The sequence below is a fragment of the Dryobates pubescens genome, chromosome 28 (assembly GCF_014839835.1).
Source record: "Dryobates pubescens isolate bDryPub1 chromosome 28, bDryPub1.pri, whole genome shotgun sequence".
Lineage (NCBI taxonomy): Eukaryota > Metazoa > Chordata > Aves > Piciformes > Picidae > Dryobates > Dryobates pubescens.
This window is the reverse complement of record NC_071639.1, coordinates 11,990,028-12,057,755: the sequence shown is the minus strand read 5'-3', so window position 1 is coordinate 12,057,755 and position 67,728 is coordinate 11,990,028. Positions and strand designations below refer to the sequence as shown.

The window sequence follows — 67,728 nt, the reverse complement described above, 5'->3', positions numbered from 1 at the left end:
TTTATGTCCCTATTTTTAACAGAACAAACATTGTTGCTTCTTTTAGCTCTGATTCACAACTTGAGATTTTAGGGTGTCAGGTAATGATAGGACTAAGGGAAAAGGACCAAAACTACAAGTGGGTAGATTCAGATTGGATGTTAGGAAGAAGTTCTTCCCCATGAGGGTGGTGAGACACTGGCACAGGTTGCCCAGGGAGGTGGTGGAAGCCTCATCCCTGGAGGTTTTTGCAACCAGGCTGGATGTGGCTCTGAGCAACCTGCTGTAGTGTGAGGTGTCCCTGCCCATGGCAGGGGAGTTGGAGCTAGATGATCCTTGAGGTCCCTTCCAACCCTAACAATTCTATGACTACATAGACTGGTCTCTGTCTTCTATGGCTGGTACCTGGCTCTCTATACCCAGGCATAGCCTCTGGATGCGTCCAAGCTGTCAGTCACCCAAGCTACACGGTGTGACCAGCCAAGGCTCAGCAGTTCAGGCTCAGTCCCATGCACAGAGGATGTGCTCAGGCTGAGTTACCTGGCCAAGTGAGTCACTGGTTTAGCAGGCGGAGCAGAACTTTAAATGGAAATGAGCTCACACTCTTTTGTCAAGAGTCTCAGCAGCAAATGCATTAGGCAAAGCTCTCACATTTGCTAGAAGTGAGATTTGAACCAATGAAAAATCTGCAGCTACTAAACTTGTCACAGTATTCCCATGAACTGCTCAGTAACTGAGAAGTGGACTGGCTGGAAGCAGAGAGGCTGGGCAGCCACCCTCCCATTGTTACAAATAATTGGGATTGTCTCAAGGCTCTCAATTAAGATAACAAACTAATTCTTGTGGTCTGGTCTTGTCCAAGTATTTTGGATATTCTGTTTCTGAGGGTCCAAGGAATGCTATTGTTTTGTTTACCAGTGAGGTAAACCAGTAGATCTGCATGATGAATCCTCACATAATCACCCTCTGAGTCAGATCAAATTGGAGCTCCGTCTCAGACTGCAATATTCATCCTCCTCTTATTATTTATTGGGGGGCTGCATTTGCCAGACACAATATTTTCCAGAAGGGAAAGTAAGCTCCAGAACCCAAACCACTGGGAATGCTGCCTGCCTCTAACCATGCACGCTGCCCCTCAGCCTTATCAAAGCAGTCGAGAGGCTGCTGCACTGGGTTGGTTCAGATGAAAAAAAGCAAAGCCAGGGAAAAGATGCTTTAAAAATGTTATTTATGAGATGTGAAAAAGTTGCTTTCTCCCCTCCAAACCAGAGTGCTAAATACCAAAGAGGCTGTGAAGGGGGTGGCCTCTATTACACAACAAATAGCTGTGTGCTTTGGGTAGATTAATTCCATTGAACGTTTTGGTTAAGCACACAAACAACCAGCACAGCTCTTTTTTGTTGTTTTGTTTTGGGGGCTTTTTTTTGGTGTGTGTGGCTTCATATGCAAGCCAGAGAGAGAACAAAAGGCATTCAACCCAACCAATTTGGGTTTATAAACAGATTAATTTTAAGAGCGCTATGTGGACGCTTAAAAATGAATTTGAAGCAGCCAACCTTTGCAGTGCGGAGCCCAAGTTCACTCCATCCAAAGCCAGCCACAGATCCAGATGCAAGCTGTCACAGACACTTCTCTGGAGAGCTTGTGAAGTTAAAAGTCAGTGTTTCCTATTAATTAATAATTATTTTCAGCTGCCCTGGCAAGTGATTAGAACAAAAGTGTCTGCCTTTAATGTTACAGTAGGAAAGATTCCCCCTTCGCAGGCCCCGAGTGCCAAGCGGGCATTGCCTCACTGGCAGCAAGGTGCAATTTGGGAGTGCTTGGAACAGCTGTAGGCAAACAAGATGAACAGATACTGTACCTGCCACTGCAATGATTTCCATACCATGGCCATTAAAAATCACCCACCCAGCAGTTTCAAAGGAGCATCAGCTGGGATAATTGAAGCAACACTTCCCATGTCCATGGAGTACCACGCTAGGAATCATAGAATCATTTTGGTTGGAAGAGACCTTTCAGATCATCAACCCCAACTGTTAACCCAGCACTGCCAGGTCACCACTAAACCATGTCCCTCAACACCACATCTACACAGCTTTGAAATGCCTCCAGGGATGGGGACTCCATCACTGCCCTGGGCAGCTTGGTCCGGGCCTGGACAGCCCCTTCAGGGGAGATGTTTTCCTTGAAGACCAACCTAAACCTCCCCTGGTGCAACTTGAGGCCACTTCCTCTCATCCTATCACTTGTTACTAGGGAGACCAACACCTACATGGCTCCAGCCTTCTTTCAGGGAGTTGTAAGCAATGAGGCCTCTCTTTAGCCTCCTTTTCTCCAGGCTAAACCATGCCAGTTCCTTCAGGCCCTCCTCAGGAGACCTGTTCTCCAGACCCTTCACCAGCTGCATTGCCTTTGAGCACCTCAATGTCCTTCCTGTAGTGAGTGGCCCAAAACTGAACCCAGGATTCAAGGTGCATCCTCTCCAGTGCTGAGTACAAGGGGACAATCACTTCTCTGGTCCTGCTGCCCAGCCTAATTAATTGTTCTGCCCAGCAGCTATAGTTCACCTCCTTCACTGTTTAAAGCATGGAACAAGAGGGGGAAAAAAAAAAGGAAGGGCTGCATTATGGAAAATTGTGGCACCTAATGTGGGGAAGGAGGGAGGGAAGAGTGCAAGCAGGCAGGCTTCAGAGAACTGCAATGTTTTTCCCCTCTGTCCCCAGACAACACCAAACCTGTGAAGGCCAGCTCCTGCTGCAGCACACACAAGACATTTCAAGGAAATTGTAAGGCAAGCCACTAGGATTTTGCCCTCTTACCACTGAGATAATTGAAGGCACAACCAGAAGGAAGCCATCACCAATTCCACTAAGACCTGGCACTGCAATTTCTTAGTGCAGGGCATTCAACCACTAAGTTAAGCTCCTTTTCCAAATGACATTCTTGCCATTATGGCTATGGTCCCTGTGATTTCCTCCACAGCTGCCAAGCATAAATTTGTATCCAATGAACCAAAGATGGATGGTTCCCAGAACGAGAGCAGATCCCCCAAACTGGCAAAGGAACTGCCTGGGTGGTTCAGCAAAGACCATGGCTCAGCAGAAAGGTGGAAGTCCTTCGTGTGCCCCCGTGTCGAAAGGCGTCAAGATGCAAAGTGTAGAAAGGCTGCTGATTAAAAATGAGACACCCTCTTTCTGCTGCCTTCACAGCCTCATCATGAATATTGACAGATTTTTCTACAGCTCAATATAATGGAATCTCATTCTGACAGGGAAATGAAACAGAAAAAAAGGCTGGTGACCAAGAAGTGGGTTTGGCATTGATTACGCACCGTGAAAGTGCGTTCTGCTGCTCTGCGTGAAGCAGGCAGAGCAGTGCAAAGCAAGACTTCAGGACCATGAGACAGTAGTTTTCATGACACAAAGGTCCTCAAGTGACTCCATCACCCACTCCCTGAATAAAACAGCAGTGCTGGTGATTAGGTTTTCCACAACACAACCTCCTCCACCCAGAATGAGAAGTACCTGCACGAGCTGTGCCACCATGTCCTGCAGGACCTCCCAGTCCATCCCAGCTGAGTGAGGCCCAGGCCTAGGATCTGCTGCAGAGGAAGAAGCTCTGAAGTGATTTTTGTAACCAAAGGTCTCCTTAAGCAATGTGCTGCAAGGATTAAATTCACCCCTGCAGGTGCACTGCTGACTCCAAGGAGCAGAGGGTGACACCAGAGGTGCCAGACGTCTTGCTTCACAGGTGAAAGCCACCACACCACCACGTTCATGGCCAGGGCAGAAAGGAAAGCACAGTGGGGGCTGCAGGATGGTGAGTGAATGAGAAACCTGGGTGAGATCAAGAATCCAGCTCTGTCATTTCACTCCCCACAAAGTATTTTTCTCCTGAGCCCCACCTTCTCTGGTTTTTTTCATTCTTCTCGTTTCCCTCTGCCCTCCTCTGCACCCTTCTCTCACTGTTTTCCCACTGGGCTGCCCAGCTGGTGGTAACAGCCAGCAGAAACAACAGAGGCTGAGGGAGAAGCTGTGCAAAGAGGGTGACAGAGTGCTCCAGGATGAGGGGTTCAGTCACACTCACCGTGCAGTTACTCACCGTGCAAGCTGCAAGAGAGAGACGGCCGTGGAGAGCAAGGGGCAGGGTCAACCTCAGCTCCAGTCAGCTCAGGTCAAGCATTAGCTAAAAGAAAAGATGCAAATTAAATAGTCTGCAGGTAAGGGACAGTGACAGTGGAAATAGTGAACAAGCCAAATAAACTTCCTGGGTCATGCTGGCACTTCAGAGCTCTAGGACCACTCTCACAGCCTGTTCTGTACCTCCCATCTGCCTTGCTGTGATTCATATAACCCTTACAATGAGTGAAGGGAGCTTATTTTGCACTGTGGAAAAACTCCAGTGAGGCTGTGAGTACACAGGGCTGACAGAAATCAGCCCTCTGAAGTGCAGATGATTTTAATTACAGCTCTAAGAGCACGTAAGGTGCAGCTTACTGCCAGACAGTTTCCACTCTGGTCTTTAATCCTGAGTGGTGAAGGTCCTCATGAATCTAGGTGAAAGAATTACACACTGTCTTTTCTGCGGCAGTTTGGACACTACTGACCCTCAGCAGCCAATCTCCAACGTGCACAAGGAGAATTGCACACCCCTGGGTGAGGGAAGACATCCCCAGCTTCTGCACATGCACCCTCTCTGTGTCTGTTCCTGCCAGGGAGAGGTTTAGTGAGCAGCACTGTTGATTTCCACACATCCCCCCTCCCAGCCTGGCTTTCTTTCAAAGAGGACCTAACTTCTAGTAGTTTTTAAGACATGCATGTGACAAAGTCCAAGCAATCCTCCAAATTCTGATAGGTGCAAATGTATCATAGAATGGCCCAGGTTGGAAAGGACCTCAGAGATCATCTACTCCAACTCCACCACCATGGGCAGAGAGATCTCTCAACTAGACTGGGCTGCTCAAGGCCTCATCCAGCCTGGCCTTCAATAATCCCAGGAAGGAGGCTTCCACAACCTCCCTGGGCTATCTATTCCAGAGTCTCACCACCCTTGCACTGAAGAACTTCTTCCTCAGCTCCAGTCTAACCCTGCTCTCCTTAGCTTCAAACCATTCCCCCCCTGTCCTGTCTCTACACACACTTATGAAAAGTCCCTCTGCATCCTTCCTGGAGGATCCCTTCAGGTATTGGAAGACAGCTCTAAGGTCCCTCTGGAGTCTCCTCTTCTCTAGGCTGAAGTCTTCTCTCTGGGCTGACTGCCTGTATCACACAGAGGCTTTTACCCTTTGCACTGGGAATACAATGGGTAGTAGCAACTTGTTCACACACTTGTTCCCACAACAACTTTGTTTTACTGTACCTGTTGGCCTGTATTAGTGAAATGCTGCCAGGATTAAGGCTTTAAACATCTCCTGTGGAAAGTGCTGGTTTAAAACCTGACACATTTTGGCAGTGTCAAGCGCAGTGAAGTCAAGCTCCTTCAATCTCCAACCCTAACACAGTGTTTGCCTGCCTCTCTCTCTCTTCTAAGTGCTTTTAATCCACAGAAATACGATGAAACCCACAAGGAAATCCATCCCTTTAATCTTCATATAATTGCTCCTTAATTCATACACATAAAAAACCTGAACTGCACAGAACTCCTCTCCAGGTACCTGTTTGCATAGCTGTCTCTGAAAGGAGTTTTGTACTCTTTTGTGTTCTTTAATCTATTGTTTAGAGGAACTGGTTTGTGTTCGAGTTCACACTTAAAACTTAATTACTTGAATCCTAGAGACATGAAAGGCCGGGGGGGAGGGAGGAATAAATAAATAATCATCTCATTTGAAAGTGCTCTTCCACAAGCTAATTTGATGGCATAACTTGAAAGTACAGAAATCTGCAACCTACTTCTGAGCATCTGAAACTTTTTTACCTCTCAGGTTTACTGTGACATTTTGAAATGTCAGCAGCACCGTCTCGAAACCAGAAGCTGCAATGCTTCCTATCTGCTGTAATTCAGCAATTCACTCTACGTGTGATGGGGTGCTCTAAGAACCTCTGTGCATGAGGACAGGCTGAGGGAGCTGGGGCTCCTTAGCTTGGAGAAGAGGAGCCTGAGGGGTGACCTCTTTCAGGTTGATAAAGATGTGCAGGGCAGGGTCAGGAGGCTGGAGCAAGGCTCTGCTCAGAGATGTCTCCATAATAGGACAAGGGGCAATGGGGGCAAGCTGGAGCAGAGGAACATAAGGAGAAACTTCTTCCCTGTGAGGGTGACAGAGCCCTGGAGAAGGTTGCCCAGAGAGGCTGTGGAGTCTCCTTCTCTGGAGACATTCAAACCTGCCTGGATGTGTTCCTGTGTGACCTGCCCTGGGTGATCCTGCTGAGAGGGAGGTTGGACTCAATCTCCACAGGTCCCTTCCAACCCCTAACACTCTGTGATACCTTTTCTCATCCTGAGGAAAGAAAAAAAACCCTAATAAATTCAAGAATCTCTTTCCTATCCAAACAAACAGAGACTGCCAAAATCAGTGGCTAAAGGCACTGTCCAAAAGCCCTTATCCTGATACAGCCACAAACTTTGAGTCCATTTGTTTGGTTTTGAGGGACAGAGGAATTCATTTGCCCTGAAATGCACTTTTGCTACATCAAGAAATTAACACTGCTTTCTCAGCAGAGTAATTCTGCTTTGCTGGGAGGCTGAAGCTGGAAAAAGTGGTAGCACTTACCAGAGATGCACTCAATCCCCACAGCATCCTTTTGCAGCAGCGGAGCAGCAGCACCCGGGGAGCCCTCACCAACACCAACACCGCTCTCTCTGGCATCATTTGATAATCAGCACTGCTCATATCAGACTCAGACACAAACAGGAAGCCAGTTCCAACATTTACACATGGTAGCATTTGAATAAACACATTCTGTAAGCCTCTCATAAAGCTGCAAGGCTCTTGGGAGAGCTTTACCTTCACCCAAACCAACTCTGAGAACTTCCTACTTAGAGTAGGAATTAAACGGTTTCGTCTCCCACAGCAAAAGTTGCCCTTGAGCTGGAAATAAAGACAGACTCAAACTTCAGTTTATTTTTTAATAAAGTTTAAATAGTTAAAATAAGAGGAAAGAGTATGCTTTTTAAAGCCAAGCTACTTCTTTGTTCCATGCTAGGCCTTAAAAGTTTGATTTCCTAGCAAACATGGGCCACGAGAAAACAGCTGAACACTTCAAATGCTGGTGTAGAATAAACTATCCAGTGACTTATTCCAGCTTACCTTAAACCAAAGGAAACAGACTTCACAGTTTTTGAAATGCACTGCTGCTTATCCTGATTAATGGAAAAAGTTATCCCTACAAAAAGACCTAATTTTTATCTTTTTAATATGAAGAGTCTACAAAACCTTTGCTCTGCCCATTGGCAGGGCTTGGAAATCCTCCAGGCTGTTAAGATGTGTCTGCCTGAGGAGGGTTTACAAATGCCACTCCAACAGTGTAAGAAAAGCTCCACAAACAGAACTGGAAATGAGAAGAACTCAGGCAAATGATCCCACCACAAGGATATTCTGTTTCAGTTCTGCAGGAGCAGAGAGCAGCACGGTTTGCTTTGTTTTAAGAACTCTTTCTGACCCACAGAATGCAGCACAGGTTTAGCTCTTACCCTCTCCCTTCCATTTCCTTAATGCTATTTACATTAAAACACTAATTTGTCTACTGACTTTTTCTGCCCTTAAGGCTTTACCCCCCTCCCCCAGCCTTAATTTCATCCTTCACTCAAGGAGATCCTTCCCCTCTTGTTTCTTAAAGAGGTTTTTGTTTGATTGATTTTCATTTGCTTTTCTTTTTTTTTCAGATACAGGTAAGGATCCAACCATAAAGGGAGCATGGGAACAGCACTGGGAGCTACTGGGGCATTTGCAGGCCAAGACTTTCAGTAGGAAATTGAACAGCTATTATTCTTTGTAAGAAAAATGTCATGCTGGCTTAATGCTTGCTAATATTTGACATATCTGATATAGGTCTACTATCAACATAGTCTTGTGCCACCAAGAGCCACAAAGTGCAGAGTAAAGCAACAGAGCACGAGGTTTGACACACACAAAAAACTGAATTCAAAAGGTAGAGTCCCAGCAGCAGCTGCAACGGTAACAAATAGTTAGAAACCAAAGCAGTCCAATAACTTAAAAATACAGCTCCTAAAGTGTGTGTGTGGGGGGAATAAATATATAAATCTGTGCAATGAGATTAGAAGCTTCCAAATTTCACACTGATTGCTCAGGGGACCACAGGAGAAAACTGAAATCAGGAGGTAAGGAAGTATTAGGTGGGAAATGGCTTTCCACAATTCCAAGTGATTAAAAAGCAATACATCTGTTCACCATTCCAGCATTGGAACTGGTTTCCAAGCCTATGGGAAAAACCAGCAGGATACAATAATTTGCAACATCCATTTCCTCCTCCCTTTTTGCCTTCGACTTTTCAAACTAAATTAAGAAAATATTCTTGGGGGGAGGGGGGGAAGAGGTAAAAAAGAAAAGAAAATTAGATGAGCACAAAGCAATGCCATGACAAATTACCCCACACCACTGCTAGCCTAGGAAAAGTGGTTTGAATGCCAGAGTGGAGCATTCAGTGACAGCACACAGAGCAAAAAGGGATGTGTAGATGCTGAGGTCAGGGCACGTTCTTTAAATGACAAAACATGCTGGCTGGGTTGACTTGAAAGAAACCAAGCAACAAAACCTCTCTCACTGCTTGTTATCAAAGTGAAGGGGAAAAAGAAAAGCAGCTCATTTGCATACCAATAGACGTACTGTAAACATGAAGTTCTCATTAAGGAAAGCTGGGTTTACAGTAATCTGATCCGGTACAGAAAGCCATTGGTAACCCAACCTCGGCGGTGCCCTAACTTGCTAGAAAATTAAACCAACGTTTCCACTCTCCCAAGTCGAAACACTGCTGCTTTAGGAAACAGCCCTGTTTATTTGTTAACCAGAAATACAATCAAGTGGCACATTTCCATCTGACAGTTGCAGCTTGGCTCTATTGTACAAGAAAACAGCAGGCTTGCAGCGGAGGTCCTGTGAATTCCTTCGTATCGCAACTGGTTTAATGACAGCGGTGAAGAAAAGCGGCGATGACGCAAAAGAAGATGAGCCCCGATGGCCCTTATCTGGGGATAGGATCTCTCTTCCTGTTTGGCTTGCAGCAGTGAGGACTTCTTGTTTTGTTTCGGGGTTGTTCTGTTGGGTTTGGGGTTTTTGTGTGTGTGTGTGTGTGTGTCTTTTTCTTCTGGTCAGGCTCTGCCTCAGTCAAGACTGGGAGAAGCAAGGAGTCGATGTGGCCTTGCGGTTCCGGCTGGAGAGCGATCCTCGTGCCAGCGCTGCCGAGTTTCAATCGGTAGGTCGGGGAATGATACTAATGTGGAGAAAATTATCTGGATAGCTCATATGTTCACTTAGCCACTGTAAGGGTGTTTCCAGCATTGGCTCAATTCCATGAATCATCACTTGAGTCTTCTGCTCTCCATCTAATTCAAAGGGGAAAATAAAAAGAGAGAAGCCGCTGGTATAGTGCTCAAAGATCACAGAAAGATGAAGCATAGACAGAATTTATGGTGTGTTTAATTGGTGTTACAGGGCTTCAACACTCAACAGAATGAGAAGCAGGAAATACCAGTATGGAGAAAGCTGAGATTTCTGTCACCTGAAAGAGAAACTTGGAGTTAATTCCAAGAAGGGAAAAAAAAAAGGGGTTAAAATGAAACTTAATGAAAGTGTCACTCCTCTGTATCAGTTGCAAGTTTTCCCTCTCTACAGTGATCACAGCTTGGCATTAGCACAGTTAAGGCACAGCCATCTCACCGAGCTCTAAACCAGATGAATTTTACAGGCTTGCGACGTTGAGCTTCAGACCTCACCTGGAGTACTGTGTCCAGATCTGAAGCCCCCAACACAAGAGAGACATGGACCTGCTGGAGCGGGTCCAGAGGAAGGCCACAGAGATGCTCAGAGGGCTGGAGCACCTCTCCTATGAAGACAGGCTGGAAGAGCTGGGGCTGTTCAGCCTGGAATAGAGAAGGCTCCAGGGAGACCTTAGAGCTGCATTTCAATATCTGAAGGGGACCTCCAGGAAGGCTGGGGAGGGACTGTTCAGAAGAGCCTGTGGGGATAGGGTGAGGGGCAACGGTTTGAAAACGGTGCAGGGGGGGATTTAGGTTGGACATCAGGAGGAAGTTGTTCACAATGGGAGTGCTGAAATACTGGAACAGGTTACCCAGGGATGTGGTTGAGGCCCTACCTCTGGAGACATTCACAAGATCAGACTTGATGTGTCCCTGAGCAGCCTGCTCTGGTTGGAGGTGACCCTGCTGACTGCAGGGGGAATCAGACTTTTGAGGGTCCCTTCCAACCCAATGCAATCTGTGACTTTGAACTTCCTAAAACATGCTAATAAAGCTGGAGTCTGAATGCTGTGAGCTCCTGGGGAAGCTGGACTGCACACCCTGTGTCACACACGTGACTCACAAGCACTCCTGAAGTAATCTCGTTCTGCTAAGCATGATTTACCCAGTGCCCAGCAATATTTCAGCTTTCCTCAGGAGGCTGAGCTGGCACCAGCTTTTTCTCACTTGGTTTCATCTCCTGGCAGGGCCAAGTGAGCAAATGATTCCCAGTATGACAAGAATCCTTTCTAAGAATATTTCAATTCTTTTTATTTATACTTGTCCCGGAGGATGCAGGCACTTTGATCCTCTGACTCCAACGATGGGAACCAGCTAAAGCAACTGACAGCAACTGTCATGAAATGAACTGAACCACCCCCCCCCAGTGAAAATTTATTTCAGAGCCCCAAGAGGAGAAGAACATCTGAAATATGCTCCAAATAATGGTTAGAGTTTAAAAAAGAAAGTGGGCAGTGACCTCTCGCTGGTTTTATGCTGTATACTCTCTGCCACTCTCACGTGGACCTACCTCAGTGAAATCCACATTCAGTGCTCACTGTCTTCTCTAACTGGCATGTCATGACCCCCTCAGCTGCCTAGACTACAGAACAAGCCTCCTTGCTCCCCAAGAGTTGGCTTTGGAAGTACAGGTCCCATTACTGGCTCTTTCATGCAGTCACCCCAACTGTAACATAAACTTCTGGTTAACAGATAAAAATCATCTTTGTTTGGCAACCAAAAGCATTTGACAGCTGCCTGAAGAAGTTTGTATTACAACTGGGTATCTATGCCAGCACAGGTTAAATTAGACCAGAAGGAATCATCCCAGCACAACTATAGGGTGGGTAAGGAGTGGCTCAAAACTAGTCTGGAGGAGGACCCGGGGATGTCAGTTGATGAGAAACTCAACGGGAGCCAGCAATGGTCACTGGTAGCCCAGCAGGTAGCTGTGTGCTGAGCTGCATCCAAGGCGGGGAGAGCAGCAGCACAGGGAGGGGATTCTGCCCTTCTCTGGCTGCTCTTGGATGCTAGTCCAAACTAAACCTGATGCGCCTCTTGCTTCAAAATGAAACACAGCTCATCTGGGTTTCCCCATTCCCAGCTCCCTCTCCAACTTTGTCCCTTTCTCATACAAATCTATTTCCCCCCCTGCCTCTGTTCCTCAAGCTGAGAAAGTTTCAGAGGTCAAGGAAGAATTTACAGTTTAATTAAAGTCTAAATCTCTGCATTAGCATTGTTTGTGCTTTAGTATTATCTCTGACAAAGCAACACTTCTCCTTAATTCCTTTTCCCCTGGAGGTTTGACTAAAGAGATCTTATCTACCAATTCTGTATTTACTGTAGCCCTTCTTTCACAGAATCCATTGGGTTTACTTTAATTCTTCCCTCCTTTTGTTACAAAGGACCACAAACTCTCACTTAAGTCACATTTACCCAACCCTCTTCCTCAGTAACTTCCCTATCTTGAAACACACTGAGAGATGGCTGCTCTGCTTTGGGGAGCAAACACATGAAAACCATCAATGGAAAACATTCTTTTCTCAACAGCTGGCTAGCTTGAACCCAGCATTACCACCGGGATCTGAGTTCTGGATGGTTTGCTGGCTATCATGCAAGCTTCATTCACCTGGTTTATAGACGACTTGAAGCTTGAGAAGGGCAGATTTAGACTGGATATCAAGAAGAAACTCTACAGTGAAGGTGGGGAGACACTGGAACAGGTTGCCCAGGGAGGTTGTGGATGCCCCCTCCCTGGAGATGTTCAAGGCCAGGTTGGATGAGGCCGTGAGCAAGCTGGGCTAGTGGGAGGTGTCCCTGGTTGGACCTGGATGAGCTTTAAGGTTCCTTCCAACCCAAATCATTCTATGAATCTATGAATTACTGTTCACAGTCTTCAAAGCTGTAGCTGATTTTGTATGTCTCTTGCAACAGCAAGTGCTGTCCTTTCCCACCCCTTGTGCTAACAGAATGTCCTTTCGGCTGACAGGAGCGTACAGCATGTCGAACACAACATATATTTAAATGAGTGGTGTAAGATTTAAATGACTTAATGACAAAGAAGATTAATGCTTTTTTTTCAATGCCATTGGACCAGGCAAATGAGGGCAAATAACTCTGCTCACCTGGAGAGCTCAGGGGCCAGACCTGACAGCAGCATTGCTGTCAACATCCATTTCACAGTATTCAGTAATGTGGTTAAAAACCTCACCAGAATTTCCTCAAAACCAAGAAGTTCATTCCCCCCCCTTTTTTCCCCCCTTATAAATCATGATAGAGTTCCATGTAAACCCTCATAAGAACTAAAGATGAGTTTCCCCCCCCCCTCAGTGTTGCAAGTTAACCTCAGGAAGGAGAAGAGGAGATATCAGCAGAACAAAAGCACAGCAATACATCTTTCATAGGAAGATTTTATGATGTGTGTACACAGTAACTATTTCCTTCAAATCAGGCTATTTTTAGGTTACTAAAGTGATGCAAAAATACTAACTACTGGTTTGGCATTCACAAAAGAAAAGAACAGCCCAAAGCTCAAAACTAATTAAGTCATCTCCTAGCAGAGTGGCTGTCCCAGGATTATTTTCCTTTGCCTTCCTTGTGGAAATTCATGAATATAGAAGGCATTACAGCTCCCAAAGGTCGCTAGTGGCAAGTGAGAAGCACAAAATATAAAGGTTTTGGGGAAAATTTAACACCATTCCATCTCCAGAAGCAAATAACTCTGCTTACATGTTGTCTACTAAGCCATTTTTGAGACATTTCAGATCACTTAGTTTAGACACCAGCTCAAAGGCTGTGACATGTTTCTTTGCTCAGTGAGCAAGCTTAGCTCCAGAATGAATCCAACCACCCATAAATCAAACATTGACACTTTGCTTTTACTTATCTTCTGTAAAGAAAACATAATTAGAAATTAAAATGGATAGTTTTAGGCTTTTCATTTCATAGAATCACAGAACTGTTAGGGGTGGAAGAGACCTCAAGGATCAGCCAGTTCCAACCCCCCTGCCATGGGCAGGGATGCCTCACACTACCTCAGGTTGCTCAGAGCCACATCCAGCCTGGCCTTATAAACCTCCAGGGATGAGGCTTCCACCACCTCCCTGGGCAACCTGTGCCAGTCTCTCAGCACCCTCATAAACTCAAATCTAGTGAGAACATTTCTGCAATCCTTTCTGGCATGTGCATGTGTAACAGCAACCCAAGCACTCCAACAGAAAAACAACCTTGTGTTTCGAACCAGTCTTGCTTGCTCAGCTGAGTACTAACAGGTGCTCAATTCCTACACAGTTTTATGGGAAATGCCTGCAACAGAAAAAGGTGAGCTTGGTCAAGTCTCTTGGCCAATGATTCACAGATTCATAGCATGGTTTGAAGAGGAAGGGACCTTAAAGAACATCCAGTTCCAACTCCCATGACACAGGCACAGACACCTTCCAACTAGACCACACTGCTCAAGACCTCATCCAACCTGGCCTTGAACACCTCCAGGGAGGAGGCATCCACAGCCTCCCTGGGCAGCCTGATTGCTTGCTCTTTGAATGAGCTCAGCACAAGCACTTCAGACAGGGAATACCTCAAGTTCTCTTTACTGATATAAAATATTTTATAGGTAAGAAGTGGTAACTTCAAGGTCTAAGGCTCCCACAGGTTCCATTGAACAGGGTTTTTTAAGTGTATTTTAAAGAAATGGGAATAAAATCTCAGCATGAGTTTTCAGAAGCTTCACTCTAGCCCATTTCAGCCAACATATGCCAGGCTTTCCTCACTCTTCTGTGAATTCCACCCTGCTCTCCCAGTAGTGAGCTCTAGAAGTGACTCCTATTCCACAGCAATCCTAACATACTTTTTACCTCACTTTAGTTGGGTATAAACTACCAAACTCCTTATCCTCTCCCTTGATTTGGAATATTCATCAGCTCACACAGAAACACAGGTGATAGATTAGATCACAGGCAGCCAGACAGGCTGTTCAGTACCTCCTAACCAAGAGCTAGAACACACAAAGAATTCTGCAAAGGCAATGCTAAAATAGCCCAGCCACAACAAAAGGTCCTCTGACCTCAAAAACATAGAGGCTGATACGTGACATGAAAGCACAGGACTGGCTTTTCCTTCCTGCCTACATAGCCCACCAGCCCTGGGGAAAGCCACTGGTGGTGATGTCAGCTGGAGAACTCACAGGCAGAAATCCATGGTCAATAGGGCATTCAGAACAAGTCCTCAGAGTGATTCTGTATCTGGAATAAACACTGAGATCAAATCAAACAGTTGGCACGACTGAGCCTGAGGTCTCTTCCAACCTTAGTGATACTGTGATACTTCCCCATCCAACATCTAGCTGCAGGCAGGAAAAAAAATGAATTTGAAGGTGAAACTCTCATCAAGAAATATTCTTACACCCCTTCTCCAGTGCCTCAGCCCTGAAACCAGCAATAAACCTGTGCTGGGTCAGAAAAGACTGGGGTTAGCCACGGAAGCTTATAAGGAGTTTTGAGCCATATGCTGAAGTTTGGCTCTGCACACGTGAACCCAGTGGCAAAGTTCAGCGCAGATCCCGCTGCTGTTGCACGGGAGAAGCCCAGCACACAATGCACTGGCAAGGTGTGCATTGAAAGATAAGCACTTGAACGCGTGACAAATGGAGCTCAACTCATCCATGAGATGTTTTCCATTGTTGAGGGAGAGCTAAATCACTTTTAGGAGTTGTGGAGCTAGTTTGAACAGCAGGCGTCTTGACTTACAATAAGTTAACCCTTTCACACCCCACAACCTTAATTAGATTTAAGGTTTCCCTTCCCTCTAAACTGACTGTCAGAAATTAAGCTTTCTCTGTGTACAGCTAGGGAGCTAAATGTGATCAATATGGATCTTGAGAAAGAAATATTTGAGAAAGATTTCTCTCTATAAAGACAGATAGAAGGCAAATTCATTTGCTGCAAAAGACCTCTTGCTGCGAACAGTTTGAGAGGGCTTTTATAACGTCACTGTGTTCAAAATACTGTTATGTCCAAATTAAGCAGCATATTCTCTATACAATATTCCCTCTGCATGTGCACATCATCTACTTTTAAAGGTTTTTAATGGCATTCTTGAACTTTCAACCTCTCTTTTATTTCAAGTTCCTATAACTCGCATCGTGCCTGCAAATATTCCTCCATTCTCATGGCTCTCCATCTTTCGCAATTAACTTCCTTCAGCTCATCAGGCGATGAACTATTCCCAGCAAGCATCACTGCTGCTGCAAACTCACTGCCAGCACAGAGATCAGCACCTTTCTATCAGTTTTCACCAAGCCATAATGCTAATTGTTAGTTTATCTGTTTATCTGAATGCATCCAGAAGGGGACACTGGGGACACAATTACAGTTTTAAGACGTTTGCCTGAAAAGTGCAAAGTGATATACACAGATCAAAGGCTTAATGGTTGCTATTTCATCTTCTGTACCATCCCCAGTTTAACTGGAGAAAAACACACTGCTTGTGCCTCTTAAAGAAGTGGCTACTTGCAGCGATATTATGTTGATAGTTAACAAAGCAAACAACTTCCCATGCAAGCTACACGTGAAAACGGAGACGAGCTCTTCAATTAACCCCCCAAGGACGGACAGTTTTGTTCCATGTCTGACAAATTCTCCAACCCCTGCTAAGCTGATCAGTAAAAACTCAGCTAATTGAATCCATCGATGTGAAAAACCACAGGCTCAAGTCTGTACTGCATACATCAAGCTGAAGGATTTCTGCTTCAGCCACGGCGGTAATAGTCAGCGGGGTCAGGTCAAAGAGGGTTAAAGTGAGTCAGGATATAGCCAAAGGAATACATCAAACACTGATTTTTAAAAGGGCAATTAATCTTAGACAGAAATGCTTCCTGGGGAATGAGATCTCAATCTTAAGAGCACACTACATGATGTAGCAGTAAAAATGTACATATACAAGCTTAGAGAGCTTTCATCCTGTGATCACAAACAGAAGGGGAGTGCTGTTTATCAGAGAAATACAAACCCTTGCTCAAGTCCTTACATTAGCTTCTTCCGGGCCCTGACTCCTGCAAAAACAAATTCTCTAATGAGCAGGCAGGAGAGTTTGTACATGCAATAGGTTGGGGTCTTTTTTTCTGTTCATGTACTGTAAGTTCTTTGAAACAGCTAAGAGACTATCCAAAGATTTCCAGCACAGCACAATTCAATAACTTCATCTCGAAAAAATTCCGGAAGGGGTGGAGAGAGGAGGAGTGAGTGATGGAATATCTGAAGGGCTCTTTACACTGAAAAGGAACACCAGCAAATAAAGAAATACCTCCTCAAAACAGCTGCCCCTGTTCAGACTCCAGGCTGGAAGTGAATTTCCATCAGAAGCTCATTTTCCTTTTTGCACCCCACAGTATCACAAGAGAGAGCTTCAAAGCTGACAGGTTGTCTGACAAGCTTTGGAAGTCTGACTGGTGGCTTCAATATTTTTTTCAGTTCAGAAAGTATTTGCCCACCCTTCAGTAGAAGAGTAGATCTGTAAAGCTCACAGCACATACAGCATCTGCAAAGAGAACTTGCTAAGTTGGTGTAGTTAATCGGTTAGCAATGTTACCAAGTATCATAAGCTACCTGGACAAAAGAGTACCTGAAGGGGGCTGCAAGAGAGATAGGAAGGGACTTTTTACAAGGGCTTGTAGGTGTAGGGTGAGAGGGAATAGCTTGAAGGTTGAGATGGGTAGATTTAGACTGGAGATTAGAAAGAAATTCTTTACAGTGAGGGTGGTGAGACACAGGTTGTCCAGGGAGCTTGTGGATGCCCCCTCCTTAGAGGTGTTCAAGGCCAGGCTGGATGAGGCCCTGAGCAACCTGGGCTGGTGGAAACTACAATTTATTCACTGCATGTGAAATTACCAAAAGCTCTGATTAAAATGAGGTATTCAAGAAGGGGCTGCTGAATCCTTTGAGAAGAGAAGAGGATTCAGCAAACTGTTCATTAGTGGATTACTCTGCTTCATGCTGTTGGTAAGGTTCCTACTTTTCTTATCTTTCCTTTCTAGATCCTCTAGTTTTGTAAGTTCTCTTCTGTTTGGCTGTGTAAAATATTTATCTCATGGGAAAAATCAGGTTACACCTGTACCTGTACATCTGCATCAAGGCAGAACAGAACAAGACTGCAAGAGAGAAGCAAAGCAGATGGGAATGATTTTACTCAGTCCTTCCCTAAAGGTACAGTGCATATTCCTATTTTAAAAGCATAGATGTAGCTCATAAAATATGCCAGGATCCACTCTTTGAACCCCAGGCCAAGTGCCAGAGAACAGCTCCTGCCTATTCAAGCTAAATTGTCTCCCCCTCCATATTGCCTGCTGAATGAGAACGGTCCCCAGACTCTTAATCCATGAACACTGCTCAGCTTTTCTGGGAGAGTCTTAATTGGCCTATACCAAAATTCTGCCAGAGAACTGCTAACAGTCATAGAGCACAAACACCACCTCATGCTCTTTTGTTCACTAGTGTAAATAAAAGCACTGACACCACGGTCTCAGAATCTGGCTGTGCACTGCAGTGCCCTGGTTGAGCGTTTCCCTTTGGAAGCCTTCACAGAGGTTTACTGCTCTCTCCCAAAAGCTTTGGTAGAGCCACTGAAGCCTCCAGTTACACTTGCACCAGTTACAGCACTAAAGGCAGCAGTGATGCTACAGCATACAAACATTAGCAGGAAGCTGATCCTTGCTGAAAAAACCCAACCTATTTTGGTGCATTCTCACATCTTCTATGACACTAAGCAGAAAAGAAAAGATCCTGTAAGCCTACAGACCTTGTGTACTTTAGCTGTTGCTGACATGCTTGTTTCTGTGAGCAGGGATATATGAGAAACTGGAAGAAAGGTTTGGGTTTGCTTTTCTTCTGTGAAGTTTTCAATGGCTCAGTCATCGAGAGAGTGAGTGACCTCTGTGATCTCCTTGGGGTGAGGCAGACTGATTTAGATCAGGATTCAAACCCATCCATTTCTTCCCTCTGCTACTGACCTCAGCGTGACCAGGTGCAAGCCACATCACCCCTCTGTGCCTCTAATTTCTCCTTCCTTTTTTTCTCTCTTCACTCCTTTTTTGTCTAAGTGATAAATTCTGTGGGAACACACTGCAAAGTCCATACAGAGCATAAACAACCTGAGGTCTCCTCCTAAAAACACAAACAAATGTCCCTTTTAAAACAACCAAACCATTTTGTCAAAATGCTTTGATTCCAACAGTTTTGCCTCAAACTCATGCATGGCATTGCCCAGGTTCTAGCAATTTCCCCCCCCAGCCTTTCCTTGACTGCCTAGACTTGCAGATCCATAGCATTCCATCAGGGATTCGGGGGCAGGATGCTAAAGCTCACAGGAGCAGCTCTACTGCAGTCCACGAAGCAGATTAGGGCAAAAATTGCCACCTCTCTTCTGCAGAGAACTGCAGAAATGCTGCCTTGGGATCTCCAAACAGCATAAGCTGAATTTGGAAAAAAAGCCCCAAACAAAACAGTTATTTTGCTCTGTAGAAGATTTTACTTTCTCCATTTCATACCACTGTTAGCATTAGGCTTAAACTGTGTGGTGCCTGACTAAAGCCATTTGCCTTCTGCCAAATTTTAAAGAGAATAGGCTGGGGTCTGATACTAATAAAACTTATTGGGTGGCCGACAGAACAAATGGAGCTGAAGCTGAACAAACTCCCAAAGGCTTGCCTGACAAACAGGATTCTTTCCCTGCTTGCTGTTACCTCTTCCTACATTCTACCCTTCTGAATGTGCGTGCATGGCCATGCCCAGGAACCGCTGCTAAGTCACAAAGCAGCAGCACGTTATTCTGTGATGGCAGGGAAGTTGCTGGGTGGAATCACAGAATGGGTTGGGTTGGAAAGGACATTAAAAATCATCTAGTTCCAACTCTAAAGGAGAGACTAAGCTAGACTAGGACATTTCAGTTGGAAGAGACCTACAACTAGCCCAGCTGCCTGAGCAATTCAGGACTGAACAAAGGTTAAAGCATGTTAAGGGCATTGTCCAAATGTCTCTTAAACACTGACAGGCTTGGACCACTCTTTTGGCACAGAAATGCTTCCTAATGCCCAGCCTACACCTCTACTGATGCACCTTTGAACCATTCCTACACTTCCTACCACAGGATACCAGGGAACAGAGATCAGCTCCTCCCTCTGCACTTCCCCTCCATAGAGCAATGAGATCACTCCTTAGCCTCCTCTTCTCCAAACTAGTCAACATCAAAGTCTTTAGCTATGCCTCACACGACATTCCTTCCAGCTCTTCTGCTCTTCCCTGGATGCATTTAAAGACTTCCACATCCTTCTTCAATTGTGGGTCCCAGAATTGCAGCCAGTGTTGAATAGAGGAGGACATCACCTCTTGACCAGCTGGTGTTTGATGCACCCCGGGATGCGGTTTGCCCTCCTGGCAGCCAGGGCACCCTGCTGGCTCCTGTTGAACCTGCTGCCAATGAGCACTCCCAGATCCCTCACTGTGAGGCTGCCCTCCAGCCACTCCTTCCCCAATTCATGCTTGTGCCCAGCTTTACTCCATCCTAAGTGCACAGCCCAGCATTTGGGCTTGTCAACTTTCAAGCCACACACCAACAGTGACCAGGGCTAGTTATATTCCTATATTTAGGTGGCCTGGAGAAGTAATTCAGCACTGTGCCTCCACCTCACTGAGAGCAGATTGCACAGACTATAAGGAGCCAAACTTACTAGGTAGATAGGGGAAGCAAAAGCTTCCTAAATTTGCTCACCACTAGAGCAGCAAGGACCAGGGTGATGCTGTGCAGCTCCCAAGGTAAAGCCAGGTCCAGCTAATTTGACCTCAGACAGGACAAGCCCAGTTATGTGTCATGTCAATCCAAAGACATTCACACCACATACATTTACCCTTTCCATTACACTGCATCAAAATTAGGAGCCCAAATGGCAAATCTAACCCAAATCCAGTTTTCTGTTTGACTAATTTACTGGAGAGACAAGGCTTAGAAAACTGAAGGAGAGCAAACCCAATTAATATGCAGCCTCTCATACAGCATACAGTAAAAAACCCAATCTGAGGGTTAATTGGAAACAGCTGATCCCTAATTTTACAGAATCATTCAGTACAGCAAAGTCTTAAGAGAAGGGGGAGGGGGGGGTAAAAAATAAAGCAGCAGCCCTGGAAGTCTTTTTGATCCTTGTTTTATTTCTGAAAGAACTAATGACACTGCTATAGAAAGAGGTCAGCTCACACAGCTTTTCTGAATGAACAACAATGCTGTGAAAACTGGGACTGATTGATAGCCTACTGTTTGCGTCACTGTGCCCAAATGTTTACCATTTGAGCCTTCAAGGAAGCATGAGACAAAAATCAAAACAAGTTTTATGAAGACTTCAACAACACTGGCAAGTTCAAATTGCATCCAGAATTGTTTAGACATGATAGCAGGGGAAGAAAACTCTTTCCTTCTGCATTACACCGAGTTTTTATCTTCGCGCTACGCACAGCGTCTTCCACTTCGGGTTCTGGAAGAGGAAAGAGGTCTCTCTCTCTCCCCACCCCAGCACAACTCTGGTTTCTCTCATTTTAACCCTTCCCCTCTTCACTGCATTATGCTGAACTCTTCCAGTTGTTGCTCTGCAGTCAGAGAAGACCACACTGTGTTCGTCTCCTCCTAAGAAGATGAGTCACCATTCCTAAATGAACTGTTTACAAGATTAGGATGTTCTTCCACAGGAACTTCATAAATGACTACTAAACATCTCTTTCTTATTTGCTTGTGCTTGCTCTGGGTTGGGGCTTTTTAGTTTGCTCTTGGTTGTTTGTTTGCTTTGGAGGTTTTTTGGGGTGTTGGTTTTGGTGGTGGTGTTTGGGGTTTTTTTGGGGGGGGGCTGTTCTGTTGTTATTCTTTGGTTCATTTGTTTGGGGGTTGGGTGGGGGGTTTTTGGTTTGAGTTTGTTTGTTGGGTTTTGGTTGTTGGAGGGGTTTTTTGTTTGGTTGGGGGGTTTGTTTCAGTTTGTTCCAATTGTTGTGAACTATTCACATGTTTTAGGTTGCTTCTGTTTTGTTTTGGTGGGGTTTTTTTTCCTTCAAATTTTACAGACTCTGAAGTTCAGAGCTGCCATCACTACCTCTGGAAACAAAGGCCCCTTAATTGGCAGCAGGAACACCTACCATCAGCTGCACAAACCCATGAGGAAATGCTGCAACAGACACAAACCAGCTTTATGTATCTGCCACAAATGACACTGGGCTACCTGTTGCTGGAAGCAGGTAGCCTAATCTACCTCAGCTCAGTGAGACAGAGGTTATCAGACAGCAGGGAAAGAACAGCCATGGGGCTATCTCCTTCAGGCACAGATAATTGATATTCAGCAGTTTTGGGAAGAATACCCAAGAGCACTGTGTTCTACCATATCAGTGGTGTGACCTTGTGCTACATTTGCAGGCAACAACTTATTCCTAACATCTCTTCTTTACCTGCATAGAAACTACAACTATGCAGTCTCAGAGACCACAGCCAGCATAGACAGTATTAAGCCTCATCTTAGCCTGATCCTGCACAGCACACTGAATCCTCTCACAAATTGCAACTCCCAAGTGATGTAAAAGACAGCTTCATTTTCTGGAACTGGAACTACTGCTGACAATTCCACTTTACCACACAAGAACTGTTCAATTAAAGGATCAGCTTTTGTCTGTGCAAGTGGCATCCACAAGCACAAGGAAAGAAAGATCAGACAAGAAGTTTACAAGCTGTAGCATGAATAATTTGAAGAATCTGATTCTAAGCCTGGAGCCCTCATGAATGGGTGTTTCATATTAAAATAAACAAGACATCTATCATGAACTGGATGACCTGTGGAGGTCCCTTCCAACCCAAACCATTCTATGAATCCATAATTAAACAAAGGTCCAGTTTGAGGACAGCTATGGTTTGGGGTAATCATTGCTCAAGTTATCTTTTTGAGCACTTCAACAAACAATAAAAGCCTTGAATAAATAGTTCTGTAAGCTAATTTAAATCAAACACAGTATCTAAACAGTTACCCACAGTCTGCAGCAAGCCAGAGTAGTATTGACACAGTGTTTTACCAAGACCATTTTCACTACCAGGGTTTTAATGTCACTGTTCAACCTGCTCTACTTTTGACACTGTTCTTTGCCTCCTGTTTCCAAGAGCTGCTGATCAATCTCTGTGCTCACTCCACACAGACAGGAGGGTTTTTTTTTTTCACTGAAATATTTTTTTTTCTCAGCATGGTTAAAAGAGAGCCTTAATTGTATCCATGCCTCTTAAAGCAAAGGCATATAGACACTGTGGGTGGCTCTTGAAAGCCTTCCCTCCCTCTTCTTGTGGTGGTCCCTAAGTATCTGGCAGCAGGAACAGCTCACATATATGGCTGAGTCTGAAAGTCATACATCCCCTGCGTTCCCACGGCACAAGGCGCACTTAAGGATGTCACCACAGACAAGCAATCACCACAGCGACTGTGAAGCTTCCAGTGCAATGAAAAGTCATTGGGAAAGAGAAAAGCAGAGGGGGAGAAGGAAAGAAGTTGAGCAGATGGAGAAAAACAGAGGGGAAGAGACGCTTGTGTTGACTATGTTGTACTGACAAAAAGATGCAGCCACTGTCACCGAGGCATTTCGCTCAAGGTGGGGCAGAGGGAGTGTGCTGGGCCCCTTGGTTTAGGAAGGATGTTGACCTGCTGGAAGGTGTCCAGAGAAGGGCAACAAAGTTGGTGAGGGGCTTGGAACACAGCCCTGTGAGGAGAGGCTGAGGGAGATGGGGTTGCTTAGCCTGGAGAAGAGGAGGCTCAGGGGAGATCTTATTGCTCTCTACAACTACCTGAAGGGAGGTTGTGGACAGGCAGAGGTTGGTCTCTTCTCCCAGGCAACCAGCACCAGAACAAGAGGACACAGTCTCAAGCTGTGCCAGGGGAGGTTTAGGCTGGAGGTTAGGAAGAAATTCTACACAGAGAGAGGGATGGCCCATGGGAATGGACTGCCTGGGGAGGTGGTGGAGTCACCATCATTGGAGGTGCTGAGGAGGAGGCTTCCTAGGGTGCTTGGTTGCATGGTTTAGTTGATTAGGTGGTGTGGGATAACAGGTTGGACACGAGCAATAAAGATGCAGAAAAATTAGCTTATTGGACAAAAGTTATCACTACAATACCTTCAGGGGTGATAGCACTAGGACAGACATCTTTTAGCAGATCTCCCAAAGTATGCAACTCTCCTCCTGAAGCAATTGGTCGAAATAGCTTCTGTATAAAAGGTCTCTCTGTTGTGGCCTGGTTTAATAACAAAAGTAACAAAAGCAACAATTTAAGGTCCATACAAATATGTAATGCTACTATTTGAGATAGGCAGAAAATAAGACAGAGCAGGAGAGGTGATTCTCCCACTCTGCTCAAGCAAAGTACCTCATGAGACCTACAGATACACTTTTGTAATGGTTATGTTAAGATAATCCCTTTCCTTGAGGATCAGAATAAACAAACAGGGTCAGAAAACATCTGATATTCATAGAATCATAGAATCAATAAGGTTGGAAAAGACCTCAAAGATCATCAAGCCCAACCTGTCACCCAAGATCTCATGACTACTAAACCATGGCACCAAGTGCCACGTCCAATCCCCTCTTGAACACCTCCAGGGATACTGAAAGGACAGAATAAGATTTTTCCTGACAATCTCCTCACAAAGTGGGCACCTGAGCCAGAAAACAGAAGTTAAAAAACTCTTATTGAACCACATCACAATTTTTAACCAAGCTCTGAACAGCTGCTGACAGATTTCTGCTAGCAGTTGACTCCAGAAAGCAGCTGACATGGGCTGCACTCTGGGTGACTGGGCTCCAGTCAGTTCCACTTGGACCACATACTGTCTGAACTGGAAGAAGCAACACAAGTCACTGTCTTTCCAGATATAGTTCCCTACCACTTAGAAAGTGGTTCCTAGAAACAAACTAGAAACAAAACAACACCACACCAAGAAGGATTTTATCTTCGGGTGCAGGCTTTTGGAGGGGGGAGGGAAACCAAACCAACCCAACCCAACCAAGGATAGTGGAAAAACCTGAAAAGTTAAAAATGAATTTAGAAAGGAAGTTCAGATGTGGTCTCTTGTCACCTACCTACCTACCTACATGAAAAGCCACAAGCAGTGGATTAACCATGACAACTTAATTGTCATTCACCCTCTCTGGAACAGCAAAGCAAGGAGTGGTAGAGCACCTCAAAGTAATTCCAGGGCAGTACAGGGCAGAACTGTTGACACACAGCTACTTGTTACTTCTTGCCAACAGACTCCAAAAATGGAAAAATTGTCTTCTCCCAGTTTTTCTTGTGACTGATCAGAAGGAGCTGAGTAGCTGCTGCAGTCAGTTCTCTGTGTCCCGAGGGCAGCAGAGTGCAGATACAAACAGCGCTAATGAAACGTCTGAAAAATGATGGGAGGCACACAGCCAGCAGGATCCACCTCAGACAGATCCACACTTGAGCAGTGAACTCTGGCACATTACAGAGCAGAAGTGTAGCTTCAAAACATTAAAAAAAGACAGGAAAAAAACCCCTAAAGCACTGTTACAACCAAACAGATTCCCACTGAGTTCATTTATAAAACTACTAATCCACAGAAGTCTAATCACAGCTGCCAAGAGTTTGCCATTTCATAGAATCATGGGAGGGTTTGGGTGGGACCTTTAAGATCATCTGATTTCAACCCCCTTTCCATGGGCAGGGACACTTTCCACTAAACCAGGTTGCTCAAGGCCCTCTCCAACTGGCCTTGAACACCTCCAGGGAGGGGGCATCCACAACTTCCCTAGGCAACCTGCCCCAGTGCCTCACCACCTTCATGGGGAGGAATTTCTTCCTAATGTCTCAACTAAATCCAGAGTCTTGCAGTTTGAAAGCATTACCCCATGTCCTATAACTCCATGCCTTTGTCAAAAAATCCCTCTCCAGCTCTTCTGTAGCCACATTCAAATCCTGGAAGGATGCTCTAAGGTCTCCCTGAAGCCTTCCCTCCTCTAGGCTGAACAGCCCCAACTCCAGCCCTCTGATCATCATTGTGACGCCCTCTGGACTCACTCAAGAGTCAAGGGACAAAACAAGTCTCCTCAGATATCCTGTGGAGTATTTCCAACAGGAAGATGCCCACTGCTCATGCCTGCAAAGAAAGAGAACATTCAATCTGCTCACAAATGTTCTAGCCCTGGACCAGTTACTCACTGAAGCAGCAGAAGTGGAAGTTAACACTGGGAAAAAAAGATGCAGGCAAAGGTGATCATCATCAACAAACTTTGAAGTGGAGAACTTCCCAAGTGAGTACTGCAGTTTCTAATTACTTATTAATAAATGATAACCAATGTATTTCTCATTGCAATAATTAATTGCCAAGAGGGAAAAGCCAAGGATGGACTCTCCAAAATCTCCCACATAGCTGCTGAGTGCTGCAAAGCAATAGCCTCAGCTGCTATCAGGAAGCATTACAGCAAATGAATTCAGTTTTGCATTTGAAGTGTTGAGCACCACAGATGTGGTAATGTAAATAAAAATCCCTGCTCTCCATCAATGTTAAAATGATAAAAGGAGCTGCACGTTGTTTATACAAAGCTTGTTGTCCACAAATAGAATCCTACAGGCAGGGTATTAGCCCAGCATGCTTACACTTCACCCCTCTCCTGCAGCAGATGCTTTGTGCCTTGAGAGAGTCAAAAGAAAAGTCCCATCCTACAGTTAGAATGTTTATAGGCTAATTTTTCAAAGCCTCTTAGTCAGAAATCATTTCAGAAAAAGCTTACCAGCACTCCTTTTGAAGTGTGGCAGTTAGTAGGAGAAGCTCAACTTGACTACAGCTTTCTACTCCAGCATTTACTACACCACCACATGAAGGAATGGCCAAGGTGAGTAACTGCTGTGTTTTGTACAGTATTTGCTTAATCAACAGTGCAAAGCTGTGCAGCCTATGACCCAACCCACAAAGACATCACTGTGGTACTGTTAACTGCCATCAGGCCTGAGCAGTATCCATCACTGTTTCCTACTAAGATGATCACAGCTTGGACAGGATATAGTGCTCTAAAAATTAATTTGATTTTACAGTCCAGCCCCAACCTAGCTGTGAGCTGCTCAGAAGATGCTGGATGCATGTGTAGGATGTAAGCACCTGAAAAGGGCCTAGGAGAGAGCTGGGAAGGGACTTTTTACAAAGGGTTCTAGTGACAGGGTAAGAGGGAATGGATTGAAGCCTGAGGAGGGCAGATTTAGACTGGAGATTAGGAAGAAGTTCTTGACAGTGAGGGTGCTGAGACTCTGGAACAGGTTGCCCAGGGAGGTCATGAATGCCCCCTCCCTGGAGGCATTCAAGGCCAGGTTGGATGAGGCCATGAGCAACATGGGCTGGTGGGATGTGTCCCTGCCCATAGCAGGGATTTGGAACTAGATGATCTTCAAGGTCCCTTCCAACTCAAACCATTCCATGAATCTATGACACAAAAGATGTCAATCAGGAAGTTGGTGACAGATCTACAAAGGCAATGCCCCCAAATACATAAGCATATAAACCCAAACCCCCTGCCCCCACATTTGCAGTGCATTGCACACTGAACAGGTCCCCAGTTCCATTTCAAATCATTGGGGGTTTTATGGAACCAAACACTCATCTTCAATATTTTCTAGAAATTTAGACTTATTTACTGCAAGTGAAACTTCTCAGTCTTCTATACAACTACACAGCACCACAACTCTTGTGCTGTGCAGAACAAAGGAGGACTTTGCTCTCCTTAAAGAAAGTTGAAACAGTAACAGAGACAGGAAAGTGACAGTGAAAACAAAATTACAGTGAGAAAAAAAATTACCTATCCAGGCATACAGAAGAGTTCTAGGTGAGGGAAAGTTTTAAGAGGACCTTTAAGGCAGCAGAAAGCCTCCCAGGACATAGATGCATGTCGTGCTAGCAATTAGAACTCTTTCTTCCCTATCATCCTGCCAAAGAAAAGAGTAGCCAGCTTGCCTGGTCCTTTTCAGAATCAACAGAACATCAAACACTGCATGAAATCCACAATTTAATTAGTCAGTTCTTTTACACAGGATGCATTTTAAAATGCAAAACATAACTCCTGAACTGCTGGGGGTTCAGTCTGGGCAACTCACAGTCACTGGCGTTTCCATCTAGAGGAAGAGATTTGGCTTTTCTGCCTGAATGCCTCTCTGCTGCTGTATCAGTATTTCAACAAACAGAAGTTGCCATGCATATTGGATCCACAAAGCAAAACATAAATAAATAAGGGAATAAAAAAAATGCCTTACAAGTTCCATAAGCTGGCACCTCCTAAAACTTGAGACCTCCCTACAAACTCCATCCTACTTTCATTAACTTGTCAGCTTCAGAGTCTGTGCTGGTTTGTACAGAACCACTCTACACCAACAAAACCTCTCAGAATTAAAACTTAATCATTTTGTTTAAGCTGATTTAAACTCAACCAAGGAGTTTCAGAGGTAATAATAAGAGTTGGCAGCAAAAGAAGTCTGACCAGCAGGATGAGGGAGGCGATTCCCCTGCCCTGGTCAGCTCTCATGAGACCCACACCTGGAGCACTGCATCCAGTTCTGGTGCTCCCAGCATGAGGGACATGGAACTCCTGGAGCAGGTCCAGAGGAGGCCACAAAGATCATCAGAGGGCTGGGGAACATCCCCTATGGGGACAGGCTGAGAGTTGGAGCTGTTCAGCCTGGAGAAAAGCCAGCTCCAGGGAGATCTCAGAGCAGCCTTCCAATACTAGAAGGGGGCTGCAAGAAAGCTGAGGAGGGAGTTTTTACAAGGGCTTGTAGTGATAGGATGAGAGGGAATGGATTGAAGCTTGAGGAGGGCAGATTTAGACTGGAGATTAGGAAGAAATTTTTGACAGTGAGGGTAGTGAGACACTGGAATAGGTTGCCCAGGGAGGTTGTGAATGCCCTCTCCATATAGGTGCTCAAGACCAGGTTGGATGAGGCCTTGAGCAACCTGGGCTAGTGGGAGGTGCCCCTGCCCATGGCAGAGGGCTTGGAACTGGATGATCTTCAAGGTCCCTTCCAACCCAACCCATTCTATGAATCTTTGAATCTACAAAAGTTGCTACTGGAATACAGAATTGTATAGATGTTCATAAATATTTACTCCTAAGTACATTGTCCATAGATTTTTCTCAGATACTCTGCTTTGTAGAAATGTTTCCAGTTAAAAGCCTCAATGAACAATGAAAAAGTGACTAATTGAAAAGATGATGGATTGCTGTAGTCACACAACCATCACAATGCTGTGCTTGTCTGGAAGCAAGATACTACAAAGCTCCATCAGAAATTCAGCTCATACACTGGTGCCAAAATGCAGTTTTCCTCCTGGCATTTCTGGCCATCTTTGGCTTCTTTTTCGCTTTATGTTCCACCAGAACTACTGAATTGTGGAAATAGCACAAGGAATGTTTCCAGGGGGTTGGGTTTGGTTTGTTGTTTGGTTTGTTTCAAAAGAAAAAGCCTCCACTGGGTGGAAACTAGACAGGCAGGACATCAGACAGAAAGATTCAATGGAATTGAACTGAAAATCACCAATAAACTCAGGTAAGAAAGAACTTGTGTCACAATGGGGAAGAAATACTTCTGGGTGTGAGGATGAAGCAAGTTCTGAGAACCTAGCCTACAGTGACCCTCCTGGACTTGCCCTACCTCTTGACCTCTTGGCCCAAGTTTTAGGATCTGAATAAAGTTATCTACAGTTGCTTCAACTCCTCCATATTTTGACTTTAATTCAGAAACCAGTCATGTATTCAGAGAGGTTCCTTGGCCTCTAAACTCATTTCCCATATCCTGATAGCTGCAGAATAAGGTCAGCAGAAACATCTGACTGCCTCCTGGAAAAAGAGAATTCAAAAATCACCAATGAATTAAAAAATAAATCCCACATCAGAGAGAGCTTTTACATGTGTAAGCAGCTAGCATCAGGTGGCCCAAACAAGCCAGCAAACAGCATCAGTGACGTAGGGAGAAAAACATTTCAATAGCAGGGCAAACACTGACTATCATTCAGAAAACAAACAGGTGACTACACACTAAAGAAGTCCACCAGCAGCTGTAGCCCAACTCACATTCACCACTCTGCATCACTGGGATGCCTGCAGGCTGCATAAGCTGGGGATGCCAGTAGATAATCAAAAGCTTTATAGGCAAAACTGTGTGTAGGGAGACCTCTAAATCTCGTCCAAACATTCAGTGTTCTGTGTTTCCTATCACAAGCCACAGAATGGTTTGGGTTGGAAGGCACCTCCAAAGGTCATCTAGTTTGACGCCCCTGCAGTCAGCAGGGACATCCTCCACTAGATCAGGTTGCTCAGAGCCTTGTCCACCCTCACCTTGAGTATCTCCAGGGGCAGGGCCTCAACTGCTTCCCTAGGCAACCTACTGCAGTGTTCTACCACCCTCATGGTGCAGAACTTGTTCCTAACATCCAATCTAAATCTCCTCTCCTCTAATTTCAAACCATTGCCCCTCATCCTGTCTTCAACAAAAGCAAAGCTAAGCCCCAACAGTTAGTTTCTGCAATGGAGAGTGTAACTCAAGCAGATTAAATCCATTTTAGAAGTGAAATTAAGGCTGCAAATTATTTCTGTACAAAAACCTGGCCAGTATCCATAGCAGCCCCTTTTTTCTGCACTTGCCTGCATATTTGTTGTTCACATGAGCTATTTAGTATTTTGAAGCATTAATTTGCACAGTCACAGAAGCACAGAATGTTAGGGGTTGGAAGGGACCTTGAAAGACCATCGAGTCCAACTCCCCTGCCAGAGCAGGAGCACCTAGAGTAGGTCACACAGGCACGCAGCCAGGAGCATCCCCAGTCTGAGAGGAACACAGCTCAGGATTGTAAATTTCAGGCAGCAAGGAAACCCTCTTGCTACAAACTAAGCAGCTGAGCAGGTAACAAATGTGCTGTGAAAGTGGCAAATCAGATTGTGTTGGCTGAAACAAGTGAAACAGAGAAGCAAAATGATTGAGCGAGCAAAAGAAAGGCAGCGCTGCAGTTACGTTACAAGACCTGGCAGCAGCTCTGCGAGTCACTGCCTTCATCCCAGCCTCTCAACAGATTCATATGCTGCAGAATTAATACTCAATGTTGTGGTGAAAAGTGCAATTATTTTTAATTCCATACATAATTAATTTCCCTAACACACTTAAGATGATATATAAATATACAAGGGCATTAACTTCATAAAACAGTTTAGGGAAATGGAGCCACAGGAATCCAAACCTCATGGTTTACATTCCAATTTGTTGCAGGAACATTTACATCAACTTATTTACCTCCACATTCAGTACTAGAAAGCAATTCAGAGGAAAGATGCCATCCAGAGGGACCTGGCCAGGCTGGATTGGTGAGCTGAGGAGACGCTCAGGAGGTACAGTAAGGCAAAGTGTTAAGGTCCTGCACTTAGGTTGGGGCAATCCTAAATACCAGACCAGGCTGGAGGGATGATGAAATTGAGAGCAGCCCTGCAGAAAAGGACTTGAGGGTCCTGGTGGATGAGAAGCTGGACATGAGCCAACAGTGTTTTCTTTTGTTTGCCTTCTTTTTCTCCCCAGTAATGAGACACTAGGGAAAATATTTGCCTACAAAAGCTTTTAGAACTTCTCCTTTGGGAAGCTTTGGTTTTGAAGTAATCTAAAAGTGGAGAAAGTGTGCTAGGGTTCCTTCAGTGCTGAACCATCAGTTCTTAGAATAAGCCACTCTGTGCACTCAACTGATGAGGAATCTGAGATCATTTTTTTCCCCTCTTCAGCACCAAATCAAGCTGAGCACAGCTGTTACAAACAGAGCAACCAGCATTTCACAGCATTCTCACATTCACTCAAACTTCCTCTTTGTAAAAGGAAGCTTGTAACAACTAAATTGACCTATTTGCAACAGGTCCTTTATGAAAACATCGGGTTTTTTATACACAGGACCACCACCACCACAAGTTAATTAAGGTATCACACACAGGTCTATTCAAGAACATTTTGCACTAAGCAAGATGCTGCTGAAACCTGCTGTGTTGTGTTGCCCTCTTCAGGTCAGCAGCACTTTTATTTTCTAGCTCTTTTGCTTGCTAAAGTCCTTCCACTTCTACTTCTTTCACAAAGCATTTGCAGATTTGCAGTGTCAAGCAGCAGCCTAACTCTATCCCATCAGTGCCTCAAGTATTTTTGATCTAAAAATCCTACAAAAATAAACTTCTGGCCTCTAAGTCTCCCAAACTTCAATATTAATCTTGAGGATTATCAAAGTAGTGTTAGAGAAGATGACTAAAAACCAACTTCAGCACTGCTAAGCAAGCCTCACGATGAGTGGCTTAAGGAGCTCAATGGATTCAGTTTAACACAGAGAAGTGAAGCTGCTGAAACCATCCCTAATCAATCTGGGGGCTAGAAAGGCAGATGACTTCAAAGAGGTGCAAGGCAAAACAGAGTCTAGAAACTGGAGTTGAAGCCAGACAACTTCAGCCTTGAAATGCAATGGAGGCTTTTCAGCCCAGACAAAAAGAGATTTTCATAACCTACCATACAAGGATGGATTCAGTGTTACAAGAAAACTGTGCAGGTGGACACAGTAGAACTGTTTTGGTTGTCATGACAGGGACCAAACTGTGATGCTGATATGCATACTTGTAGTGGGTTTTGCAGGTGATTACCTGACCTCTGCCAATTAATGGGGAAATACAAATAAACCATCTTCAGCTGCCTGGGAGAGGGCCATGCTGGAAATTCTGATTCATTTATTGAGCCAGACACTAATAATGTCTTAGAATATCTCATTTCCCCCTCCCACCTGGCTGTTTCTAGAGGACAGGTCACAGCAGACATTTAAACCTCTTTAGACATCTCAGTAGTGCAACTCTGACAGAAAGAGCAAAGTGCTGGATTTGACCAATGCTTCAGTGAGTGTGGAGAATTTCACTCACGTTACTAAGGCAGATAAACATCATAACAATTTGTGACTGGGACTTAATCACAACATCTTAAGGGAGCTGTGATAGGAAAAACTCATTCAAAGCTAAGGCCTATTATGTAATTAGGTAATAAAATTAATAACCTAATCAAAACACTTAGAAAAATAGAGGCACAGGAAATGCTCACTGGCACATCCCAGTACCCAAACAGAGGAACAAGCAAACAAACAATCCCAGATCATCCCCTTTTGGGCTGGCAAACACACTACAGCCAGCCTGTGACTCAAGAAGAGCTTGTCATGAATAATTTGAATGCATTTTCTTTAAAACAATAAGTCTTACTCTCAAGAATGCAGTGCTCTTGACAGCTTTAAATCCTATACACTCATAGGGCATTGACTTCTTTCTGGCATCTGCTCCAGAGGAAAGAAGGATGACTGATAGGGAGAGAGCAAGTGGGTGAGAATGACACAGAGAAGGAACAAGATACCAATACTCAGGGAATGAGCAAGACACCAAAACTTGGGGAGTGAGTGCACACTACGTGTGCAACATCTGAGACTCCATCTGCAATACTGACAGCAGACACTGGTTCCTCAGGGTAGTCTCCATCAGCACGTAGAGACTCCTCTTACATGCCTGACTAATATGCCCCATCACGGTGCCTGGAGCCAAAGGCTGATGCAGACTTCCTGCTGTCTATCAGCCCTACAGTTTGTTCAAGCAGAAAGTGCAAAACCAGCTGGCCTAACAAACACAGGGCAGAAGCCCACCAGCTGAACTAGCTCTAGCACTCTGCAAGAAAAGCACCTCTTAAACACATAATATTCTCCAAACATTACTGTGGTTTTCTCTCTTGCTGTTAAAGAGCAAGTGAAAAAAAACCAAACCACTAGTGAAGTGACAGGCAGAAAGGTAAAGAAGTTATCATGCAACTGCCAGCTGAAGACACAGCAGCTTATACTTGTGATCAAGTGGGGCACTTTTTTAAAATGCAAGTCAAAGTGTCCCAAAATTAATTACTATTTTAAAACCATCTCTGGTAGAAAAAGTTTCCACCTATGCCAAAGGTTCATCTGGTGCAAGCTCCTTATGACACAGTTTAGACTCTGACAGCCGGCAAGAAAATCTCCACTACCTCTCAGCAAACATTGCAAGCTGCAAATGAGTTGATCCCTAGTGACAGCCAATCTTTTTCTTCTACAGTAGATGTCAGGAGTCTGGTTCAATCTGAGCTGCTGCACTTCATAGAAGAGGTGCTGGATAAGGGCTTTTAGAACCACCTGTGGTTGGTTTAGTTCTGACTTACTCAAGCACGACACTTACATTTTTTGCCATCTCTTTTCTCCCACACACCCCATCAGATTTGGATGCCACACGAGATATGATTCACATTATTCTTCAGAAATGTATTTTAATAGACTTTACAATTGAAAGAGCCTTTGGGGTTTGAAAAACATCAAGCTTTTAGTGCAAAGCAGATCAAACCCCTTTAGTGCATGCATTTTTTCCTGCACGTCACAGGCAATTGTTGCTGAGGCTGACTTTTCCTTAGTTGGTCACATAACCTACTACATTTCTTTGAAGGAAAACCAATTCATCCACCTCACACTGCCAAAACACAATCTGGGCAGTTCCCTACACAGAATTTCCTTCCAATAATCTGGTGGCATGGAGACCAAGAGGAGGAATTCTGCCCACTGAAGGCAATACCTAGCAATCTGCTGCCATCCCCCTTAAGTGGTGGTACCCTTACATGTCTACAACACTGGGAAGTGCATAGGAAATAAATGTCCACTGTAAGAAGCAGTACAAGGGAGGTGACTCTGCCCTTCTAATCTGCTCTTCTGAGTTCTGCTGCTCCCAGAATGAGAAAGACATGGAACTGCTGGAGCAGGTCCAGAGAAGGCCATGAAGATGATCAGAGGGCTGGACAACCTCCCCTATGGGGACAGGCTAAGAGAGTTGGAGCTTTTTAGCCTAGAGAAGAGAAGGCTCCAGGGGGATCTTAGAGCAGCCTTCCAGTACCTGAAGGGGCCACAGGAAAGCTGGGAGGGACTTTTTACAAGGGCTTGTAGTGATAGGATGAGGGGCAACAGATTGAAGCTTGAGGAGGACAGATTTAGAATGGAGAGTAGGAAGAAATTCTCTATAGTGGGGGTGAAGAGACACTGGCAGAGGTTGCCCAGGGAGGCCGTGGATGCCTGCTCTCTGGAGGTGTTCAAGGCCAGGTTAGATGATGCTGGGTTGGGTGGGGGTTAAAAACATCTGAATACTTTTTCTCAAGGATCAGTTACTTCAGCATAGGCAAGTCTGCCACTAAGTACTGTTCAGTTTAAGTTAACCATAGTTCACTACTGCAAAATTAAGTTAAAACTACAGGAGTTAGCACCTTGCTGAAATGAAATTATAATCTCACCCTTTGTAACACTTTCTAAAAACTCCTTTCAATACTTGGATTTTTATGATGAGCAACAATCAGTGCACAAACCAAGAAACCAAACCAAAATAGCTAGAAACACCTGCATCCACTCTTTTCTCAAAGAAAGAGGAACAATACTGAAAATACTTAGCAATATCCAGGGGGGCATTGCTGAAAATGATCTACACTAACCTCTTCAAAGGCTGTCTCAGCATCACAGGATTATTGAGGCTGGAAAAGACCTTTGAGATCATCAAATCCAGCCTATGACCTAACACCACAACATCAGCTAAACCAAGCCACCAAGTGCCACATCCAATCTTTATTGGTGTTTGGTCTTGTACTCTTAGTTACACAGCTCGGCTTTAAACTACAGCTAGCAAAGGCTTCCAATTGAAAAGATAATGAGAATCAAGAGAAGTACTCCTGGTCAAAGGGATAGATATGGATGAATTAGGCTTAATTTTTTAAAAGCAAGCTTTACTGGCATGAAATCATGTGATAGCACAGAAAATTTCCCTCATGGCTTAAAGGTCTCTACCTTATTCAGACAGCAAACCCTCCATTTGGCAAACCCACTTACGTGGTTTCTATGAAAAGGCTCAAACACCCCCACACCCATCAGAGAACAAACAAACAACTCAGTGAAAAACCAAACACAATGCTCTGAGTGAGCTACTTTTCCTGACAGATGCTTTCTGATGCTCAGACAAGCCTTGCCATCTGCTCTGATCTCTGACAGAATAAGTGACTTCCGTTCTCAATCTAAGGTTTCGCTATGATGGTACAAATGTGACATTAAAAGTTCCTTCAGTCCCATTGTAAGGGCTGTGCAGGTTTGTAGGGTCATTGGAGTCTGCTGTAAAGGAGTAGCAGAATATTCAGTGCTGTGGATAAAGGACTGGTTTTATGATAGTCACAGGTGCAAAAAGACAAACCAGCACAGAACTGTTTCATTTACAAGGAAGCTACAGGAATTTTGTGTAAGCTTTTAACCATACTCAATTCCTAACTGCAGCATGACCTTAATGCTATAAAAACTAAGGAAACATTAATAATTCAAGGTCCCTTCCAACCTAAACCATTCTCTGAATCCATGAATTTGTAAAGATTCCAAAGAATGTCTCTCAGACTGCTGAGAAAAATAGAGCCCTGGTGTATTACACCTGAGAAAAGATTCAAAGGTGGTCATGGATTGCAAAGCACTCAATCAGAAAAGAAGGACATAGAACTGCTGGAGCAAGTCCACAGGAGGGCCACAAAGATGATCCAAGGGCTGGAGCACCTCTGCTATGAAGACAGGCTGAGGGACCTGGGATTATTCAGCCTGGAGAAGAGCCTTGGGACAATCTTATAGCTGCCTTCCAATACCTGAAGGGAATTTGCAGGAAGGCTGGAGACTTTTCATAAGGATACCTAGCAACAGGACAAGGGGGAATGGTTTGAAGCTGAGGTTAGACTGGATCTTAGGAAGAAGTTCTTCAGTAGGAGGGTGTAACACTCTGGAATAGACTGCCCAGGGAGGCTGTGGATGCCTCCTCCCTGAGGGTGTTCAAGGCCAGGCTGGATGAGGCCTTGAGCAACCAACTCTAATTGAGAGTTGTCCCTGCCTGTGGTGGGGGGGTTGGAGCAGATGATCTCTGAGGTCCCTCCCAACCTAAGCCATTCTGTGGTCTCAATCCATGATCTATGCCACTGCTCTCACCTTACAACACCAGCAGGAACAGAAGCCTATGCAGTGGGTGAGGGAAAAAGGTTACTCCTGACAGGTTTGTCTTGAACCTTGCAGAGTTTGGTAGAAGTAGGTTTGTTGCATGGTCTCCTACCTGATAAATTCTAAATGGGATGTATCGAAATCCACTCTCTTCTGCAGGGTACTCCATGAGCTTTCGATTTATTGCCCAGAACTGCTCAAATTTATCTGTGAAAGGAAAAGTAGAGTTTATTAGGATTAGTCAAATATGTTCTTTTTCAGGTAAATGAAACAATATGCAGACTCTTCATTGCAGAAGTTTGACCTGCATGAATTTGTTTTCCCCACATTTCTCTTCCCCAGTTAGCCTGAAGCCAAAGATGAGCCACTGCACTCATCTATGAAAACAGTCATGCAGCAACTTACTGAACTGAAATAGAGAGCAACTTCAATCTCCATCAGACAAAGATTGGGCCACAATTTATGGAACTCATTATCTCAATTAACAGTGTCTGCTTCTCCACTCCCTCGTCCACACTGTATGGTCTCACAGTTTGTTAAGACCATCTAATTGTTCTTAACTATAGACAAATGCAGAGTAACTCAAGCAGCAGAAAGATTTCTTCAGGGTTTCACATTTCTACATGCAGACCTTAAAATGCTCTGCAACAATGGATGATGCAATCAGAAAATACACTGCCAGCTTCATGGCACAACCTGAAAATAAAAGTTTATGTCTGGAACATATTTCTGTTAATATTATCCAAGTAAATCAGGTTAGCAAAGTAGCCTGAGGCAGCTCCATTTCATCGTGTTCAGACATCACAGGGACAGAATTTTTATTGCACTTAGTGTATTGAAGACAGATCTAGAGGAGGAAAGGCTTTTTTATACATGCAAATCAATTATTCAAATCAAGCAAACAACTGACAGCAAAAGGGACAGAAAGGAATGTGAAGAGCTAATATAGCTGCTGCCAGCCTTACTGCAGAAGGCAGCTTTAAAAGGGGAAGAGCAAGGGATAAACTTCCATAGAGGCCCTAGCTCTCCAAGACACCTAGCAGAGCAGATGTTTCTTCAGAAGGAACACAGAACTTCAAGCCCACTCCTCAGCACAATGTGCAGCTGAGTCTCAAGAAACCTGGTGGTGCAACTGTACCAGAATTCAACTCCCCTGAAGCAAAGTAAAATTCAGGTATCTGTTCATGAAACAAAGGGTCTTCCTTCTGGCTTCCAAAACTGCTGATAACAGTTAAAGCAACTGCAGAAAGGTGAAAGCCTGAGGTTTGCTTTGCTCCAGTGTACGGCACAGATGCTTGCCAGCAAGCTCAAAGACACTCTTACTACATACTTCAGGGGTTACAACACCTTCCTTTTCCTGACTGAATGTGACAAGACAGGAATTTCCAAGAAACTGTGAAGAACTCCTGCCAGGCATTCTGCAGGAGCATTTCCTGATACTTATCTCAAAGTACCTCCACACCCTTGTTTTCCCATTAGCAGCAAGTGCCTCTTGACAAGCACTTACCTGAGCTGCAGTCAACACCACCACACAGCACCTGCCTCAGAGGAGCAGCTGCCTGGACTCAGGCTGCTAAGCCCACAGCCCACTGGTTGGGAAGCTCAGCAGATGACAGTGACCAGCCTGAAGCTGAATGTCCCCAAGCATTTGGGAACCCCAGCCTATGGAGTCAGATGTTTACTCCTCCTGCGTGAGACACAAAGAGCTGCATCCTCCTCACTAACCCAGTCAGCAGTCTCTTAAATAAGGGATCTGTGTATTAGGAGATATCCTACTTGAACAAAAATAAAGCAAAGAGGAGGATACCCCTGCTGACTCCAGGGGGGTTGGACTAGCTGACCTTTGGAGGTGTCCCTTCCAACCCAAACCATTCTGATTCTCTGCAAACCAGAAAGGGTGAGAGGAGGCACGTAAAGGTTACTGTGAATCCTCAGCAGCTGTTACCAGCACAAGACTGGCACAAATTCACTATTACAGCTCTTCCCCTAAAAGCCATCTACAGGCAACTGAAAAAGTATTTCCTTTCCAGTAGAAAGGTTTATAGCAAATCACACTTGCAATTGGTAGCTACATTTCTCCAAACAAGCAAAATTAGACTTTTTTCCCTCCCCCCCAAAAAATGTAAGTTTACTACATATCCTGTAAGTACTGCCATCACTCTTGAAACAAATAACACTTCCTATATTTAAGAACTGAAGCAAATGGTTTGAAGTTTCACAGCAGAAAAGAAGGCTGCAGATGTATGATTACTCACAAGGCAGCTATTGGCAAATGCCACTTGCTTTTCTTTTTTGTGGTTGCTCATTCTGTTTCACAAAAGGGGCTGAAAAATTGTAACATCTCAAACGAAAGCCTCCCAAAACATCTTGAAAGGTGCACCATGCTTAAAAAGAGCTCTCTTGGTTTCACAAGCTTTTCTTGTTTCTCTTCCATGAAGGGCTGAGAAATTAAAATTAGCATTTGGAAGCACTCAAAAAAGGTTTTTTGAGCTTCTCATTTAGGAGGCAGATTCCACAGGTGCAATTTTTCATGAGGTACAGTGAAACCTTCTTGAAACCAACCTTGCTGGGCAGCCTTTGAGCTTAATATGATAAACTTAAGGTTTCCCTATAACCAGAGACACTCTTGGACAAATAATCAACTAAAAGATGGAGCCCAAGATGAGCATGGAAAGACATCAATGTTAATTTGTTCTCTTACCTTACCTATTGAGAGTATCAAGGTTCTTTAACTTCTGGTTAAGAACAGAACCTTAATTCCCACCATTTCAGTGTCTATTCAATTCTTCTGTCCTTATTCTACTCATAGTACAACTCACTACACTCATAGATTCATAGAATGGTTTAGGTTGGAAGGGACCTTGAAGACCATCTAGTTCCAACCTCCCTGCCATGGGCTCAACACAGACTAAACATCTTTATGCCTCCAGCTTCTGTAAAATAAATGTACCAGTCATTAATATAAATAACAGCTTTGGCAGATGAGGAAGCCACATGGAAAGTGGCTTTACTACCCACCCCAGAGAGCAGGGTCTGAAATACTTAAAGCTTTACTGAGAAGGCCTCTAAGAAAGGTAAGAAATTAAGAAGAAGATATGAAAAGCAAAAGAAGTTTCACTTTGCACTGCAGTATAGATTCCTGCCATGTGTGTAAGGTAAGAACATGAATTACTTTAGAACACCCTGTTCTGATTTTTGTTTGCTGGCTTTTTCAACTCAACACTTAACTCATGCAGAAACCTTTGTGAAAGCCAAAGTGATGTTTGCAATAAGAAATTAATTTGGTGGAGTAAAAGTTATTAACCTGCTGGGCAGCTGTGTTGGAAGCCTACCTGTAGGATTCATCAGTGACAATTTTATCTTACTTTATGGTCCAAGACTGTTAAAGCAGAACATTTATATCTCCAGGGATCTCCCAAATAAAAACCACCATCAAAGTACACCAGGCAGTACTTATCCATTTATTTTATTGCTAGCTTTGGTTCAGGGAAACAGAGTCATGACTCAGTTTAGTTTGGTGAGTAACTCACACCACATTTGGATTATCCCAGAGATGGAGACTTCAGTTAAAAGCAATTAAATTAGAAAAAAAAATAATTAATAACAAATTACCTTTTCCATAGACTAAAATTCTGCAGACTTGAAATCCCACATCATCACTGCATTTGGAGAAATTATTAGCATGCTAGACCTAAATATAACCAACACTAGATGCACTATATTTACCATTCTGTAATCCCATCCACAGCTGCTTGTGATCCTTTTTTTGCATCTCATTGATGACTTGACTTTTGTGCTTTAAAGCATCTGCTTCTTTGATACAAGCCATAAAATGAGCTTCAATTACATCCTTAGAATGGCAGTGGAGAAGATCCTTTTCTGGAAAATTCTACAGGGAAAAGATAGGTAAAGAGAAATAAATGCATCACACCCCTTAGAAGATGAAGAGCAAATGGTGATCTTACTGAGGTTTACACACTGGAGTTTTCTGCCTCTGGAAGAAGGTAACAAGTGTTCTCTCACTTTGCTGACAAAGATTTTTGCAGTGAAAAACGTTATAGGAAAAGCAGAAATGCAACAATTTTTCTGCAATACCAGAAATGAAAGCATTCAACCTCAACTTAATACACACATTAAATACATTACAGAAATAAATGATACAAATAAATTAGTATTTAGGCCCTTACATGCAAGAGTCAGGATATGAAGAGTTTGAACATGTTCTCAAGCAGGTGTTCAATTCTCTGGCAGTGAACATAAGAAAAGGGGAAAAAAACCCAAGTGACAGGCACCCAATTCCTGTTGACAATGGTGGTTTAGTAACCATTTCTATGCAGGCCTTGGAAAAATGTCTCCTTCAAGATTCATCATCCACATACATGAACCATATGCCAATGTACTCATTGTTCCTTCTCCTATCACTGGGCACTACCAAGAAGAGCCTGACACCCACCCCTCAGATATTTACAGACATTGGTCAGATCCCTTCCTCAGCCTTGTCTTCTCCAGACTAAACAGCTCCAGGCCTCTCAGTCTTTCTTCACAGCACAGATGTTCAAGTCCTGCAATCATCCTCACAGCCTCCATTGGACTCTCTCCAGCAGATTCCTGTCTCTTACCTCCTATGTGTGCCAACTGCTTGCTGTGTGACTTCATACCCTTTATTTGGGTAGAGCTGCCACACTGCATGTGCACAGCTCCTACTCCTCAGGTAACTTTTATCCTCCCAGTAAATGCCAAGTACCTTTCCTAATTAGTTTATTAAGGAATTCCAGAAGTAAATCTTCCTCAGGTACAAACCCAGATTTATTTGGAAGTTAACTAACCACAAGTTCAGCACTGGGTTGTTCTTCCTCTTTTCTTTTACCAACACTGTTACTTGCCACTGTCAAATGACACAAGCATTCATTATCACAACTTAACTGTCTTTAGTTTTCAAAGTTTAAAACCCCAGCATGTTTTACCCCCTACACTTACAGAAAACTACAGCAATGACAGAACATCAAAATCCATAAGAGAGATATCCTGTGGCACAGAAAACATCTCCTGGGGAAGCATCCACATGTTTGTGTTCAAATACCATCAGAGGGTTTTTATTCTTCCAAAATGATTCATTTCAAACCCCCCTCATGCATGTTTCTGGCTTCCAGAACATCTCTTAGCAGTTTCACAATTTATCCATGTGCTACATGGAAAAGTTCATAGATTCATGGAATAGTTTGGGTTGGAAGGGACCTTGAAGATCATCTAGTTCCAACCCCCCCTGCCATGGGCAAGTTCTTTTTCATTCCACCTGACCCAGTTTAGCCAAGACAACAGCTATTGTTACAGAACAGCCTGATGCAGTCTATCAAGTCTTGGGTGGAGAGGCAGGCAGCAGCAGATAAGGGCTTCAGCAGAGGGAGCACATTAGCCTTTCCCCTGGCACACCTGCTGTCTGCTCCCACAGTGCTACCATTTCCAGAGTGGTTCTACTGCCCAAAACCTGGAGAGCAGTTCCCATGCTGAGAACATGAACAGTGCTAAGCAGGGCACAGAGTAGCATGAGAGGAGTTTAACAGGAAGGGATAAATTTCCCTTCTCCTCGTAAAGCCACACCTGGGTAACAACCACAACTTCCCAGACTGCAGCCTCTCATGCTTCTCAGACCTCAGCAGCCTGTTCAAGCTCATCCTTCTACAACTATTTAAGGAAACTGTATTTCAATTTTACTAGAGATATAACTGCAGGTGATTTTATTGCATGCCAGAAGGACAAATGAATAAACTGTTTCCTCAATGCAAACAATAAGTGTTTTCATTGTTTGGTCTGCACACAGAACACAGCAGGACAATTCCAAGTATCTGTTAACTTTCAAACTTCTGCTAACAGAAATAAACTTATTCATGTTTTCAAACTTTAAACAAAGAAAACTGATGGGGGAGGGGCAGTTAAAAAAACCCCACTCTTTACAGATGTTCAAGGTGCCTGATGGTGCCTGCATGTGCTTTGATAAAAGAAAGGAGAAAGCCATGACTGCACAAGTTAAACCCCACAAGAATCTGATACTGCTCTATTAGGCCAAAGAGAAAAACCTGGCCCTTTGAAGAATAACTGCACACAAATGACATGAATAACCCAGGCAGGAATCCCACACCTAAACTATTTAGCTGTGACAAACTGTACCACATGAAAATGTCTTCAATATTTTTTTACATACTTTTGACATATTCTGGTGATGTTTTGACCTTAAGGATTAAGAAGGGTTCAGTTAAATAAACTTTCAGAGCAGATGAAAAAGAGGAAGAGAGATTGAGCAGGTGCTTAATCCAAGGTGTTATACTTTTAAAAACTGAGTTACAGCAGCTATTTAAAGTAACACTGCCTCAGCAGTAAATTAGTTCTGCTGATCTTTAATGTACACCTTTGAGACAAAACTTAGCTGATCTTTTGGCAAGTAGCAATATAAAGACATTGAAGTCAGTTTCCATTACTACACTACCCAGCATAAGGACACAAAGCTGCTGGAGCAAGTCCCAGGTAGGGCCACAAAGATGATCCAAGGGCTGGAGCACCTCTGCTATGAGGACAGGCTGAGAGAGATGGAGTTGTTCAGCCTGGAGATGACTCTGGGGGGACCTTAGAGCTGCCTTCCAATACCAGAAGGAATCCTACGGGAAGGCTGCAGAGGGACTTTTCCTGAGGGTGTCTAGAGAGAGAATAAGGGGGAATGGTTTGACACTGAGGGAGAGCAGGGTTAGACTGGAGCTGAGGAAGAAGTTCTTCAGTAGGAGGGTGGTGAGACTCTGGAATAAGCTGCCCAGGGAGGTCATGGATGCCTCCTCCCTGGGGGTGTTCAAGGCCAGGTTAGATGAGGCCTTCAGCACCTGAATCTAGTTGAGAAGCATCCCTGTCCATGGTGGGGAGGTTGGAGTAGATGCTCTGAGGTCCCTTTCAATCTAAGCCACTCTAAGATTTTATGAAATTGTAATTAATTATTGAAGAGATCAACATTTCCAAAGTAGTTGTGATTTTGACTTCACAACATAGCTGATTAATGTCTCAATGCAGTTCAGAGTATGAAAGAATCCTACAGCAAAGCTAACCCTGCACAAGCACTCTTCTGAGCAAAGATCAGGAGTGCTGTGAAGTCTGACCTAATGGTTTTACAATGTGTAATTACAATGATGTCCCTCCTGTGACTAAGCTGTCACAAGATCAGACTCTCTTCACTCAGTTCTCTAAAGGGGGCCCCCAGGAAGCACAGCAGCATTCCCTGACTTCAGGGATTGCTACAGCATCTCCCATCCATGCTCATGCCTCAAAGGATGAGCACTTCTCAATCTTGCCCAACTTCCTTTAACTCCATCTGACTGAATTAAAACCCTTAGAGAAAGTTGCTCTCCTATCCCTACTCAGTAGCACTGACATAGTCTCATCAGTTATCTTGAAACAACATTTTTGGATTTCCAGGTTCTAACAGAATCATTTTCAAATGGAGGTAATTTGAAAGCACATAAAGTCTCATGGAAAAGGCCTGTACATGAACAGAAGACTTTGTTTCTTCTTCAGGAATCATCTATTCTTCAAGCCACAGCATTCACCTGTTTATAAAGCAATGATGAAACCTTTTCCTAGCTTCCAAATTCCATGTCATCCCACACTCACTTGTTCTGTACTGAAGGTGTATTGCAGTTTTACCTTGAAATGCACTGTGATGCTCCAGGGAAGGGCTGTATTTGATGCATGCAGGTCAAACAGCAAACCAATTGGGTAATGCCTCAAAAAACATAGAAATGGATAGTAAATGAACACAGAAGTTGTACATTTAATTCTACACAAAACAGTTAACATTTCCTGCATTTACAGGGGGAAAAAAGCCTTGTTTGACTCCCACAATTAATGCTCATTATTCCTCACTCAGACAAGTTAACTAAGCAAGTATAAAGGACTGACAGAATTCTGGCAGAATCAAGTCTGGAAGTACATGTTCAATATCTAAAACAGTTGCCTTCAAGCTGTGCTCACAAAACACTGCTGCTTTTGCAACAGTACAAGTGGCCTAGAGCTGCTCTGTGGAATCCTTCAAACCAGCAGGTTTTTTTAAGATAAAAAGCTTGATAATAGTAGGAATAGCTGGTTTGACAAAAAAAACTAGACATGCTTTCAGGTATCTAAAAGTCATGGGTTTATACCACACTGACCCTTAACATCTCTCCCCTCTCCCATTTCCTTGATGTCACTGTGGATAATAAGTAGTTAAGTGAAAAAAAATACCACCTCTGTAAAAAGGCTGAAAGAGGATACACCAAGATGGACTTTTTATCTTCACTATCAAAATAAGAAGAAAGGAAGGGGAGAGGGAAAAAAAAATAGATTAAGTGGAGTTTTGTATTTCAGTGGTTTTCTGGATTAGGTGAGTTACACAAAGAAGCTGCTTCCTCCAAACATTAATTTCTGTCTCCTTTAAATTCACTCAAAGACACAGCCTCCAGCACCATCAGGAATATCTATCCCATACACAAAACTCCCACAGGCACTTTAAGGAGGTCTTTCTGCAATTTTCTCCTAAGCAGACACTAGCAAGACTTTAATTTTTTTTCCTCCTTTGTGTTCAGCACACCAAGCTCTTCTCTTTCCAAAGTCTTGACTGAAAGAGCTTCACTGGCTTTTCCTTCTACAAAGAGATAAACACACCCTGGACTGTAAACTCAGCATCTTCACCGAGTGAAATGGGATTGATCACAAGATGCAGAGCCCAGCACGTACATAAGTTTTGAAGTCCAGAGAGCAATAACCAAGAGCTCTGCTCTAACAGCACCTGTGCCCAGCCAGCTCCCTGACCTGCTGAAGGCTCACACAGCAATGCTTGAGCACCCTCTATGGGTGAGCTAACCCCGAAGCCAAGGCAAAGCCAACACAGCAGAAAAATGAGAAACAAAACAGTACAATTCTTGGACCACAGAATAACAGAATGTTAGGGGTTGGAAGGAATCTCACAGGATCATCTAGTCCAGAGCAGGACCACCTAGAGTAGGTAACACAGGAACACATCCAGGTGGGTTTTGAATGCCTCCAGAGACAGACTCTACCACCACTCTGCTCCAGGGCTCTGTCACCCTCACGGTGAAAAAGTTTTCCCTTCTGTTCCCATGGAACCTCCTCTGCTCCAGCTTGCACCCACTGCCCCTTGTCCTGTCATTGGAGATCCCTGAGCAGTGCCCTGCTCCATCCACCCCACACTGCCCTTCATATCTTTATCAACATGAATGAGGTCACCTCTCAGGTTCCTCTTCTCCAAGCTAAAGAGACCCAGCTCCCTCAGCCTGTCCTGAGAAGGAAGGATCAAGAAAGTATCCAGATTTTGGGGGGCATCCTACTGCAAGAAACAGCCAAGGCCAAACCACAAGCACTCCATATTACAGTAACAACTAGAACAACAGCTGCAGCATAACCTCTGCCTTAAAGGACAGGCAGAATAATCAAAAATATGTTCAATATTAAACTTTCTTCTCTTTTCCCCAAACAGCTGGCTCTTCTTACCCTTCCTTTACCATTTTGAAACCCAGTGAAGTGAATAGTTTAGGAAAAGTACTGACTGCAGCCCAGAAGGCCAACCATGTCCTGGGCTGTATCAACAGCAGGGTGACCAGCAGCACGAGGGAGGCGATTCTGCCCCCTCTGCTCTGCTCTTGTGAGACCCCACCTGGAGCACTGTGTCCAGTTCTGGTGCCTCCAGCATTAGAGGGACACGAAGCTGCTAGAGCAGGTCCAGAGGAGGACACAAAGATGACCAGAGGGCTGGAGAAAACTCGCCTATGAGGACAGGCTGAGAGAGCTGGGGCTGTTCAGTGTGGAAAGGAGAAGAGGCTCTGGGGAGAACTTAGAGTGGCCTTGAAGGGTGGTACAAGAAAGTCTGGAAGGGACTTTTTACAAGGGCTTGTTGTGATAGGAAGAGGGGGAACAGATTGAAGCTTGAGGAGGGGAGATTTAGACTGGGGATTAGGAAGAAATTCTTAACAGTGAGGGTGGTGAGACACTGGAAAAGGTTGCACAGGGAGGTCATGAATGTCCCCTCTCTGGTGGTGTTCAAGGTCAGGTTGGATGAGGCCTTATGTAACTTGGCCTAGTTGGAGGTGTCCCTGGCCATGGCAGGGGATTTGGAAGTGGATGATCTTTCAAGGTCCCTTCCAACCCAAACCATTCTATGAATCCCTGAGTAAAGGTTCAAAGTTAAGCAACTCACCATTTCAGTGGTGTACCTTCATATTCAAACCATATTTCACTAACTTCCTCTTGTCTCATAACTTTCTGAAAGTGTTTCTTCACTTTGTCTGTTACCAGTGTCAAGTAGCTTATCCTTGGCAAAAGCAACTGAAAGAGAAAACATAAATTAGGGAAGCTTTAGGCATAGACAAAATGTACAGATTTTTGTTAATTTAGGAATAAGGAACTTCATAACCAAAATTCAGTCAGAATTCTTCCCTCCTCCTTTAACTGAGATGTCTTTTAGACAGTTTAGTTATTACTGGTCACTATCTTGGCTATGATATTAGGTATTATTTATAGATATCAGAAAGAAGAAAACATGGAGAGTAACTCCAGAGTAAGTTCTTATGAAAGAGAATGGATTTGTCTTTGAGCTAATGCTGCATTAGGCAACTAATCTGCACACATCTGTGAAACAACTACATTTTAGGGCTATATAAAACTACAACAGATCAAGACTCACCACCATCACAGTCAACAGCTCACTTGGCATTTGATCTTTTAGGTAACATATGATTTTTCCTTTTCCATCTGTTGCTCCTATTACCATCATCATATTGTTTCTACTTTATTACACAGGAGTCTAATTCAGCAAGGTGATTAATCACAGCCTTCAGTTTTACAAGGAGAACAACCTCACTAAATTCATGTACACAGTCAAGTGAGAATTGTTTGGTACCTCAATGACTTCAGTAACAATATAACCACAGAATCACAGAATGGTCTGGGGACCTCCAAAGGTCATCCAGTCCAACCCCCTCTGCAGTCAGCAGGGACATCCTCTACTAGATCAGGCTGCCCAGAGCCCTGTCGAGCCTCACTCCAAGGACAGGGGCTCAACTACCTCCCTGGGCAGTCTGTTCCAATGTTCTGCTGCCTTAATGGTACAGAGCTTGTCCTTGTTCCTAACATCCAGATGTTAGTGATCTTAGTGTTGAAGACTCACAAAGCTCTGGCTGAGGTTACTTCTGCAGTAAGGTAGCATAAAAGTTCTGCCTCTCCTAGTCATGCATACAAACTCAGACAGAACCTTCTCCTTTTAGCAAATTGACTTTTCCATAATTTAAGATGGTAGTTGGGTTACAGCTGACAATCTTAAAGGTACTTTCCATCTTCAGTCATTCTATGACTCTGTAAGATCTTAATTTTCTGTGATAAGTTTCTCTCACTGGTGAAACAAGCTTAAAGGTTCGAAACTGCTGTCCAAAGTGACAAACCATGCAGCATGGTCATATGTTTTGCTTTCAGAAGGTAGGAGGAATAGGAAGGAAAATGCTGGGGTTCATTTTTCACAACATGTAGCAGAACACATGCTGAGAATGAAGGAAGCAAACCCAACTATGGCACTGGACTGTCTGTGCCTGCCTTTGTTATACTCACATAGTAAGGTTCAGCTTCCCTTTCAGTTATTTCATCCTGATAGAGGGTGAAACAGGTTGGTATTCGTCCGAACCACACATCCCGAAGTACATCTTTGTCATCTGTCATTCTTCCAATGGACAGTGAAGCACATGTAGATCACTTTGGGTCTTCAGCCAGAACTGTAACCCAGTTCCCCCTAAAAGAGAGAAGTCAGCAATACTGCAATTAAAATCACATCCTGTTAAAGGTTCTCCCGTAGCTACTTTCCTTCAAGCACGATCAAGGCTGTCACAGGGTACCAGTTTGTACAAGAAGAGGATGAGTTAGGCACTTCCCCAGCTACGAACACACGGTGGATGTCGAGTGAATGAGCATTTTCTGAGTCTGCACCAACCGTAGAGGCAAAGGCACCTTTCTCGTCACCGCCTTACAGTCACCCTGCAGCTCCCACACCCCCCTGAGGCCTCGGACCCGGGGGCAGCCAGCACAGCCCATGCCCGCAGGCTCGCAGGACAGGCAGCGGCGCGGACACGGCAGCAAGTGAGTGTCTCAACGGCGGGGCCGGGGGTCAGCCACCGAGACCCAAGGACAGGTCCCAACATCGCCCACCTGGAACTCGGGGGCGCCCCACCAGCAGGCTCGGGGCGGCCCGCAGCAGCGGCCCGGCCAGGCCCCGCGGAGTCCGTCGGTCTCCTTCCCTCCCTCCTTCCCCAGCGGCCGCCCCAGGTGAATCAGCAGCGCACGGTGCGGCGGCGCTCCCGCCTCGTGGGGCCAGACCAAGGAGCGCTACGGCGGCAATCCCCCGGCGTGCTCTCCCCGGGCAACGGCAAGGCCGGGGGGAAAGAGGAGGGCGGATCACAGCGGCCCCGCCCCAGCCCACCGTGGACAAGCGGCGTCTCGCGGGACCCGGAGCCGGCCCCGGGCAGCCCTGCCGAGGCTGGGAGCGGGCGAGGGGAGGAGGGGGGGGAGGGGAAGCGGACGCGGCCGGTACCTCAGCGGCGGGGCGCGGGGCGTGCGGCGCCGGGCAGGAACGGAACCGGGGCCCCGCCCCCAGCCTCGGCCCTCCCCGGGCGTACGCGCTGTCCGCCGCGGGGCTTCCGCCAGGCTCTCAGCCGGCGCCGGAAGCCGGAAGTGGTCCCGGCCGAAGCGGGGCGGAGCTGGCGGGAGGAAGGAGGCAGAGGCCGGACGCTGTCCCGGGCGCTCAGGCTGCCGTGAGAAGGTGTCGCTGTCGCTGTCGCTGTCGCAGCCGCGCCTGTGTGAGGAGGAGAAAGCGGAGACGGCTACCGTGTGCGTTGTAGGAGCGGCAGGGACAGGACTGGAGGTCGCCGGGTTGCAGCCGTGGCCGGACCCTGCGCCGCTCCTGAGGCGTCAGCGGTGTGCCTTAGCCGATAGGCCGCGCTCCTGCCGGCGCGCCGCAGCCGCGGGAGGCCGGTGCTGAAAGCTTTGGGTGCTAACGGAGTCGACTCAGTGCCACTGAGGATTTTGAGGACAAACTGGCCGCTTAAGCCTTCTGTTCTCTCCTAGACGATTATTCTCATTCCGTGTTCTTTGTGTAGTAGATTTTATACAGTGTGGGTTTATACCATGGTCACAGGAGGGTGAGGAGTACCAGCCACTATCAGCGACACCTCTTGCATACCAGAGCATCATCTTGGATCGATTTTTTCCCCCCTTTTTTTAGCACAGTGGGTTCAAGCTCACAATTAGTTCCACCTCTGGGTTCTGCCACTCTGCAAGTCCCCCTCTCCAGGGGGAGTGAGCAGGAAGGACAGCACTTCTCAGGTGGGAGGCAGGATCATGATTCCAAGGGAGATCTGTGTCACAGCTTCTTTGCTAGTATGAGTCACGCACCACCAGGTGCCAAAATTGGGTTCTTCTGTACGAGACGTACAACTAGAGCAAATGTACTGCAAGTGGTACTTCGGCGGTGAGCATCTGAAGGGAAGCTGGCAAAATGTGGTTTTTACCTACTGTGGATGCTGCACGATGTTCCTGCTGTGATGGCTGCATGCCACTAGATGTCACGCAATGGCCATTGCTGCTGAGGGTGTCCGCGGCAGTTCAGTAACAGCTATCCCTGACTTATTTTGGGGTGTTAGCCAGACTGGCATTTGAATGAATTGCTACGTTTGAGGAACTTTAGGTTGGTTTTTTGGTGTTTTGGGTTGGGTTTTTATTTCAGTCATCTGAAAGATCAGAGGAGTCTGAAGAGTTTGATTAATTTTTTTCCAGTTTAAACTTGTCATGATCTCTTGGTTTTGACATATTTTGAACACCAGCCCTCTTACAAACCCACTTTTTTGGGGGGGGTTTGGTTAAGGCTCTGTAAGCCAGAAGTTTAGCTGTGACCCTTCTGTGGTTTGAGTTGTATGCAGTCAAAGCTTCCATTATCTTCTCTTCGAGGTTTTTTGTGGCACATGAATTCAAAAAGCACATGAACTGGTGTAAACGTGGAGTAAATGTATGGTCCACACCAGAGCACAGGGAAAGACAGCACCTAGTACATGCTAAATTGCAAGGGCTTTAGGCTCTGGAGGGACCAGTTCTCTTGGACTCCTAAATAAGGCAGCACCTCTAACGAGCATGCTCACACTGAGATGATGGAAGGGGAGGAGTTAGTTCCTCCGGGAGTACTCCATCTGCTCTCGCAATAGTTTTACCAACGTGGCTGGTGTGGAAATGACTGTCTTGCCATCCTGGAAAGGCAGACACTTACTGGATGCAGAAGGATGCTCCCATGGAGACCTGCTCAGAGCTGATCCCACAGTGACAAAGGCATCCAGCCCATGAGCACTGCTTGTTGATAGAGGCTGCTCTCTGCATTTCTGCAGGGAACCTCCTTAATGCTGTTACAGTTCTGTTGGAACCAGTCTGATGAGGATACATTGACCTGTGGAACTGCTGCAAAGTGCCAGCACCACTGCAACCCCCCCAAGCCCCCTAAAAAAAGTTGGCCCTGGTTACAAGATTCAGCAACTTTCAAAAAGCTCTGCAACTGTGGATTTCCCCTGCAGGAAATCAAGGAGAAACAGAAGGGTTATTCTTTGCCCTTTTCTCCTATGAGTTCCTCAGGGTATTTCAATAGGAAAGGGTTCTTCCAGCAGTGCTGATGGGTTTGGCTGTTCATTCTAGCAGCAGCACTAAAGGTGATGCCAGCCTTTTATTGAAATAAAAATGGCCCAGAAACCTCCACTGGCACAACTCCATGAGCAGGAAGAAGTCTGCCAGCACTGCTATTAGCAGTCATACTGACAGTGTGTGTACTGAGGATGTGACCCATTCCTGACACTGCCTATGCTTACCTCCTCAGGTCTTAACCTCTGCTTCTACAGCTTGAAGCACACCATTGGCCAGCTAGCTTGTGTAATCAGCACTCTGTTGATTGCTAATGACAACTACCAAAGAGATTAAACACTTAACTTTTGTATTGTTCTCACATGTCTAGTATAAGGAACATGGACACCTGACTCAGGCTTATGGATTCCACTGCACAGGCTGAAAATTAAACACCACTGAGTGTCCCAAGTCTTTTGCTGGATCTAGATACAAGATGGTAAGTAGTGAATAAAACACTGTCATTTATCATTGATGAAGTGAGATAATGTTCTGTTTAGAGTATCTGCCTATTTAAACATCCCAGCAAACTGCTGATGTAGTTCCCAGGTAGAGATGCAGCCAGATACATTGTAAAATCTCTGAGAGATTATAAGGCTAGTAATTCTATAGGCAAATGAGGCTCTGCTGCTGAGATGGTCTTGGTTGGAGATAAATACATTAGATATAACTACTGAACAAATAAACCTTTGCTATTAATATGACTATAAATAAGGAATCTGAAGCATAGAATGGTTTGGGCTGCAAAGGACCTTAAAGACCATCCAACTCCCCTGCCATGGGCAGGAACACCTTCCACTAGCCCAGGCTGCTCAAGGCCTCATCCAAGATGGCCTTGAACACCTCCAGGGAGGAGCCATCCACAACCTCCCTGGGCAACCTGTTCCAGTGAGGAATTTCTTCCTAATACCCAGTTTAAATCTGCCTTCCTCAAGCTTCAGTCCATTCCCTCTTGTCCTATCACTACGAGCCCTTGTAAAAAGTCCCTCCCCATTAATCCAAGCATTAAAAACAACTGCTGGGATGGCATGTCAAAACAAATGCACTGAAATAAAAGACCCAAAAGAATGAACCTCCTTTGGCATATTGTTTTCCACATTGTTATCTCATGCTTCAAGCTGCATTATCACTCTGAGGAATGGACCAGTCTAAATTGGCAGGGGAGGAGCACATCAAACATATTTCCAATTCCAAAGATCCTTAAGCACTATTCCCCCATTTTAAACCTAATCATTAGACAGCACAGAGTGAGTCATTGCCTAATGGCACCCAAGTCAAAGTACCTGTTAGTGAGTCCCTCTGGAATGTGAAGATCCTTGTAAAGAACGAGGTTATAATTAAAGGTGCACCAATTCTAACAGAAATAAGAGAAATGGAACAGGTGGTTTACATATTTGTGGGCAGTTAGGTTTTTGAGTAATGGTAGTGGAGATGAGGTTCTGTAAACTGAATAATTCAGGTTGGAAGGGATCTTTGGAGACCTTTCCTGACCTCTTCTCAAAGCTTGAGTAGCTGCAAAGTTGGATCACATTGGTGAAGGCGAATAATGCCAAGATTTGGTTGCTGCAAAGTTACCTGAAGTGAAAGGTGAAATAACTATTTCCTGGTATATTTTTCTGCTTTGATCACATGGAACAAATTTAATGCTGCTTTCATAGAACTGGGGCTGTATGGCACCTACATACACACATAGTAAGGCTCATCACTGAAGGTGATTAAGAGGGGACTGGATGAGGCACTTGGTGCCATGGTTTAGTTGATTAGATGGTGTTGGGTGATAGGTTGGACTCGATGATCTTGAAGGTCTTTGCCAACCTGGTTAATTCTATTCTATTCTATTCTATTCTATTCTATTCTATTCTATTCATGTATGTATAACAAAGAACCCTAGCAGGAGGACCAAAACCATCCTTTTATTCAGGCCTGGCTGCTCTGTACAGGATCCTGGCTTCATTAAATCAGTGGCAAAACACACAGAAACATGTGAAACTTACTTTGTTCCGGTGCTGCTTTATTAGGAACTGCTCAGCAGTGATCAGTTGGCTTCCTTGCATTTCCTTCCCAGTTCTCAATAGAAAGCAAACCAGATTTTGTTTTTGTTTCTCAGCTATTGTCTTTTGAGTGTGCAACAGAAACAGATTGTGAGAATCATTAATGTTCACCTCTTAACATGCAGCAGTGAGTAAGACTCCAATGAAACTCATAATGCTGCTATTTATATCTAGCTAAATAGTTCATCCTTGCCTACTCCCAGTGAAGAATTAGTTTGATTAATTACATAAGAAGCTGATTCATTCACCTGAGGCCTGTCTAGAACTACTACAAGTGACACGTTCCAGGTCTGATGTCAGAGTGTTCTCCAGATACAACTTTAAGTGTGTGTGGAAGCAAAAAGAAACCAACCCACTCTTACCTGCATGTACTTCCATGTCCTCTTCATCTACTAGTATTTGCCTTCTACAACAGGTGAATAGGTTTGGAGATATTATAGGCTGGTTTTAGACACTTTCTTGTCTAAGTAACTGAAGTGTGCTGGCAGCTGTCCTGCTCTTCCCTCATCATATTTATCTGTTTTACTTTGCCACTTTCCTGTTTTACTTCTTACATAGACTTCCTGAGCCATATTTCAGACTCTCAGAATAACCTTTTCTTGCTAAAACCAAGTGACTGGGCATTAGGAACTTCTAGGTCTGCTGCTTATTATTTACCTCAAACAAATTGTCTTTACTGCTTTGTGACAGCCCCATTAGGACATCTGGGGAGGAAAAAGACCATTAAAAAAAGGTCACAATGTTTGAGTGGAGATTTCTTATGGACAGAAATTAGAGCATAAACTTTCTTTTTAATACATCAATAGTGCCATGTAGTCACTTAGCTAGATTTTCACCCCTCTGCATGTTAACTAATACTTACCCTGCCAAGTGTTGTCAAGAGGAGTGCCTGCTATTCCAAAGGCAGTAGGATGCTGATGCTTGGTGGTTCCTGTTTTTTTCTGTTGGGGATTCTGAAAGAAAGGTTAGTGACTTTGCCAATATTATCTTGGCATTCACATACCAAGGATTGGTTCCATCTGTGTCTGATACACCAATTCAGTTGTTTATGGCCAAAGATCACCACCAGCTCAGTGCTGAATCATTGCATCGCCAGGAAGTGAAACAAAAATATGAGGAGGATAATGTGATAATCCTGTGCTGTTTGGCTATTGGAGCAGCCTTTAGGTTGTTTGGTTTTAGGCAAGAAGATGTTTCACCCTTAATCTAAACAGAAACCTCCTGTTTATGCTGCCAGGATGTCAACTTAGACAAGGGCAGTCCAGTCCACACCAAGCCCCTGTGTGTCACCTGCTACTCAGAAACTCCCAGAACTGAACCTAACATTTGCTGCTGCCTATTGACAGCTAATCTTTTACACCTTGGTAGGAATTCTTGCTGTACAGCTTTGTATGAAAATCCTTTCAGTAAGGATTTCATTGATTTTCTATGTCTCATTGCATAATTTCAAGCATCTGAGCTGGACACAGTCATCCACAGGTGCTCATCCTAGCTGAAATCTATTAACTAACTGATGAAACCTGACAAGTATTCAATAAAGTATCAGATGTCCTAGGGGATCATGGTAACACAGTGCTAAGTGTGGCTTGGATACAGCTGTTGTTGATGGGCTTGGCCTTGGCCAGCAGCAGGTGCTCTTAGACCCAGCTGACATTGATTTACTCTATTGGACACACAGGAAGCTTCTAGCAGCTTCTCACAGAAGCCACCCCTGTAGCCTCCCCTGCTACCAAAACCTTACCACACAAACCCAGTTCAACCTTGAACCATCAAACACTGCTCTCTGAGCCCAGCAGTCCAGCCAGTTTTTCACCTGCTCTGCAGTCTACTAATCCAGTCCACATCTCCTCAGTTTAGCTACCAGTATACTGTGAAAGACTGTGTTGAAAGTCTTGCTTCAGATAAGCTACATCTGTAGCTCTCCTCTCATCCATGGAGCCAGCCATTTCATCATAGAAGGCAGTCAGGTTGGTCAAGGATAATGCAGCCTGGTTAAACCTCTACTAAGTGATTTCAGTCCTCCTCCTGTCCTTCATGTGCCTGAAATTGGGAGGACTTGTTCCTTAATTTTCCCAGGAGCTGACCAGGTTGTAGGTCTGTCTTCCTTTCTCTTTTTGATGTGATATCTGCCTTTTACCAGCAGCTGGAGAGGTCTCCCAGCCCTTCAAAGATGATAAAGAGGAGCCTGACATCAGTCATCTTCACTGCCATGGCTGCACCTCATCTCACCCCATGTCCAGAATTAGTTAAATTCTCCTGGAGGGTGGGTAGTAGCTCATTCCCCCAGTTTGCTACAAGCCATAGAGACCTGACCTTGCCAGTGAAAAACAAGGCCCAGAAGGCATTTAGTACTTTAGCCTTTCTTACACATGTTGTCACTAAGTCCTTCCTAGCTTGCCTGTACTGTTTAGCAGCTTACCTTTCCTTTCACCTTTCTCTTTTCCTTCTATACTCCTTGGTAGTTTCAACCCCAGCCATGTGTGGCTTTCCTAATTCAACTCTTGCATGCCTAGGTGATACTGCTGCATTTCCTGGTAGTGTGTCCCTGCTTCCACTTTCTGCATGCTTCCTTTCTGTGTCTTAGCTCAGCTAGAAATTCCCTCTTCAGTCCACCTGGCCTCCTGCCATATCTGCTCATCTTCCTGTGCAATCACAATGGGACATTCTTGTGCTTCAAGGAGATTTTAGTTGATCAGCTCTAATGGGACCTGTTTCCTCCTTGGCTCCTCAGGGATCCCTGCCTACCTGTTCCCTGACCAAGCTGAAGTCCACCATCCTGAAGTCCAGATCTATACTCTGCTACATATCTTCTTCCCTTCTCTTAGCATCTTAAATTCAACCTGTTCCTCCACTTCATTTTAGGCTTTGATCTCCATGCTCTGATGAACCTGCTTAGAAGCCTTTCCCAATAGATTAGCAAGACTGTTGGGAAAGATGTTCCTGCCTCTCTTTCTCACGCTGGTACCATCACTCCCTATCAGTCCTTGTTTCCAGAAGATGATCCATAGGCACAGAAGCCAAGGGCCCTGCCCAGGACACCAGCCACGCTGGCTTTGATCTGCAAGATACATCCTCTCCTGCTGAGCCCGTTTCCTTGACTGGTAGGATCAAAAAAGAACACCAGTGTGACCCCTTTATCCCAGCTTAGAGCTCAGCAGCCATCTTTGCTCTGCTGAAGACAGCAACACTTGTGGCCAGTGGGGTAGGCAGAAGTAGACAGCAATAATGCAAAGACAATAGCAGCAATAGCCCAGGGACCACACTGTTCTCATGGTGTCCCACATTGGGGCCAGACATGTAATCATCTTCCCAGCAGCAGACCTGATCTGCAGGTGGGTGCTCAGGTCCCTAGAGAAGGGATTCTCAACCACTGTCACCCATTACTTCATCCTCATGGTGCTGGTTTCAGCCAGTTTGGGATTTTCATTGGAAACTCCTGGTATTCCCCATGAACTTGTCTATGTTTAGCTATCCCTCCAAACTTTCTGTCCCATGTGAATTTTGTTGTCTTGCTACTTGTTGTAGCTCATCAGTAAATATTTAAAATAAGAATAATCTTTTTAAAGATGTTTAAGGAGGTCCATTGCTTGTTTCATGTCACTTTGATTATCCTAACTCCTTCTGTTGGCCCAAGGCAGCTCTTTTTTAACTCTCAGCCCATAAGTATATAGTTTCCTTGATAATCTCTTGGGAAGGGCACAGTTAGAAAGACCAAATAAATTCCAGCTTAGTCATTCTCCTTCATCTACTTTATTTTGCAGACCAGCTAGTAGATAATTCCCTAATTATTGTTTATTGACAGCAGAATTTCACTGGCCTGCATTCTCACAGCCACTCTCTGTGCTTGTTTCAAATACTGCATCCCTATTCTCTCTGATCCCAACTGATTATCACGGGAACAGCAAATGCTGACAAAGGGCTCTGCCACTTCATGCTTCTGCTCCCTGGCTCTCCTGATAACTGCTTTGCTTCAGCAGGGCTGTTTCAACACCTCCTCTTTTGGATAACTTTTCATGGGACAGTTCAAGGTTTAGATTCTTCTGAGAAGAGGACAGAGCTGATGGCTGCACTGAAAGGTACTGGCTGGTGGATTTCAGAGTCTTCACACAGACCAGAGGGCTTTGTAATCTACAGGAGACAGCAGAACCAAGTGGCTGGTAAACAGAACTATGACCAGTTTCCATTTCCTAGCAATGCTCCTCTATTATCTGCAGATATATAGGGACAGTTACGTTTTTAATGACATCTGCTGAGTTTGCTATTTAGTTGCAGATTCTTCAGCAGCTAACTAGGTTACAGAATGCTGGCTGGCTCTGATTTGTCACAGGACACTCGTATTCCACAGCAATGTCATCAGCATTTTGGTTTTAGACTGGCAATTTCTGAAGACAGAGCCCTGCTTTCCTACCTGTCTGTAGGTTTCCCACCTCATTAGCTAGTCAGTATAAATAATAGATCACCAATAATTATGTATTTAATTTCCACTAATTAAGTAATGTACTTGGGACCTCTATAGAGCAATTAAATGTAAATGCTGTGGTAGTTTCTGCCTCCCTTCTTCAAAAGTAAAAGAGAAAGGTCCTTTCCTAACTTAAGCCATGCTGGCTGATGAATTTCCATGAGAATATGATGAAAATACAATCCAGTGGCACTGCTGATTTAGTCAAACTCCAATTAAAAACCATTCTCTCAGGTGACAGGTTTCCAAGCTAATTCCAGCCTAGAGAGTAACTCAAGTTGAGGTCAGGATGCAAAATAGAAGCACACAATGTAGCTTAGCTTTTGGGCAGCAGTGAAGGTGTCACAGTACTGGGCACACTAACCAGTGGGAAACTGGAAAGCAAGATGAACAAAGCCATAAAGCATTACCCTGGAAATAAAGACATTTCAGCAGAGCTGTATCCACTCAGGAGAACATAATCACAGCTTGGTATTAAGCAGCAAATGAACATTTTGCTAGTAGTGTATTCCTGATGTTCATTTGGCTATTTTTTATTGAGTTCTGGTCTTATTAGTATTCCTTTAAATGACTGCAGGAGGACAGAGTGCTAGAATTAACATTCTTTTGCTTTTCAGAATCAAACTCCAGAGGAGCCTGGAGCATCTGATGTGCAGAGCAGCACAATGCTGCCCATCCATGACATCCTACACTCAGTTTCCATCAGTCTACAGAACCACCAAGGTGGGAAAGAAAATGTGCCACAAACTGGAATGTTCTTTCCCCTGGGGAGCATCCACAGCATTAGTTTCAGCCTAGTTATAGAGTCTGCTTTCTCATACCTACTTTATCTTCCCCTGTTACAGTTTCAGGAAGGAAAAAAACCTGCTTATTGCGAAACCCCAGGCACCAAACAAATGCCACAGTGAACCAACACTGACATTAAGGGAGGAGGTATGAAAAACATAGCATACAGAGACTGTTTGACAGATTTTAGTGTTCAGCTGGAGACCAGGCACAGAATCCTTATGTAAACTCTTTATGCAAACTGGGAAGTCCAGAGATTGAAAGCTCTGAAGAAACTAGGAGATGAAAAATGTTTCCACATTCATCTTGTTACAGGGGGCAGAAGAACATGATGCTTGGACACTCAGAGCAAGACTGAAGTGGGCTGTAGGTCTTGGCTTGGCACTGACACTGCACTTCAGTGAAAGGTACTTAGAAGTAAGAGCAAAGTAATTCCAGATTGCCACAACAGAATGAGGAAAGGACTTAGCAGGTAACAGAGGAAGCCCCTGAAAGAAAGGTTTTCTGAGGGACAGGGTTTTTTTTAGTGTGAACTGATTAGAGAAGGAATGAAAACTACTGCCAGGGTTGTAACAGCAAAAGTAAAAGTGATGTCCTACACTGGGAATTCCTGAACATTTCATAACTGAAATCTGTTTGGCTATCTGCCTGAACTCATGGGCTGCACCTGGCTGGCACTAAAATCAAACAGAGCACTCTCCCTTGTTAGCATCACCATGGGCCTATTATGTGGAGGCAGTAGCTGAGGCAGAGGTAGTCCACTTCTACATTAGAAAAAGCAATAGGATGGCTGTGGTTAGCACTGTAAAACTTCTTGTTGTAGTTAAAGATCACATGCTGCAGCAGGGTCATGTCGTGGGATGCCTTTCATGCACAAACAACCCCATGAACTACATACATGACCTATTTTGTTTCCTTCCCTCAAGCTGTAGGATTCAAGTGCAAAAGCAACTTTCAAAGCCCTAAGACGGGTTGCAGGATTCTTTGAGTAGCTGACAGGAGGGGGGAATGTGTGTAGCTGTGGGGGGTCTATATGATACCTTCTATCTGTGTGAATGTATCCACAACTCACAGGCTCAGATAAGTGGTTTGCATTTGGCAGCAGCAGTAAGAAACCATGTGAATCTGGAACTGAAAAAGGCAAGGTGCTGATCCCCCATTGCAAATTGTAGCCACTCCTATCCCTGTGGGCTGCTCAGTTTAAGGGATAAAATTCTTGGAGTATCAATGGGTCCAGCAGAACTAGCCACAAATAACCAGATTACAGATTAAGCCAAAGCTATCAGAAGGCTGAAGGTGAAATGCTGACCCAGACAAGAGCCTTACATGGTTTGGACTTGAGCCGATCAAGAACTAGCACCTAAGAGAGATGGGCATCGCATGCTTTCAGCAGAGGGACCAGCTCACAGGTGGAGTTAAATGCCAAAGATCCCAAACTGGACCTTGACAGGAAAAAGATTGAGAGCAAAAGAACCCAACACACACACCTGAAGTAATGACACAGTGTGCACAAGTAAGGAGAAACTCAGAGCACGAGGTTATGTAAATTCATCCCCACTCCAAAATGTCCCTCAGAGCCTCAGGTGGCTCCATCTACTTGGGCTCCAGCACCTGTGTGCTCACTTGTGTCTCCCCAGACAATCCAGCCACAGGGCTGCCAGACAGACCAGGCCAAGTCATGGCAGCTGGCATGCCAGTGACGTTGACTAAGTGAAGCTTGCCCTTGGAGCCTGATTGATGTTTTGCCTCATCTCCCAGGTGCATAAGGCAATCCCACAAATTCTTTTTGGCATCCAAATTTACTTCTTGGTTGAAGCTGAAGTCCCTGGCTCTTGCTTCTGTTTCCTTAGTCCTGGTCTCACCTGTTCTCTGCCTGCTATTTTTCCAGAGTCCTTCCCTGTGACTTGTTGACCTTCACGGGGTTTGCCCTGGCTATTTAAGTGTCTCTTGGACTTTCTGGCTTCCTACCTGTTGCTGTGGCTGCAATTATGCCTGCCACGTTCCTGAGCTAATTCAGTTCCTAGCCTTGGCTTTCCCTTGTCAAAATATTTAGTTCCTTTTTGCAATTTTGATTCCAGGCTGTCTTTAACCACCAGAAAGGATCACCCACATCCCACCGTGGCTTGTCATTTACTGAGGATGCATATTTAATGTCCCTTTTGTTTCCAAGGCATGAAGTGGGAGTCTCTTCTTTTTTCAGGGGTAGTCTGGGTACTTCCAGTCTTGTTGGGCCACAAAGCAAACATCAGTGTTGATATGACTGTGAGGTGGAACATTGCTCTGTAGGGAGGAAATTCCTGAAGCCACCATTTCCATCACTATTTCACTAAGTTCTTCACCATGAGAGTGGTGAAGCCCTGGAATGGGTTGTCCAGGGAGGTGGTTGAGGCCCTGTCCCTGGAGGTCTTTAAGCCCAGGCTGGATGAGGCTCTGGCCAGCCTGATCTAGTGTGAGGTGTCCCTGCCCATGGCAGGGGGGTTGGAACTAGATGATCCTTGTGGTCCCTTCCAACCCTGACTGATACTGTGATGCAATGATTTTTGCATTGTACCTTGGACAACGGGAAACAAATGGAAGCTGGGAGAGCATTTGGTACAGAGCCTGCTATTACTGCATGTTAAACAAGACCCAAATATGCCAACCACAGGGATTTAGGCCAAGCAATACCTAGTTTTTAGCTCCTTGTCAGACTTGAGCAAGAAGCAGGCACCCAGCACTCAGTCCCGTGAAGACTGAGGCAGTTCTCAGCACGTGGAGAGGTGAATCCCTAAGTACCTGGGGCACTTTCAAGACAAACAAGGAGACACTCCTGGAATTTAAGTGCCTGTAGGGTTAGGTGTCAAATGAATGTGGGATTTCAGGATCCTAGTTTGGATCTGACATGTTTTATGTGGGACACAGGCAGGATTTTGGTCCCTGCGCACTTTAATGCTCTTTTATCACCAGCTCCAGAGAGTGGGAATCCAAAGTGCCCTCCATATATCCTGGGACAGGGAATTACCTGAATCTCATAAATTCACCTTTTCTGGAGGAAACCTCAAACCTCCATGGTTTTGAATTACTGATTCTATGAAAAAGGAGATCAATTGCTGGGTGAGCAAGCTGGTGGTAGTCCATTCCTAATGTGGTGTCATTTGCTTCTGGGCTTCAGATTGCCTTTTCACATTAATTTATGCTAATGTCACATACATTACAGTAATTTATATCAACTCCATATAGCACACCATCAATTTCACACCTATTAATGTATATTACTTTTGTATTTGAACAGTGTTGCCATTCTGAAACAACAAAAAGGGAGGATCAGTGATTTGAACAAGTCAAGTTATCTCATCTTGTATGTTGTTAAGTTTCTGTAACAGCCTCACAGATTGTGAGTCTGTATTTGTCTGATTCTTATTGTGAGTCCAAAATTAGTAGGACTCAATGTTTCTGGATGGTTCCCCCACCACCACCCTGTAAATCTCACATACAGTGTGCAGTCCAGCTAAGTGGATATTGTGTGTGATAAAGTCAGTCTTGATACCCAATCATCTTCTTTTTCACTGTGTTGGAATGAAGCCAAACTGGAGAAGGGTAATTTGTTGCATAATATCTTTCTGTGATAGGACTTACTGCGAACTGTTGCAAAACTGTACTGGTTCACATAAAAGCTAGACTGACTTGTTCTGTTGCATGTGTCAGGGCTGCTGACATAAACATGACCACCATGTAAACCTCCTCAAATGACTGGCTAACTCTAATGGATTTCTGTCTTCACTAATGGGCTTAGAAATGCTTTTCCTGGAAGGAGAGGTCCAAATCTTCCACCTCAACAGGAGGAGGAACTTCTTTACTGTGAGGGTCACAGAGCACTGAAACAGGCTCCCCAGAGGGGTTGTGGTGTCTCCTTCTCTGGAGACTTTCAAGACCCATCTGGATGCATTCCTGTGTGATCTGTGGTACATTGTATGGTCCTGCTCTGGCAGGGGGTTGGACTTGATGATCTTCAGAGGTCCTTTCCAAGCCCTAACATCCTGTGAGCCTGTGATCTACTAAGTCTAAGAAAAAGCACTGCTGTGAGGACTGAGCCTCCACAAATCTGTTTAGATCAGGATCACATGGTGGTGTGATACTGCCATATTTCATTTCCATTTGGCCAGAGTTCATCTACTTTTGCATGTCAGGATACTGCAGCACTGAGCACAAATGGTGGAGTTGGGTTGGCAGTTGGGCTTCATGATCTTAGAAGTCTTTTGCAGCCTTATTGATTCTATGATTGTAGTGCTGGATGCCTCTGGGCTGATGTTGCATGCTTGTTCCTGTATGTCTCACTCCAGACTCTGTACATTTTCATAGATTCATAGAATGGGTTGGAAGGGACCTTAAAGATCATCTAGTTCCAACCCCCTGCCATGGGCAGGGGCATACCCTACTAGTCCAAGCTTGCTCAAGGCCCCTTCTCACCTGAAGTATTCTCTGATTTCTATGAATTGCTTTTCTGAAACTGACTTTGTTTTTCCTGACCACCTATGCATTTCCTGAGGGTACAACTCTCTACCTTTCCAGTTCTGGCCACTTTTGTCATGACATGTATTTAATTTGGGGACAATTCACTTTCTTGGTTAATGACTACCCAAAATAAACTACACACCACTCAGGAAAATAGCTGAATTAACTCCCCCAAGTGCTGTACATATTTCTTTGGTTAAGACAAGGCAGGGCTGAGCTGCCCAGCCTAACCCCTTCTGTAGTTTGTCTTCCTCTGCCTTGCTCACATCCTTACCCTCCTGCTGTAAAACCCCCAGCACTAACTTATGCCCATCTCCATTCCTGTGATGTTTGTCACCTGTTTGCTGCTTATGACTGTTTTGACAGTGAAATTAAAGATTTTCTAGCACACAGACTTCTGAGATTGTTATTATCTCCTGTTAGCATTTTTAGCAGACAGTTATAACCTCCATGTCCCATCAGTGGCAAGCAAAATAGGAACAAGCAAAACACCCCAAAAGCTCCTGACACCAGACAAATGCATGCCTGTTAGCTGCAGCTTAGGAAAGATGGTACCTGTCAGGCAGAACAGTTAAGCCTCCTCAGAAAAGCTGGAGAAGACCTCAGAGTCACAGAACCACAGATTGGTGTGGGTTGGAAGGGACCTCTGGAGGTCTACTCCAAACCCTCTGCTAGAGCAGGAGCACCCAAGGCAGGTCACACAGGCACACACCAGGTGGGTTTGGAATCTCTCCAGAGAAGGAGACTCCACAGCCTCTCTGGGAAGCCTGCTCCAGGGCTCTGCCACCCTCACAGTGAAGAATTTGTTCTTTATATTCACGTGGAACTTCCTGCTTTCCACTTTGTGTCTATTGCCCCTTGTTCCTGTCACTGGACATCACTGAGGAGAGCCTGGCTCCATCCTCCTGATGCTCAGCCTTTAGATATTGATCAGTATTAATGAGATCCCCTGTCAGTCTGCTCTTCTCTAGGTGGAACAGCCCCAGGTCTATCAGCCTCTCTTCCCAAGGCAGATGCTCCAGCCCCCTGCTCATCTTAGTGGCTCTCTAATGGCTCCTCTGCAGTAGTTCCTTGTTCTGCTTGAACAGAACTGAACACAGTATTCCAGACAGGACAGGGTAGAGCAGAGGTGGAAGAGAACCTTCCTCCACCTGCCAGATGTGCTCTTCTTAATGCACCCCAGGATGTATTAGGAGTCGTTTAAGAGAAGGTTGCTAAAAGCACCGAGGACACACGGGACCTCCAAGTCTAGGCGAGGACGAGGGGCTGATGATGATACGACCTGATGATGTTCCCCGCTGCCAGGCGGCAGAGGTGTGCGTCTCATCCTTGACCCTCCCCAGGACATCCCTTGCCGTGTCCTCCTCAGCGGCACACAGAACCGGCCGGGCGATGAGAGCCAATTTATTCCCCAGCATAAGGATAAGCAGCTAATTAATTAATGTCGCGGGCACCGGGACAAAAAAGCAGCGCTGCGGGGTTTTGGGCTGTGCTGGCTCCCGGGAAGCCCCCTCGGGTGCCTGGGAGGGTAGCAGTGGGTCGGGTTGGGTCGGAGCGGGCCGGGGAACGCGCGTCCCCCAGTTGTGCCCCTGCGGAGCCTTTGCTCGCGCCTTGCACAAGTGTCGGCGGCGCGGGGCACACCTGAGGGCGAGTAGAAAACAACAACAAGATAATGGCCTATAATGCGCACCTGGGCACGGATCACACGCCGGCCGCTCCCTTCCTGTGCACCGGCGGGCAGCCTGCCGTGGCGCAGCTCCCTCGGCGGGGAGGGACCGACGCGGCCGGCGGTGGGCAGGGAAGGAAGGAGGGAGGGAATCGCTTTATTAAACGCATACACCGAGGCGGGCAGCTGCTACCACCGCTCCGTCCATGCCCGCGGAGAGCCCGAAACCGCCGGCAACGCCGTGCTCCCACCGCTGCCACTGCGGCTCCAGTCCCGGCTGCCGGCGGGAGGGCACCGCCGCCCCGCACAGCTCCCGAGGTGCGGAGCCCGGCATGGCGCGGCGGGGCCGCTTCCAGCGCTTCTTCGGCCGCAGCGAGTCGGAGGATTCGGAGCCCGAGGGGGCGGCCGCCCCCTCCCGCCGCCGCCCCGCAGCCAACGCCGCGCCCAAGCGGCGCCCCGCGTTCCCCCACTGGCGCCCGAAGAGGAAGGAGCAGCAGCCCCGAGGGAGCAGCAGTGTCCCGAAAGCCCGGACCCCGCCGCCCGGATCACCCCTCTGCTGCCCGGCCCCGCGGTAAGCGCGACCCGTTCCCACGGGAGGCTGTGGGACAGGGGGAGGCGGGGGTTCGGGGGGAGCGGCGGAGCCGGGGTTTGGAGGGCAGTACACGGCTGGCGGCCAGGGCTTTTTTTTTTCCCCGTGGAGAGGTGCGGGTGTCCCGCAGCGCCTTCCCGTCCAGCGCTCGCCCCCGCCATTGGGGGAGCGGAGCCTCCGCGGTGTTAGCAGGCGCCAGCGTCCCTGTGAATCAATCACAGAATCATTGAATCACAGCTTCGGTGGGAAAAGACCTTTAAGATCATCGAGTCCAACCTCTTTCTAACTCCGCTAAGGCTGGTGCTAAACCATGTCCCTCAGCACCACATCTCTGCTTCTTTGAAACAGCTCCAGGGATGGGGATTCAACAGCCTCCCTGGGCAGTCTGTTCCAGTGTTTGAGAACCTCTTCAGTGAAGGAGTTTCTCTTATTATCCAGCCTGAACCTCCTCTGGTGCAACTTGAGGCCATTTCCACTTGTTACTCGGGGGAAGAGTCCAACCCCCACCTCACTCCAGCCTCCTCACAGGTAGTTGCAGAGAGTATGCAGAACAAAGTATAGAAGTAACAGTTCCCCTGTGCCTGAAGCAGAGGGAAGCTTCCTGGCCCCAAACAGCCTCCCTTTGGAGCAGTGGCCTTGCTCTGCACTTGCTTTTCCTGGACATTATAAAGGAAGGAAAGAACAGCTTGGCACCCCACAGCTGTTTCTCCCCAGGGTGGTTTGAAGTCTCCCATGAGTAATGACCACCTAATGCATGCTGGCTGGCTCGTACGTTCTTGAGGACCCAGGTATTCCCCGGGGGCTGTTTACAGCCTGTGGCCACAGCATGGGGGAAGCTCAGAGCGTGCAGTAGAGCCTCTCCAGGTGAAGGTAATTCACAGCAGGTGAAGGTAATTCACAGCAGGTGAACGTGGAGTGACGTCAGAAGTTGGTGTGGTTAATGCTGCTCAGGTTTGAACAGCAAGACCTAGGCAAAAAGAAGATATTGGTGCCACCTGGCTCTTAGGGGGAAAAAAAAGTTATGATATGTCTCTCAGGTGTTTGGTTCAGACTGAGAAGCCTGTAAGCTGCAGAAGGTGGTTGGTTCTGTGTGGGTTTGTGTGTGTATAAAAGTAAGTTATACAGAAAGTGCTCATACTTGCCTGAAAATAGACATCCTGTGGATATGTGAACTTGGCTAGTCTAATGGTGTCTGCATTTGATATTGAGATGTGTTACTGAGAGCTTTAAACCCCAACATCTTTCAGAAGAGAAACAGAGCTTGACATGAGAAAATGAGGTCTGCTTTTCAGGACTATCAAGCCAGGGAATTATGTATTTCACAGTGCTGTCGAGTAGCCAAGCTCAGGGTAGTGCTGCAGGTGACCCAAACCAGGAACAGGCTCCTCTTTTGCATTCCAGAAGCCAAATCAAGCAGAAGGGGATCCTAGTGTAGCTCAGGTTGTAAGGGAGTTCCAAGCATGCTTGACTCTGAGTTCAGACCCTGGTCACTGAAAACCATCTCCAGCTGAGTTTCAAAGTCTTCAAGAACAGAGTATGTAACAGCTCTGGGCAAGATGCATCACTGCTTACATGTGAAAGTTTCTTCTGATACAAGGTTGGAATGTTTCTCCTTTCATTTTATGCCCCCTGCTGATCCTGCCTTGCACTACTGGAGAGACTTTGAGCTCTCTTCAGTGGCCCTTGCACGTGTGTTGGCAGGCAGATGATGGGTCCTCTCTGAGGTCACCTCTTCCCCAGGCTGAACCAGCCCTGCTACCCCAACCTTTCCTTTGAAGGCAACAGCACCAGCCCCTGAGTGTCTTGGGGCCTATTCTCAACCCACCTCAGTTTATCAACATCTGCTTTGTGTTGAGTGGGTTCAAACCTGAAGCATCTAGCTGTGGCCAAATGAATGGCAAGAGGAGTGGGATAAGTCTTTTCATCTAGGTGTGAGGATTGTTTTCCTCCTGGATGCTTTGCTGGGTCTACACTGCCAAACCAAACAAATGCTGTATGGGATTTGGGGCTCAGGTCTTACAACTGAAGAGGAGGGGAAAAAAGAGTAGGATGCTTCTAGTGCATCAATTTGTTATCAAGTTCTGTGCCTAAATTACAAGTTAAGCCTAATAGTTGCAAGGCTTCTGAAATGAAAGGGTTGTAACTCCTGCTGTGAAATACTGGACTGGGGCTCTTTTTGCTTTTTAGTCAGGGCTGGCCTTCTCTTGCTTATGTGGCTTTCTACCACCCTTATTGTTTGAAAACGGGCATAACAAAGCCTTCAACACACAGCCACAAACACTCAGTGCATTTCTTTTTCACATGGTGAAGATTCCAGTAGCGTGGCTTGACATGCTTCACTTTGGCTCCCTGCATGGTGGGCTGTAATCTGTGGCTGCAAGAATGCTGTGTGGGTCAAATAAAAGTATACTTTTAACAGTGATTGTTTGGAACATTTGAGATGCTTAATTAAAGGCCCTGGCTTGGCACATAGCTAGCAT

General features: G+C 45.3%; 1 protein-coding gene across 1 annotated transcript; it reads right to left on the bottom strand.

Moving 5' to 3' along the window:
• Positions 1 to 8,455: 8,455 nt before the first annotated feature.
• ATG5 (autophagy related 5) lies at positions 8,456 to 49,117 on the bottom strand. The gene is made up of 8 exons (XM_054174094.1): positions 49,084 to 49,117; positions 48,111 to 48,288; positions 46,708 to 46,835; positions 44,163 to 44,241; positions 40,209 to 40,371; positions 36,595 to 36,689; positions 23,554 to 23,671; positions 8,456 to 9,474 (listed from the first exon to the last, which is right to left on the bottom strand). The coding sequence occupies exons 2-8, from the start codon at positions 48,216 to 48,218 to the stop codon at positions 9,338 to 9,340; spliced, it is 828 nt and encodes a 275-aa protein (XP_054030069.1). The 5' UTR covers positions 48,219 to 48,288; positions 49,084 to 49,117; the 3' UTR covers positions 8,456 to 9,337.
• Positions 49,118 to 67,728: the final 18,611 nt, after the last annotated feature.

Bases quoted from the DNA above. Each gene is read 5' to 3' on its own strand.
- ATG5 (XM_054174094.1), bottom strand. From the start codon at position 48,218: ATGACAGATGACAAAGATGTACTTCGGGATGTGTGGTTCGGACGAATA. The intron at 46,836-48,110 runs GTGAGTATAACA...TTTCTCTTTCAG, and splicing joins GGGAAGCTGAACCTTACTAT to TTGCTTTTGCCAAGGATAAG. The intron at 23,672-36,594 runs GTAGGAGACCAT...TTATTAAACCAG, and splicing joins TCCCATTTAGAATTTATCAG to GCCACAACAGAGAGACCTTT.